Source organism: Somniosus microcephalus, chromosome 4 (genome assembly GCF_052327205.1).
Source record: "Somniosus microcephalus isolate GS21.2 chromosome 4, FLI_Smic_1.0, whole genome shotgun sequence".
Classification (NCBI taxonomy): Eukaryota; Metazoa; Chordata; class Chondrichthyes; order Squaliformes; family Somniosidae; genus Somniosus; species Somniosus microcephalus.
Genome location: NC_140990.1, coordinates 54,391,466 through 54,463,554, shown reverse-complemented (window position 1 = coordinate 54,463,554; position 72,089 = coordinate 54,391,466). Strand labels below are relative to the sequence as shown.

The 72,089-nt window shown below is 49.0% G+C and overlaps 2 protein-coding genes and 1 pseudogene across 2 annotated transcripts; all 3 read right to left on the bottom strand.

Annotated features, from left to right (window-relative positions):
- Window positions 1–2,718: 2,718 nt before the first annotated feature.
- On the bottom strand, window positions 2,719–3,623 carry LOC147118918 (uncharacterized; annotated as a pseudogene).
- A 41,774-nt stretch (window positions 3,624–45,397) lies between these two features.
- Window positions 45,398–49,564, bottom strand: LOC147118917 (uncharacterized). The gene is given in 2 exon segments (XM_085984666.1): window positions 45,398–49,542; window positions 49,544–49,564. Coding segments are annotated over 2 exon segments (663 nt in total). The 3' UTR covers window positions 45,398–48,900.
- A 4,355-nt stretch (window positions 49,565–53,919) lies between these two features.
- On the bottom strand, window positions 53,920–70,702 carry LOC147118916 (uncharacterized). Its single transcript, XM_085983996.1, has 4 exons — window positions 70,687–70,702; window positions 67,489–67,882; window positions 54,629–55,108; window positions 53,920–54,553 (listed from the first exon to the last, which is right to left on the bottom strand). Exons 1-4 carry the CDS (start codon window positions 70,700–70,702, stop codon window positions 54,163–54,165), a joined length of 1,281 nt encoding a protein of 426 aa, XP_085840122.1. The 3' UTR covers window positions 53,920–54,162.
- Window positions 70,703–72,089: the final 1,387 nt, after the last annotated feature.

Genomic DNA, 72,089 nt, shown 5'->3' with positions numbered 1-72,089 from the left:
GATCTCAAACAAGTGTGCTAAGCTTGAATAAAGGAGACTATGAAGGTATGAGAGCGGAATTGAGTAGAGTGGATTGGGAACATAGATTAAAGGGTAAGACGATACATGATCAGTGGTGTACATTCAAGGAGTTATTTTACAACTTCCAAAAAATATATATTCCACTGAAAAGAAAAGGGTGTAAAAGAAAAGACAGCCATCCGTGGCTAAGTAAAGAAATTAAGGATAGTATTCGACTAAAAACAAGGGCATATAAGGTAGCCAAATCTAGTGGGAGGATAGAGGATTGGGAAAACTATAAAAGACAGCAAAAAATAACAAAAGGATTGATTAAGAAAGGGAAGATAGATTATAAAAGTAAATTAGCAAAAAATATAAAAACAGATAGTAAGAGTTTTTATAGTTATACAAAAAGAAAAAGGGTGGCTAAAGTAAATGTTGGTCCCTTAGAGGATGAGACCGGGAAATTAATGGTGGGAAATATGGAGATGGCAAAAACACTGAACGAGTATTTTGTATCAGTCTTTACAGTAGAGGGCACTAAGAATACCCCAACACTGGACAAACAGGGGGCTATGGGGGGGAGGAGCTAAACACGATCAAAATCACTAAGGAAGTGGTACTCGGTAAAATAATGTGACTCAAGGCGGATAAATCACCTGGGCCTGATGGTTTACATCCTAGGGTCTTGAGTTAAGTGGTGGTAGGGATTGTGGATGCATTGGTAATAATTTTCCAAAACTCCCTGGACTCAGCAAAGGTCCCGGCAGACTGGAAAACTGCTACTGTAACACCCTTATTTAAAAAGGGCAGTAGACAGAAGGCTGGAAACTATAGACCGGTTAGCCTAACATCTGTGGTAAGTAAAATGTTGGAGTCCATTATTAAGGAGACAGTAACAGGACATTTGGATAATCATAATTTAATAGGACAAAGTCAGCATGGTTTTATGAAGGGGAAGTCATGTTTGACAAATTTGCTGGAGTTCTTTGAGGAAGTAACATATAGGGTGGATAAAGGGGAACCAGTAGACGTAGTGTATTTAGACTTCCAAAAGGCATTTGACAAGGTGCCACACAAAAGATTATTGCTTAAGATAAAAAGTCACGGGATTGGGGGTAATATTCTGGCATGGATAGAGGATTGGCTATCTAACAGAAGGCAGAGAGTTGGGATAAATGGTTCATTCTCAGGCTGGCAATCAGCAACTAGTGGTGTTCCGCAGGGGTCAGTGCTGGGTCCCCAACTCTTTACAATCTATATTAATGATTTGGAGGAGGGGACCGAGTGTAACATATCAAAGTTTGCAGATGATACTAAGATGGGAGGGAAAGTAGTGAGTGAGGAGGACATAAAAAACCTGCAAGGGGACATAGACAGGCTAAGTAAATGGGCAGAGATTTGGCAGATGGAATACAATACTGGAAAGTGTGAGGTTATGCACTTTGGCAGGAAAAATCGTAGAGCAAATTATTATCTTAATGGCAAGAAACTGGAAAGTACTGAAGTACAAAGGGATCTGGGGGTCCTGGTGCACGAAACTCAAAAGGTTAGTATGCAGGTGCAGCAAGTGATTAAGAAGGCCAATGGAATGTTGGCTTTCATTGCTAGGGGGATAGAATATAAAAGTAGGGAGTATTGCTTCAGTTGTACAAGGTATTGGTGAGACCGCACCTGGAATAATGCATACAGTTTTGGTGTCCATACTTGAGAAAAGACATACTTGCTCTCGAGTCAGTACAAAGAAGGTTCACTCGGTTAATCCCGGGGATGAGGGGATGGACATATGAGGAGAGGTTGAGTAGATTGGGACTCTACTCATTGGAGTTCAGAAGAATGAGAGGCGATCTTATTGAAACATATAAGATAGTGAAGGGGTTGGATTGGGTGGATGCGGGGAGGGTGTTCCCGATGATGGGTGAAACTAGAACTAGGGGGCATAGTCTTAGAATAAGGGGCTGCTCTTTCAAAACTGAGAGGAGGAGGAACTACTTCACTCAGAGGGTGGTAGGTCCATGGAATATGCTGCCCCAAAAAGCTGTAGAAGCTACATCATTACATAAATTTAAAACAGAAATAGACTGTTTCCTAGAAGTAAAGGGAATTAAGGGTTACGGGGAGCGGGCAGGAATTTGGACATGAGTCTAGGTTCGGAATGGTTATGGCCCTGTGGGTAGCGGAGCGGGCCCAGGGGCCGTGTAGCCTGATCCTGCTCCTATTTCATGTGTCTAATTCTGTTAGATTCAGGAGATAGTTCTGTGATAGTAGATTGGCGGTTAGGATCAGATCAGCCATGATCTTATTGAATGGCGGAGCAGGCTCGAGGGGCCGATTGGCCTACTCCTGCTCCTATTTCTTATGTTCTTATGTTCATTCACCGTTGTTCTTCCTGACTCTAAACACAGTTGTAACGGAGCCTTCTGTTCCATGCCTAGGAGCTCTGAGCCATGGAAGAGAGCGGCTGGGTCATATTTCTTACAGGCCTCAAGATTAACCCACACGGAGACTTTGCTGTCAGTGAAGAGAGACGAGAAAGACCAAAGTGCCATTTGCCCCTCTCAGTGTGGCCCTGAAGGACTGTGTCCAGGCTGAAGTTCTGTTCCCGCCGTACGATCCTCCCCCAGATTGTCCTTTCTGAGCTCCAGCCAGGTGATGCTAAACACTCAGGTGGGAAAGAAAAAAATCTACAACAATGTGTTTAACACAAAGCTGATTTATTTGACATATATACAGAATATTAAACTGCAGCCCAGTTATTGGGGTTATTAACATCAGCAGAAACAAATTCCAACTGTTGAAATGAACATGGTTCAGTCCTGGATGTGATTAACAGCAGCAATAACAGCAGAATCCAACCCCTAGAGTCACTTGTGAACTCGCTGGTGAGTCACCAGGTTAGATGAACATGTGAATCTTTTCTCACACACAGAGCAGGTGAACGGCCTCTCCCCAGTGTGAAGTCATTGGTGTGTCAACAGGTGGGATGAATGGGTGAATCCCTTCCCACACACTGAGCAGGTGAACGGCCTCTCCCCGGTGTGAACTCGCTGGTGTTCCACCAGGCTGGATGACTGAGTGAATCTTTTCTCACACACTGAGCAGGTGAATGTCCCCTCCCCAGTGTGAACACTCTGGTGTTTCTGCAGGGTGGATGTCTGAGTGAATCCCTTCCCACACTCAGAGCAGGTGAACGGCCTCTCCCCAGTGTGAGTGCATTGATGTGTCAGAACTTCACTTCTGCTTTTAAAACTCTTCTCACACTCAGAACATTTAAAAGGTCACTCCTCAGTGTGAACTCGCTGGTGTGTCAGCAGGGTGGATAACTGAGCGAATCCCTTCCCACAGACGGAGCAGGGGAATGGCCTCTCCCCGGTGTGAATTCACATGTGTATATGAAGCTTGGATAACTCTGTGAATCCCTTGCCACACATGGAGCAGGAGAACACCCTCTCTCCGGTGTGAATTCGCCGATGAATTTCCAGCTGGGATGGGTAATTGAATCCCTTCCCACAGTCCTCACATTTACATGGCTTCTCTCCAGTGTGACTGCGTTGATGAGTTTCCAGCTCAGACGGGTGATTAAATCCCTTCCCACAGTCCCCACATTTCTACGGTTTCTCCATGGTGCAGGTGTCCTTGTGTGTCTCCAGGTTGGATGATCAGTTGAAGCCTTGTCCACACACACAACACGTGTACGGTTTCTCCCCGCTGTGAATGGTGCAATGTTTTTTCAGGCTGTGTAACTGGTTAAAGCTCTTTCCACAGTCAGTGCACTGGAACACTCTCACTCGGGTGTGTGTGTCTCGGTGCTTTTCCAGTCACACTGATGTTTGTAATCTTTTTGAGAATGGTGAGACACCCGCTGTGTGCAGAGTGAGAATAAAATCAATGAGTCAATGATTGTCTCTCCTGGTCACTGGGACCCTGAAGCCCCGCCCACTCTTTGTTCCTGGGCAAGATGGCTGCGCATGCGCCGTGATCCCGCCCTGTCCAAGATGGTGGCCAGTGACCCCGCTGACCCGGGCAGCCGGGCCTGTCACCGTGGGGCAAACACGGGGCCTGTGGGCTCTTATTCGGGGCCTGAGGCCTAAACCAGGTGTTTATGAAGCTTCCCAGCCCACCCGCGGGTCCAATTCCTCCCCGAGACCACAATCTCCTACCGACTGCCGGGACCGTCTCTTCCGCCGCAGACTGCCTCCCACACTGCGCATGCTCAGAGCACAGCCCGGTCCTGCGCCTGCGCACTGGGCTCCTGCGGTCATTGATGGGGCACATTCTGCCGCGTGGAGGATTCTGGGTAAACGTTATCCCATCGAGATTGGGGCCAGAGGGGCAATAAACAAAATTAATCTTTAAATTATTCAGTAACCCAAATGCCCGGGCTCTCCGCCATCGTGCAAAGTAAACTGGCCGCCACTTTTACTTTACTAACTCGCACCTCAGGCCCTGCCCAGTCTGGTTTAATTGCTGAATGTTTCCTAACTGTTTTCTAATTCAAATTCAGTCCTGTTATTCTGAGGAAAACTGGTGAGGCTTCATGTTTTATGTGTCCTACATGTTAAAGGGTTAAATAAGCTGGTAACATTTTTTTTTAAAGGTGCAAAGATGAGAAAAACGCCACTAGCGATGCCTCGAACCACACGGGACAGCGAAGTCCACTTCATCAGCGCCCCTGCCACAAGACTCAATATCCTCCCTCTCCACCACTGGTGCAGTGTCTGCAGTATGTGCGGTCTACAAGATGCCCAAGGTGGAGTCAAGGGCGAGGGAGCAGAATGGATGGAAAGATGGCTACAAAACAGAAATCAGAGGCTCGAGGTTGAAGAACGTTTCTCGGACTGGCAGAGAGTGAGATGTGGTGTCCCACAGCGGTCTGTGCTGCTGGGACCAATTTTGTTTGCGATGATTTGGACTCAGAATTTGAAGATGGCACCAAATTGGGTGGTATAACTAATAATGTGGGGACTGCACCATAATACAGGAAGACAGAAACTGGGCAGATAAGTGGGCAACAAAATTCAATGTAGTGAAAGGTGAGCTGGTTCATTTTAGTAGGAGGAATAAGGAAGCCACTTACACCTTAGAAAGTAAGAAAATAAATGGGGCAGAGGAGCAAAGAGATCTGGGAATACAGACACATAAATCACTAAAAGTAGCAACACAAGTTGAACAGGCCACAAAGAGTGCAAAGAAAGGACTGGGGTTCATTTCTAGAGGAATATAATACAAGAGCAGGGAGGTAATGATCAATTTATATTGAACCTTGGTGAGACCACAGGTGGAGCACTGTGAGCGGTTCCGGTCTCAACACTACAAAAGGATATTGAAGCACTGGAGAAAATGGTGAAAAGATTGACAAGAACGTTACCTGAATTGAGAGGATGCAACTCTCGGGCACGATTGAGCAGGCTTGGGCTCTTTTCTCTGGGAAAGAGAAGACTGAGAGGAGTCCTGATTGATATGAGGGGGTTTATAGGGTAGATCTGGAGAAACTGTTTCCACTTCTGGGTGAGTCAGGACAAGAGGGCAGCAATATTAGATCGCCACTAACAGATGAAATGAAGAATTTAGGAGCGATTTCTTTACTCAGAGGGTTGAGAATGTGGAACTCACTGCCAGGCCGGGTGCTGGAAGCTGACAGCAACAATACTTTCTGTCTTACAGCCAAGGAGCTCTCCATTCTGCCCTCTGTCCCCTGACTCCACAGGCTCTGACCTTATTCATCAGTCTATTATGTGGGGCCTTACAGCCAAGGAGCTCTCCATTCTGCCCTCTGTCCCCTGACTCCACAGGCTCTGACCTTATTCATCAGTCTATTATGTGGGGCCTTACAGCCAAGGAGCTCTCCATTCTGCCCTCTGTCCCCTGACTGCACAGGCTCTGACCTTATTCATTAGTCTATTATGTGGGGCCTTACAGCCAAGGAGCTCTCCATTCTGCCCTCTGTCCCCTGACTCCACAGGCTCTGACCTTATTCATTAGTCTATTATGTGGGGCCTTACAGCCAAGGAGCTCTCCATTCTGCCCTCTGTCCCCTGACTCCACAGGCTCTGACCTTATTCATCAGTCTATTATGTGGGGCCTTACAGCCAAGGAGCTCTCCATTCTGCCCTCTGTCCCCTGACTGCACAGGCTCTGACCTTATTCATTAGTCTATTATGTGGGACCTTACAGCCAAGGAGCTCTCCATTCTGCCCTCTGTCCCCTGACTCCACAGGCTCTGACCTTATTCATTAGACTATTATGTGGGACCTTACAGCCAAGGAGCTCTCCATTCTGCCCTCTGTCCCCTGACTCCACAGGCTCTGACCTTATTCATCAGTCTATTATGTGGGGCCTTACAGCCAAGGAGCTCTCCATTCTGCCCTCTGTCCCCTGACTGCACAGGCTCTGACCTTATTCATTAGTCTATTATGTGGGACCTTACAGCCAAGGAGCTCTCCATTCTGCCCTCTGTCCCCTGACTCCACAGGCTCTGACCTTATTCATTAGACTATTATGTGGGACCTTACAGCCAAGGAGCTCTCCATTCTGCCCTCTGTCCCCTGACTCCACAGACTCTGACCTTATTCATTAGACTATTATGTGGGGCCTTACAGCCAAGGAGCTCTCCATTCTGCCATCTGTCCCCTGACTCCACAGACTCTGACCTTATTCATTAGCCTATTATGTGGGACCTTACAGCCAAGGAGCTCTCCATTCTGCCATCTGTCCCCTGACTCCACAGACTCTGACCTTATTCATTAGCCTATTATGTGGGACCTTACAGCCAAGGAGCTCTCCATTCGGCCATCTGTCCCCTGACTCCACAGGCTCTAACCTTATTCATTAGCCTATTATGTGGGGCCTTATCGAAGGCCTTTTGGAAATCGAGATAAATTATATCTACTGCATTACCCTTGTCTACTCTCTCTGTTACCTCTTCAAATAATTCAATGAGGTTGGTCAAGCAAGACTTTCCTTTCTGAAATCCATGCTGACTATTCATTATTCTAGATGTTTTTCTATTTTCTCCTATAGTAGGTATTCCATTATTTTTCCTACCACCGATGTTAAGCTGACTAGTCTATAGGAAGAGGAGGCTATTCAGCCCCTCGAGCCTGTTCCGCCATTCAGTGCAATCATGGCTGATCTGTGATCTAACTCCATACACCCGCCTTTGGGTAACAAAAACCTATCAATCTCAGATTTAAAATTAACAACTGATCTCGCATCAATTGCCGTTTGCGGAAGAGAGTTCCAAACTTCTACCACCCTTTGTGTGTAGAAGTGTTTCCTAATTTCACTCCTGAAAGGTCTGGCTCTAATTTTTAGACTATGTCCCCAGTCCTAGAATCCCCAACCAGCGGAAATAGTTTCTCTCTATCTACCCTATCTGTTCCCCTTAATATCCTGAAAACTTCGATCAGCTCACCCCTTAACCTTCTAAATTCCAGGGAATACAACCCTAATTTGTGTAATCTCTCCCCGTAACTTAACCCTTGGAGTCCGGGTATCATTCTGGTAAACCTACGCTGCACTCCCTCCAAGGCCAACATATCCTTCCCAAGGTGTGGTGCCCAGAACTGCTCACAGTACCCCAGGTGTGGTCTAACCAGGGCTTTGTATAGCTGTAGTGTAACTTCTACCCACTTGTATTCTAGTCCTCGAGATATAAAGGCCAGCATCCCATTAGCCTTTTTGATTATTTTCTGTACCTGTTCATGACATTTTAATGATCTATGTACCTGGATCCCCAAGTCTCGTTGGACCTCCACTGTTTCTAGCTTTTCACCATTTAGAAAGCACTCTGTTCTATCCTTTTTAGGTCCAAAGTGGATGACCTCACATTTGCCTACATTGAAATCCATTTGCCACAGTTTTGTCCATTCACTTAATGTATTAATATCTCTCTAATTTTATGCTTCCATCTACACTGCCTACAATGCCACCTATCTTTGTGTCATCGGCAACTTGGATATATGACTTTCTATCCCATCATCTAAGTCATTAATAAATACTGTGAATAGTTGAGGCCCCAGCACAGACAGCACCAGTCACCTCCTGCCCATTTCAGTACCTGCCCATTATCCCCACTCTCTGTCTCCTGCCGCTCAGCCAATTTCCTAACCAGGTCAATAATTTGCCTTCAATTCCTCTACTGTAAATACTGATGCAAAGTAATTATTCAACATGTCCGCCATTTCCTTATTATCATTGACAATATCACATTGACAAGGGCTGTGGAAGCTGAGTCGTTGAGTATATTCTAGGCTGAGACAGATAGATTTTTGGACTCTAGGGGAATCGAGGGATATGGAGATCGGGCAGGACAGTGGATTTGAGGTCGAAGATCAGCCATGCTGTTATTGAATTGCGAAGCAGGCTCCAAGGGCTGTATGGCCGACTCCTGCTCCTAATTCTTATGTTCTTATGTAATTCGAGTCCCTGCCCATTATCCCCACTCTCTGTCTCCTGCCGCTCAGCCAATTTCCTAACCCGGTCAATAATTTGCCTTCAATTCCATGGGCTTCTACCTTAGATAACAGTCTCTTACGTGGGACTTTATCAAATGCCTTCTGGATGTCCATATAAATAACATCCATCGACATTCCCCTGTCCACTACTTTAGTCACCTCCTCAAAAAAATCAATCAGGTTTGTCAGGCATGACCGACCTTTCAGAAATCCATGCTGGCTCTCTGATCAACTGAACATTTCCAAGGTGTTCAGTCACCCTCTCCTGAATTATAGACTCTAGGAATTTCCCAACAACAGATGTTAGGATAACTGGTCTATAATTCCCTGGTTTCTCTCTCTCGCCATTCGTAAACAGCGGAGTGACATGCGTAATTTTCCAATCTAAAGGAACAGTTCCTGAATCAGGAGAACTTTGGAAGATTATAGTTAAGGCATCTGCAATGTGCTCACCGACTTCCTTTAAAACCCAGGTGAGAGTGACTGCCCTTGATATCAAGGCAGTTTTTGACCAAGTGTAGCACCAAGGAATCCGAGTACAGTTGAAGTCAATGGGAATCGGGGGGGAAACTCTCCACTGGCTGGAGTCATACCGAGCACAAAGGAAGATGGTTGGAGGCCAATCATCTGAGCCCCAGGACATCGCTGCTGGAGTTCCTCAGGGCAGTGTCCTAGGCCCAACCATCTTCAGCTACTTCAGCAATGAGCTTCCCTCCATCATAAGGTCAGAAGTGGGGATGTTCACTGATGACTGCACAGTGTTCAGTGCCATTCACAACTCCTCAGATAATGAACCAGTCCATGCCTACATGCAGAGAGACCTGAACGACATTCAGGCTTAGTCTGATAAGTGGCAAGTAACATTTGTGTCACACAAGTCACATTGAGTTTAAGCAGACTTTGGTAAGTGGCAGAAAAAGTCTTTTAAGTGCATTTACTGAGAGTAAAAAAGTGAATTATTTGAAGTAAGTTTAATTTTTTAGAGTAAATTAAGCTGTTGGGGAGTTTAAACCGGAAGTAGAATCCGGGTATAAAAAGGGGCGGGCTTAGTGCGGTAGCGCTAAGTGCGGTCGCATTGAGTGTAAGTAGAGTTTGGTAAGTGAGAGAGTTCGGGCAAGTGGGAGGTGAGGGGGTGCTTTTTGCTCTGTTTTGCTTCCCTCTCTCAGGCTAATCCAACACTGAGGACGTGGAGCAGTGAGACAATTCAACCGGACAGGTCCCCCAGACAGCATTCACGAGGGAGGTTGGTAATCAGCTGGTTGGTAGGTTCTCTTCTATACCTTTAAGTTGGTAAGTCCTATTAAATAGTGGTGTAATATTATCATCTATATCGGGGCAGAGGGTCTTCATAACTAATAATAAGAAATTTAATTAATTACACAGATATGGGTGAACAGGTGATGTGTCACTGTTGCGAAATGTGGGAGCTGGTGGACCCCATTGAGGCTCACGGTGATTACATTTGCGATAAGTGTTTGCTGCTAGAGGAACTCAAGCTCCATGTTAGAGCTTGAGACCAAGCTTCAGACACTGTGACACATCAGGGAGGGGGAGAAGTTCCTGGACTCTGTTTCAGGAGGTGGTCACACCTATGAAATTAATTACTGCAGATGTAGTCCGTGGTCAGGGACAGGACAGTGTGATTACAAGTGAGGAAGGTACAGGGATCCAGGATGTAGTGTTGAAGGAGCCGCAGCCCTTGCTCTTGTCAAGCAGGATTGAGGTTCTTACTCCCTGTGAGGGCAGGAGCGGGGACTGCAGGGAGGATGAGCAACCTGGCCACAGCACTGTGGTACAGGGGGCCATTCAAGTGGAGGGAGTAAAAAGAAATGTTGTAGTGGTAGGGGATAGTATCATTAGGGGGATAGATAGGGTTCTCTGCAGTCAATAGCGGGAGTCCCGAAGGCTGTGTTGCCTGCCCGGTGCCAGGGTTAAGGACATCTCTTCTGGGCTGGAAAGAAACTTGGAGTGGGAGGGGGAGGATCCAGTTGTTGTGGTCCATGTTGGTACAAACGACGTAGATAGGACAAGGAAGAAGGTTCTGTTAAAGGAGTATGAGCAGCTAGGGGTCAAATTAAAAAACAGAACCTCAAGGGTAATAATCTGTGGATTATTACCTGAGCCACGAGCGAATTTGGCTAGGATAAATAAAATTAAAGAGTTAAATGCGTGGCTCAAAGACTGGTGTGGGAGAAATGGGTTTTGCTTCTTGGGACACTGGCACCAGTACTGGGACAGGAGGGAGCTGTTCCGTTGGGACGGACTTCACTTGGCCAGTGCTGGGACTACAGTCCTGGCGAATCATATAACTAGGGCTGTAGAGAAGGCTTTAAACTAATTAGTAGGGGGGGGGGGGTTTCTAGAGAGCAAATAACAGAAATGACAACGGAGAAGGTCATAGACTTAGGTAGCAGTGGGCAAATTAAAAAACAGAGCGTGTCAGGAAGGGACAGAAGGTATGGAGTAAAAGGTAAAGTAGTAAAAGGGGAAAAAACAGGAACTAAGTGTCACAAAACATATTTGAAAGTTCTTTATCTGAATGCACGTAGCATTCGTAACAAAATGAATGAGTTAACGGCACAAATAACGACATATGGGTATGATCTTGTGGCCATTACAGAAACATGGCTGCAGGGTGACCATGACTGGGAATTAAACATACCAGGTTATTTAACAATCAGGAAGGACAGGCAGGAAGGGAGGGGAGGTGGGGTGGCTATGTTAATAAAGGAAGGAATCACTATAATACAGAGAAATGATATTGGGTCAAAGGAGCAGGGTAGTGAAACAGTTTGGGTGGAGGTAAGTAATAATAAGAGGAAAAAAACACTAGTGGGCGTAGTCTATAGGCCTCCGAACAGTTGCAACTCTGTTGGACGGAGTATTAATCAGGAAATAGTTGAGGCTTGTAATAAGGGAACAGCTATAATTATGGGGGATTTTAACTATCATATTAACTGGACAAATCAAATTGGGCAGAGCAGCCTTGAGGATGAGTTAATTGAGTGTATTAGGGATGGGTTTCTTGAGCAGTATGTAACTGAACCGACCAGGGGGCAAGCAACCTTAGATTTGGTCCTGTGTAATGAGACAGGATTAATTAAAAATGTCCTAGTAAAGGATCCCCTTGGAATGAGTGACCATAACATGGTTGAATTCCATATTCAAGTAGAGGGTGAGAAGGTTGGATCTCAAACAAGTGTGCTAAGCTTGAATAAAGGAGACTATGAAGGTATGAGAGCGGAATTGATTAGAGTAGACTGGGAAAATAGATTAAAGGGTAAGACGGTACATGATCAATGGTGTACATTTAAGGAGATATTTTACAACTTCCAAAAAAAATATATTCCACTGAGGAAAAAAGGGTGCAAAAGAAAAGATAGCCATCTGTGGCTAAGTAAAGTAATTAAGGATAGTATCCGACTAAAAACAAGGGCATATAAGGTAGCCAAATCTAGTGGGAGGATAGAAGATTGGGAAGTCTTTAAAAGACAGCAAAAAATAACTCAAAGATTGATTAAGAAAAGGAAGATAGATTATGAAAGTAAATTAGCAAAAAATATAAAAACAGATAGCAAAAGTTTCTATAGTTATATAAAAAGAAAAAGGGTGGCTAAAGTAAATGTTGGTCCCTTAGAGGATGAGACCGGGAAATTAATGGTGGGAAACATGGAGATGGCAAAAACGCTGAACAAATATTTTGTATCAGTCTTTACGGTAGAAGACACTAAGAATATCCCAACACTGGACAAACAGGGGGCTCTAGGGGGAAAGGAGCTAAATACGATTAAAATCACTAAGGAAGTGGTACTTGGTAAAATAATGGGACTCAAGCCGGATAAATCCCCTGGACCTGATGGCTTACATCCTAGGGTCTTGAGGGAAGTGGCGGTAGGGATTGTGGATGCATTGGTAATAATTTTCCAAAACTCTCTGGACTCAGCAAAGGTCCCGGCAGATTGGAAAACTGCTAATGTAACACCCTTATTTAAAAAGGGTAGTAGGCAGAAGGCTGGAAACTATAGACCAGTTAGCCTAACATCTGTGGTTTATAAAATGTTAGAGTCCATTATTAAGGAGACAGTAACGGGACATTTGGATAAACATAATTTAATAGGACAAACTCAGCATGGTTTCATGAAGGGGAAGTCATGTTTGACAAATTTGCTTGAGTTCTTTGAGGAAGTAACATACAGGGTGGATAAAGGAGAACCAGTGGACGTAGTGTATTTAGACTTCCAAAAGGCATTTGACAAGGTGCCACACAAGATTATTGCTCAAGATAAAAAAATCACGGGATTGGGGGTAATATTCTGGCGTGGGTGGAGGATTGGCTCTCTAACAGAAAGCAGAGAGTTGGGATAAATAGTTCGTTCTCAGACTGGCAATCAGTAACTAGTGGTGTTCCGCAAGGGTCAGTGCTGGGTCCCCAACTCTTTACAATCTATATTAACGATTTGGAGGAGGGGACCGAGTGTAACATATCAAAGTTTGCAGATGATACTGATATACCTATCAATTCATTCAATGAAAAGCGACGAGTTAAGAAAGTAACTATAGGTTTTTATTGGCTAAATAACAGAGCCCGCCCTCGTGGGTGATCGGATCCAGCAAGGAGGAATACCAGCCAGTCGACCACCTTTATACCTGGGCAGGTAGGTGGAGCCATGGGCAGAGTCAGCAGTGGTCAGCCCAGGTATAACAGCGCGACAGGAGGCGACCTCGTGTAGTGATACAACAGTGTAAACAGTGATAACCATAGTGTAACGATATAACGATAAAAGTGGTTTACCACATTCACCCCTTGTTTAGATTTGAGTCCGGCGGGGTGAAGTGTACTACCAGTTCGGGTATGTCAGTCTGTCCGGAGGCCTCGTAAGTCTTTCTGATCGGCGCAGCAGCGGCGGCGGTGTTGCAGTATCCGGTGTTAATGCTGGTGTCTGCGTGGTCGACGAAGGCTCGTGGGGTTCCGGCATGCCGTCTACCTGGGCTGGATTTGAGGGGGTGGTGGGGGGTAACGGTGGTGTCTCAGGGGTGCCTGAGGGTGCAAGGTCTCGTAAGGAGGCTGTGGCCTCCCGCCCGTCTGGGTATGCCACATAGGCGTACTGGGGGTTGGCGTGCAGGAGGTCCACCCTCTCGACCAGGGGGTCCGTTTTATGGGCCCTCACATGCTTTCGCAGCAAGACGGGCCCCGGAGAAGTCAGCCAAGTTGGCAGCGTGGTTCCCGTAGTCGACTTCCTGGGGAAAACAAACATTCGTTCATGGCGGGTGGCGTTAATGGCCGTGCAAAGCAGTGACCAGATGGAATGCAGCGCTGCTGGGAGGACTTCCTGCCAGCGAGAGGTTGGGAGGCCCTTAGACTTTAAGGCTAAGAGAACGGCCTTCCAGACAGTCGCGTTTTCTCTTTCCACCTGGCCGTTCCCTCGGGGGTTGTAGCTGGTGATCCTGCTTGCAGTGATACCTCTCGCTAATAGGAACTGGCGAAGTTCCTCGCTCATGAAGGAGGAGCCCCGGTCGCTATGTATATAGTTCGGGAACCCGAACAAGGCGAAGAGGTCGTTCAGGCATTTGATGACCGTGGTGCTGGTCATGTCTGGGCAGGGGAAGGCAAAGGGGAAACGGGAGTACTCATCAATAATGTTGAGGAAGTACACATTGCGGTCAGAGGACGGGAGGGGCCCCTTAAAATCGATGCTCAAGCGCTCGAAGGGGCGGGTGGCCTTGATCAGGCTTGCTCTGTCCGGCCTAAAGAAATGCGGTTTGCATTCGGCACAGGTTTGGCAGTTCCTGGTCATGGTCCTGACCTCCTCGATGGAGTAGGGCAGGTTGCGGGCCTTAATGAAGTGGTAAAGTCTGGTGACCCCGGGGTGGCAGAGGTCGTTGTGGAGGGTCTGCAGTCTATCAGTTTGCACGTTGGCGCATGTACTTCGTGATAGAGCATCTGGGGGTTCGTTCAGTTTACCAGGCCGGTACAAGATATCATAATCATAGGTGGAGAGCTCGGTTCTCCACCTCAAGATCTTGTCGTTCTTGATTTTGCCCCTCAGTTTGTTATTAAACATAAAAGCGACCGAACGCTGGTCGGTGAGGAGGGTAAATCGTTTGCCTGCCAGGTAATGCCTCCAGCGTCGTACAGCCTCCACGATCGCCTGGGCCTCCTTCTCGACCGAAGAGTGTCGGATCTCAGGGCCCTGGAGGGTCCTTGAGAAGAAGGCCACCGGTCTCCCCTCCTGGTTGAGGGTTGCGGCTAAGGCGAAGTCGGATGCATCGCTCTCCACTTGGAAAGGGATAGACTCATCCACCGCGTGCATTGTGGCCTTAGCAATGTCTCCCTTAATGAGGGAGAAGGCTGTGCACGCTTCTGCCGTCAGGGGGAAGGAGGTGGACTTCATGAGGGGTCTGGCTTTGTCCGCATAATTTGGCACCCATTGGGCATAGTAGGCGAAGAGCCCCAGGGTTCTCTTCAGCGCCTTTGGACAGTGGGGGAGGGGAAGCTCCATGAGGGGGCGCATTCTTTCGGGGTCGGGGCCGATGACTCCGTTCTCTACTACGCAGCCGAGGATGGCAAGGCGCGAGGTGTTAAACACACATTTCTCCTTATTGTAGGTGAGGTTCAGCCATTGGGCCGTACGGAGGAATCTTTCCAGATTAACATCGTAGTCCTGCCGGTCGCGGCCGCAGATGGTGATGTTATCTAGATAGGGGAACGTGGTGTGCAGCCCGTTCTGGTCAACCATCCGGTCCATCTCCCTTTGGAAGACCGAAACCCCGTTGGTGACGCCGAAGGGAACCCGAAGGAAGTGGTAGAGGCGGCCGTTCACCTCGAAGGCTGTATACTGGCGGTCCTCAGGGCGGATTGGGAGTTGGTGATAGGCCGACTTAAGGTCGATGGTGGAGAATACCCGGTACTGCGCAATCTGATTGACCATATCAGATATGCGGGGAAGGGGGTATGCGTCCAGCTGGGTGTACCGGTTTATGGTTTGGCTGTAGTCGATGACTAGGCGGTTTTTTATCGCCGGTCTTAACGACTACGACCTGGGCACGCCAGGGGCTGTTGCTCCTCTCGATGATGCCCTCCTTCAGGAGACGCTGCACCTCCCAGCTGATAAAAGCTCTGTCCCCGGCGCTGTACCGCCTGCTCTTGGTGGCGACGGGTTTACAGTCGCGGGTGAGGTTAGCGAACAGGGAGGGGGGCGGGACCTTGAGGGTGGATAGGCCGCAGGTGGTATGCGGTGGGCGGTTTAAAGGCTGCTGGTTGTCGACTGTGAGTGGGGGGAGGGGTCCACTGTATGCCAAAGTGACACTTTGCAGGTGGGATTGGAAGTCCAGCCCTAGTAGGACGGCAGCGCAGAGCTGGGGCAGGACGAGGAGTTTAAAATTTTTATACTCCGTGCCCCTAACCGACAGGGTCACAATACAGTAGCTGCTGATGTCTGTAGAATGGGACCTCGATGCCATCGAGATCCGGTTGCGCGTTGGCCGGACAGTGAGGGAGTAGTGGCTCACCGTGTCTGGATGTATGAAACTCTCCGTGCTTCCGCTGTCGAACAGGCAGGTCGTGGCGTGGCCGTTTACTTTGATGTCCATCATGGACTTGGACAGGTGATGCGGGCGAGCTTGGTCCAGTGTGACGGAGGCTAGTGTATGGCTGAGCGAGCTGCTGTAGTCTGCGGGTGAGGCGGTGGTCGGGTCTGGCGACAAGGTGGCGGTCGACTGTGGTGGACAAAATGGCGGCGCCCACGAGGTTGAATAAGATGGCTGCCCCCACAACTCACATGAGGCATTGCTGGTGTCGGTTGCCTTGATCAAAGATGGCCGCCCCCACGACTCACACGAGGGGATACTGGCATCTGTGGTCTGGATGAAAGATGGCCGCCCCCACAATTCGCATGAGGCACTGCTGGCGTCTGTGGCTCTCCCCCTGCAGGCCTTAGCGAAGTGGCCTTTCTTCTGGCAATGGGAGCAAGTCGCGTTTCTCGCAGGGCAGCGCGTCCTCGGGTGTTTCGCCTGGCCACAGAAGAAGCAGCCGGCGGCCCGATCGCGGGGCTCCGATGTCGCAGCCGGTACCGGGGGTGGCGGTCCCGATCGGTTCTGGGACGCCGACACTGAGGTAGGTCCCAGAGGCGGCGGTGCGAGGGGTATTGCGGCCGGGGTTGGGCTGGAGTCCCAGGGTCGCGCAGTACAGTACCTGGAATACGCCTCGAGGTCCCGATGGGCCACTTCCAGAGAGCGAGCGAGGGCTGCAGCTGTGTTCAGGTCGAGGTCCTTTGATTCGAGCAGTCTTTGCCGTGAGTAGTCGGACCGAAGGCCTTTCACGAAGGCATCGCGGATATTCTCTTCAGTATTTTCTGCAGCCGTTACCGCTTTAAAGTCACAGTCCCTGCCGAGTGTTTGTAGCGCCCGTAAAAATTCATCTACAGACTCTCCTGGCTGTTGCGGGCGGGATCTTAGGAGGTGTCTGGCATACATAGAATTTACCGGGCTCCGGTACTGCTGTTTCAGCAGGTTGATGGCGGCCTCGTATGTAGTAAGGTCCTGTATGAGTGCGAATACTTTAGGGCTCACTTGGGCGGTCAGAACACTTAGTTTGGATCTCTGAGGCACGCCGGATTCTCCCAGGTAGGATTCGAAACAGCTCAGCCAGTGTTTGAAGTCGAGGGCTGAGTTTGCTGCCTGTGGGTTTAGATCCAGGTACGGCGGTCAGAGGGCTCGCAGCCAGGCCGGCTGCTGTGGCTGTTGTAGCTGGGCGTCTGACTGGTCTGACGGTTCGTTAGACATTTTTAAAATTTAGCCAATAAAATTGATATACCTATCAATTCATCCAATGAAAAGCGACGAGTTAAGAAAGTAACTATAGGTTTTTATTGGCTAAATAACAGAGCCCACCCTCGTGGGTGATCGGATCCAGCAAGGAGGAATACCAGCCAGTCGACCACCTTTATACCTGGGCAGGTAGGTGGAGCCATGGGCGGAGTCAGCAGTGGTCAGCCCAGGTATAACAGCGCGACAGGAGGCGACCTCGTGTAGTGATACAACAGTGTAAACAGTGATAACCATAGTGTAACGATATAACGATAAAAGTGGTTTACCACAGATACAAAGATGGGAGGGAAAGTAGTGAGTGAGGAGGACATAAAAAACCTACAAAGTGACATAGACAGGCTAAGTAAGTGGGCAGAGATTTGGCAGATGGAATACAATACTGGAAAGTGTGAGGTTATGCACTTTGGCAGGAAAAATCGTAGAGCAAGTTATTATCTTAATGGCAAGAAACTGGAAAGTACTGAAGTACAAAGGGATCTGGGGGTCCTAGTGCACGAAACTCAAAACGTTAGTATGCAGGTGCAGCAAGTGATTAAGAAGGCCAATGGAATGTTGGCTTTTATTGCTAGGGGGATAGAATATAAAAACAGGGAGGTATTGCTGCAGTTATACAAGGTATTGGTGAGACCGCACCTGGAATACTGCATACAGTTTTGGTGTCCATACTTAAGAAAAGACATACTTGCTCTCGAGGCAGTACAAAGAAGGTTCACTCGGTTAATCCCGTGGATGAGGGGGTGGTCATATGAGGAGAGGTTGAGTAGATTGGGACTCTACTCATTGGAGTTCAGAAGAATGAGAGGCGATCTTATTGAAACATATAAGATTGTGAAGGGGCTTGATCGGGTGGATGCGGTGAGGATGTTCCCAATGATGGGTGAAACTAGAACTAGGGGGCATAATCTTAGAATAAGGGGCTGCTCTTTCAAAACTGAGATGAGGAGAAACTTCTTCACTCAGAGGGTGGTAGGTTTGTGGAATTTGCTGCCCCAGAAAGCTGTGGAAGCTGCATCATTAAATAAATTTAAAACAGAAATAGATAGTTTCCTAGAAGTAAAGGGAATTAAGGGTTACGGGGAGCGGGCAGGAAATTGGACATGAGTCTAGGTTCGGAATGGTCATGGCCCTGTGGGTAGTGGAGCGGGCCCAGGGCCCAGGCAGCCTGGTTCTGCTCCTACTTCTTGTGTTCTAATTCTGTTAGATTTCAGGAGATGGTTTTATTCCTGTTCCTGGCTGGGGTGGAGATCGCCTTTACAGAAGGTAAGTACTGTAGAAAATATAGGGACAGAGTGATCTCCTGGACGAGTTTCGATCGCCTAGATGGGTCGGAGAGGAATTTCCCAGATTTTTTTCTCCCAAATTGGCCATTGGGTTTTTTATCTGGTTTTTTGCCTCTCCCGGGAGATCACATGGGTTCGGGTGGGATGGAGAGTGATAGAAGATTTGAGGTTAGGATCAAATCAGCCATGATCTTATTGAATGGTGGAGTAGGCTCGAGGGGCCGATTGGCCTACTCCTGCTCCTATTTCTTATGTTCTTATGTAATGACCATCTCCAACAAGAGAAAGTCTAACCACTGGCCCTTGACATTCAACGGCATTACCATTGTTGGATCCCTTATCATCATCAAGCTGGGGGGTCACCATTGACCAGAAACTTAACTGGACCAGCCACATAAATACTGTGGCTACAAGAGCAGGTCAGAGGCTAGGTATTCTGCAGCGAGCGTCTCACCTCCTGACTCCCCAAAGCATTTCCACCATCTACAAGGCACAAGTAAGGAGTGTGATGGAATACTCTCCACTTGCCTGGAGAGTGCAGCTCCAGTAACACTCAAGAAGCTCAACACCATCCAGGGCAAAGCAGCCCGCTTGATTGGCACCCCATCCACCACCTTCAACATTCACTCCCTCCAACACCAGTGTACCATGGCTGCAGTGTGTACCATCGACATGATGCACTGCAGCAACTCACCAAGGCTTCTTCGACAACACAGGGCTCAGTGCTAGGTCCCTTGCTTTTTGTGGTATATATCAATGATCTAGACTTGAACATAGGGGGTATGATTAAGAAGTTTGCAGATGATACTAAAATCGACTGTGTGGTTGATACTGAAGAAGGAAGCTGTAGACTGCAGGACGATATCAATAAATTGGTCGGGTGGGCAGAACAGTGGCAAATGGAATTCAATCTGGAGAAGTGTGAGGTAATGCATTTGGGGAGGGCTAACAAGGAAAAGGAATACACATTAAATGGTAGGACACTGAGTAGTGTACAGGAACAAAGGGACCTTGGAGTGCATGTCCACAGATCCCTGAAGGTATCAGGCCAGGTAGATAAGGTGGTTAAGAAGGCATAAGGAATGCTTGCCTTTATTAGCCGTGGCATAGAATACAAGAGCAGGGAGGTTATGCTTCAACTGTATAAAACACTAGTTAGGCCTCCGCTAGAATACTGCGTGCAGTTCTGGTCACCACATTACAGGAAAGATGTGATTGCACTAGAGAGGGTACAGAGGAGATTTACAAGGATGTTGCTGGGAGTAGAGAATCTTAGCTCTGAGGAAAGACTGGATAGGCTGGGTCTATTTTCCTTGGAACAGAGGAGGCTGAGGGGAGACCTTATTGAGGTGTATAAAATTATGAGGGGCCTAGATAAAGTGGATAGAAAGGACCTGTTTCCTTTAGCAGAGGGGTCAAAAACCAGGGGGCACAGATTTAAAGTAATTGGCGGAAGGTTTAGAGGGGGTTTGAGGGGAAATGTCTTCACCCAGAGGGTTGTGGGGGTCTGGAACTCACTGCCTGAAAGGGTGGTAGAGGGAGGAACCCTAACCACATTTAAAAAGTACTTGGATGTGCACTTGGGATGTTCTAACCTGCAGGGCTACGGACCAAGAGCTGGGAAGTGGGATTAGGCTGGATAGCTCTTTGTTGGCCGGCGCGGACACGATGGGCCAAAATGGCCTCCTTCCGTGCTGTAACCTTCTATGATTCTACACTGTCCCATCAAACACTCCCAGGGCAGGTACAGCACGGGTTAGATGCAGAGTAAAGCTCCCTCTACACTGTCCCATCAAACACTCCCAGGGCAGGTACAGCACGGGTTAGATACAGAGTAAAGCTCCCTCTACACTGTCCCATCAAACACTCCCAGGGCAGGTACGACACGGGTTAGATGCAGAGTAAAGCTCCCTCTACACTATCCCATCAAACACTCCCAGGGCAGGTACAGCACGGGTTAGATGCAGAGTAAAGCTCCCTCTACACTGTCCCATCAAACACTCCCAGGGCAGGTACAGCACGGGTTAGATACAGAGTAAAGCTCCCTCTACACTGTCCCATCACTGTCCCATCAAACACTCCCAGGGCAGGTACAGCACAGATTAGATACAGAGTAAAGCTCCCTCTACACTGCCCTATCAAACACTCCCAGGGCAGGTACAGCATGGGTTAGATACGGAGTAAAGCTTCCTCTACACTGTCCCATCAAACACTCCCAGGGCAGGTACAGCACAGATTAGATACAGAGTAAAGCTCCCTCTACACTGCCCCATCAAACACTCCCAGGGCAGGTACAGCATGGGTTAGATACAGAGTAAAGCTCCCTCTACACTGTCCAATCAAACACTCCCAGGGCAGGTACAGCATGGGTTAGATACAGAGTAAAGCTCCCTCTACACTGTCCCATCAAACACTGCCAGCCCATAATGAGCAGGGCTCAGGGAGGTTGGTTGCTATGACAGTGATGTCATAAAGCAGGGCCATTCAGCCCAGCTGGGCGACTCCTTGTCCCTTTAAAGGTGGAGAGCCGGGACACCCTGTCTCCAAACACATCCCACCTGTTCATACTGAGAATCCCCGGGGAAGGCCCAAGGCCCAGAGTGTGGAACACAACCAAGAGGAAAAGAGGAGGAGAGAAGGTGCAGTGTGGGAGGTGAGGGAGGAGTCTGCTCATTCCGGGGGCAGATCAGACAAAGTGCTTTGAGTGGTGGGTCCAGCAGTGAAACTGAAAGCAAACCAAAGTTAGGCCTCAGCTAGAGTACTGCATGCAGTTCTGGTCACCACATTACAGGAAAGATGTGATTGCACTAGAGAGGGTGCTGTAATGTATATACCTTTAAGAGGGGAACTATGTTTTACAGCTCATGTATACTGCAGTACCGGCAGTGACCACACCTGTATATAGCACTGAGTAGTAATCTGTACAGATCAGTTGCAGTGTGAGCCACGTTGAGTAAACACCTGTTGTACCGTTCTCCGCAGTCTGTGTCTTATTATACACGGACACAACAGGTGCAGAGGAGATTTACAAGGATGTTGCCGGGAGTAGAGAATGTTTGCTCTGAGGAAAGACTGGATAGGCTGGGTCTGTTTTCCTTGGAACAGAGGAGGCTGAGGGGAGATTTATTGAGGTGTATAAAATTATGAGGGGCCTAGATAAAGTGGATAGAAAGGACCTATTTCCTTTAGCAGAGGGGTCAAAAACCAGGGGAACAAATTTAAAGTAATTGGGGGAAGGTTTAGATGGGATTTGAGGGGAAATGTCTTCACCCAGAGGGTTGTGGGGGTCGGGAACTCACTGCCTGAAAGGGTGGTAGAGGCAGGAACTATAACCACATTTAAAAAGTACTTGGATGTGCACTTGGGATGTTCTAACCTGCAGGGTTACGGACCAAGAGCTGGGAAGTGGGGTTAGGCTGGATAGCTCTTTGTTGGGCGGCGTGGACATGATGGGCCGAAATGGTCTCCTCCCGTGCTGTAACTTTTTATGATTCTACGATTCTATGACCTCCAAAACCCGCGACCTCCACCACCTAGAGGGACGAGGGCAGCAGGCGCAGGGGAACACCACCACCTCCAAGCTCCCCTCCAAGTTACACACCATCCTGACTTGGAAATATATCGCCAATCCTTCATCGTCGCTGGGTCATAATCCTGGAACTCCCTCACTAACAGCACTGTGGGAGTACCTTCACCACACGGACTGCAGCGGTTTAAGGCGACGGTTCACCACCCCCTTCTCAAGGGCAACTAGGGATGGGGAATAAATGTTGCCAATGCCCATGTCCCATAAAGAATAAATCAATTGAAAAAAAAACATTAATCTGATGGGAGATCACTTACACACGAGCAGCCAGCGGTGTGGAGACTCCCGAGACTCCAGTCCCTTCCAGCCAGTATTTACAGGAGCTGGGACACAGAAAAAAGTCTCATTAAAATCAGTGATATATTTGATCACACAAACCAACTGCCAAAAATACTGAGACAGATCCTCAGGCCAATCTGAGGCATTTCAGGCTGGATTATGCTTGGAATACAGACTGTATCTGTACAGATGTTAATCCAGCTCCCTCACCCTGTCACTCAGTAACCCCTCCCCGAGCACCCTGTGTTACTGACTGTATCTCTACTGATGTTAATCCAGCTCCCTCACCCTGTCACTCAGTAACCCCTCCCCGAGCACCTTGTGTTACTGACTGTATCTCTACTGATGTTAATCCAGCTCCCTCACACTGTCACTCAGTAACCCCTCCCCAGCACCCTGTGTTACTGACTGTATCTCTACTGATGTTAATCCAGCTCCCTCACACTGTCACTCAGTAACCCCTCCCCGAGCACCCTGTGTTACTGACTGTATCTCTACTGGTGTTAATCCAGCTCCCTCACCCTGTCACTCAGTAACCCCTCCCCCAGCTCCCTGTGTTACTGACTGTATCTCTACTGATGTTAATCCAGCTCCCTCACACTGTCACTCAGTAACCCCTCCCCCAGCACCCTGTGTTACTGACAGTATCTCTACTGATGTTAATCCAGCTCCCTCAGACTGTCACTCAGTAACCCCTCCCCGAGCACCCTGTGTTACTGACTGTATCTCTACTGGTGTTAATCCAGCTCCCTCACACTGTCACTCAGTAACCCCTCCCCCAGCACCCTGTGTTACTGACTGTATCTCTACTGGTGTTAATCCAGCTCCCTCACACTGTCACTCAGTAACCCCTCCCCGAGCACCCTGTGTTACTGACTGTATCTCTACTGATGTTAATCCAGCTCCCTCAGACTGTCACTCAGTAACCCCTCCCCCAGCACCCTGTGTTACTGACTGTATCTCTACTGATGTTAATCCAGCTCCCTCACACTGTCACTCAGTAACCCCTCCGCCAGCACCGTGTGTTACTGACTGTATCTCTGCTGATGTTAATCCAGCTCCCTCACACTGTCCCTCAGTAACCCCTCCCCCAGCACCCTGTGTTACTGACTGTATCTCTACTGATGTTAATCCAGCTCCCTCAGTCACTCAGTAACCCCTCCCCCAGCACCCTGTGTTACTGACTGTATCTCTACTGATGTTAATCCAGCTCCCTCACACTGTCACTCAGTAACCCCTCCCCCAGCACCCTGTGTTACTGACTGTATCTCTACTGATGTTAATCCAGCTCCCTCACACTGTCACTCAGTAACCCTTCCCCCAGCACCGTGTTACTGACTGTATCTCTACTGATGTTAATCCAGCTCCCTCACACTGTCCCTCAGTAACCCCTCCCCCAGCACCCTGTGTTACTGACTGTATCTCTACTGATGTTAATCCAGCTCCCTCAGTCACTCAGTAACCCCTCCCCCAGCACCCTGTGTTACTGACTGTATCTCTACTGATGTTAATCCAGCTCCCTCACACTGTCACTCAGTAACCCCTCCCCCAGCACACTGTGTTACTGACTGTATCTCTACTGATGTTAATCCAGCTCCCTCACACTGTCACTCAGTAACCCTTCCCCCAGCACCGTGTTACAGACTGTATCTCTACTGATGTTAATCCAGCTCCCTCACACTGTCACTCAGTAACCCCTCCCCCAGCACCCTGTGTTACTGACTGTATCTCTACTGATGTTAATCCAGCTCCCTCAGTCACTCAGTAACCCCTCCCCCAGCACCCTGTGTTACTGACTGTATCTCTACTGATGTTAATCCAGCTCCCTCACACTGTCACTCAGTAACCCCTCCCCCAGCACCCTGTGTTACTGACTGTATCTCGACTGATGTTAATCCAGCTCCCTCACACTGTCACTCAGTAACCCCTCCCCCAGCACCCTGTGTTACTGACTGTATCTCTACTGATGTTAATCCAGCTCCCTCACACTGTCACTCAGTAACCCCTCCCCCAGCACCGTGTTACTGACTGTATCTCCACTGATGTTAATCCAGCTCCCTCACACTGTCACTCAGTAACCCCTCCCCGAGCACCCTGTGTTACTGACTGTATCTCTACTGATGTTAATCCAGCTCCCTCAGTCACTCAGTAACCCCTCCCCCAGCACCCTGTGTTACTGACTGTATCTCTACTGATGTTAATCCAGCTCCATCACACTGTCACTCAGTAACCCCTCCCCCAGCACCCTGTGTTACTGACTGTATCTCTACTGATGTTAATCCAGCTCCCTCACACTGTCACTCAGTAACCCCTCCCCCAGCACCCCGTGTTACTGACTGTATCTCTACTGATGTTAATCCAGCTCCCTCACACTGTCACTCAGTAACCCCTCCCCGAGCACCCTGTGTTACTGACTGTATCTCTACTGGTGTTAATCCAGCTCCCTCACACTGTCACTCAGTAACCCCTCCCCCAGCACCCTGTGTTACTGACTGTATCTGTACTGATGTTAATCCAGCTCCCTCAGTCACTCAGTAACCCCTCCCCCAGCACCCTGTGTTACTGACTGTATCTCTACTGATGTTAATCCAGCTCCCTCACACTGTCACTCAGTAACCCCTCCCCGAGCACCCTGTGTTACTGACTGTATCTCTACTGATGTTAATCCAGCTCCCTCAGTCACTCAGTAACCCCTCCCCCAGCACCCTGTGTTACTGACTGTATCTCTACTGATGTTAATCCAGCTCCCTCACACTGTCACTCATGTAACCCCTCCCCCAGCACCCTGTGTTACTGACTGTATCTCTACTGATGTTAATCCAGCTCCCTCAGACTGTCACTCAGTAACCCTTCCCCCAGCACCGTGTTACAGACTGTATCTCTACTGATGTTAATCCAGCTCCCTCACACTGTCACTCAGTAACCCCTCCCCCAGCACCCTGTGTTACTGACTGTATCTCTACTGATGTTAATCCAGCTCCCTCAGTCACTCAGTAACCCCTCCCCCAGCACCCTGTGTTACTGACTATCTCTACTGATGTTAATCCAGCTCCCTCACACTGTCACTCAGTAACCCCTCCCCCAGCACCCTGTGTTACTGACTGTATCTCTACTGATGTTAATCCAGCTCCCTCACACTGTCACTCAGTAACCCCTCCCCCAGCACCCTGTGTTACTGACTGTATCTCTACTGATGTTAATCCAGCTCCCTCACACTGTCACTCAGTAACCCCTCCCCCAGCACCGTGTTACTGACTGTATCTCCACTGATGTTAATCCAGCTCCCTCACACTGTCACTCAGTAACCCCTCCCCCAGCGCCGTGTTACTGACTGTATCTCTACTGATGTTAATCCAGCTCCCTCACACTGTCACTCAGTAACCCCTCCCCAGCACCCTGTGTTACTGACTGTATCTCTACTGATGTTAATCCAGCTCCCTCACACTGTCACTCAGTAACCCCTCCCCGAGCACCCTGTGTTACTGACTGTATCTCTACTGGTGTTAATCCAGCTCCCTCACCCTGTCACTCAGTAACCCCTCCGCCAGCACCATGTGTTACTGACTGTATCTCTGCTGATGTTAATCCAGCTCCCTCACACTGTCCCTCAGTAACCCCTCCCCCAGCACCCTGTGTTACTGACTGTATCTCTACTGATGTTAATCCAGCTCCCTCAGTCACTCAGTAACCCCTCCCCCAGCACCCTGTGTTACTGACTGTATCTCTACTGATGTTAATCCAGCTCCCTCACACTGTCACTCAGTAACCCCTCCCCCAGCACCCTGTGTTACTGACTGTATCTCTACTGATGTTAATCCAGCTCCCTCACACTGTCACTCAGTAACCCTTCCCCCAGCACCGTGTTACTGACTGTATCTCTACTGATGTTAATCCAGCTCCCTCACACTGTCCCTCAGTAACCCCTCCCCCAGCACCCTGTGTTACTGACTGTATCTCTACTGATGTTAATCCAGCTCCCTCAGTCACTCAGTAACCCCTCCCCCAGCACCCTGTGTTACTGACTGTATCTCTACTGATGTTAATCCAGCTCCCTCACACTGTCACTCAGTAACCCCTCCCCCAGCACACTGTGTTACTGACTGTATCTCTACTGATGTTAATCCAGCTCCCTCACACTGTCACTCAGTAACCCTTCCCCCAGCACCGTGTTACAGACTGTATCTCTACTGATGTTAATCCAGCTCCCTCACACTGTCACTCAGTAACCCCTCCCCCAGCACCCTGTGTTACTGACTGTATCTCTACTGATGTTAATCCAGCTCCCTCAGTCACTCAGTAACCCCTCCCCCAGCACCCTGTGTTACTGACTGTATCTCTACTGATGTTAATCCAGCTCCCTCACACTGTCACTCAGTAACCCCTCCCCCAGCACCCTGTGTTACTGACTGTATCTCGACTGATGTTAATCCAGCTCCCTCACACTGTCACTCAGTAACCCCTCCCCCAGCACCCTGTGTTACTGACTGTATCTCTACTGATGTTAATCCAGCTCCCTCACACTGTCACTCAGTAACCCCTCCCCCAGCACCGTGTTACTGACTGTATCTCCACTGATGTTAATCCAGCTCCCTCACACTGTCACTCAGTAACCCCTCCCCGAGCACCCTGTGTTACTGACTGTATCTCTACTGATGTTAATCCAGCTCCCTCAGTCACTCAGTAACCCCTCCCCCAGCACCCTGTGTTACTGACTGTATCTCTACTGATGTTAATCCAGCTCCATCACACTGTCACTCAGTAACCCCTCCCCCAGCACCCTGTGTTACTGACTGTATCTCTACTGATGTTAATCCAGCTCCCTCACACTGTCACTCAGTAACCCCTCCCCCAGCACCCCGTGTTACTGACTGTATCTCTACTGATGTTAATCCAGCTCCCTCACACTGTCACTCAGTAACCCCTCCCCGAGCACCCTGTGTTACTGACTGTATCTCTACTGGTGTTAATCCAGCTCCCTCACACTGTCACTCAGTAACCCCTCCCCCAGCACCCTGTGTTACTGACTGTATCTGTACTGATGTTAATCCAGCTCCCTCAGTCACTCAGTAACCCCTCCCCCAGCACCCTGTGTTACTGACTGTATCTCTACTGATGTTAATCCAGCTCCCTCACACTGTCACTCAGTAACCCCTCCCCGAGCACCCTGTGTTACTGACTGTATCTCTACTGATGTTAATCCAGCTCCCTCAGTCACTCAGTAACCCCTCCCCCAGCACCCTGTGTTACTGACTGTATCTCTACTGATGTTAATCCAGCTCCCTCACACTGTCACTCATGTAACCCCTCCCCCAGCACCCTGTGTTACTGACTGTATCTCTACTGATGTTAATCCAGCTCCCTCAGACTGTCACTCAGTAACCCTTCCCCCAGCACCGTGTTACAGACTGTATCCCTACTGATGTTAATCCAGCTCCCTCACACTGTCACTCAGTAACCCCTCCCCCAGCACCCTGTGTTACTGACTGTATCTCTACTGATGTTAATCCAGCTCCCTCAGTCACTCAGTAACCCCTCCCCCAGCACCCTGTGTTACTGACTATCTCTACTGATGTTAATCCAGCTCCCTCACACTGTCACTCAGTAACCCCTCCCCCAGCACCCTGTGTTACTGACTGTATCTCTACTGATGTTAATCCAGCTCCCTCACACTGTCACTCAGTAACCCCTCCCCCAGCACCCTGTGTTACTGACTGTATCTCTACTGATGTTAATCCAGCTCCCTCACACTGTCACTCAGTAACCCCTCCCCCAGCACCGTGTTACTGACTGTATCTCCACTGATGTTAATCCAGCTCCCTCACACTGTCACTCAGTAACCCCTCCCCCAGCGCCGTGTTACTGACTGTATCTCTACTGATGTTAATCCAGCTCCCTCACACTGTCACTCAGTAACCCCTCCCCCAGCACCCTGTGTTACTGACTGTATCTCTACTGATGTTAATCCAGCTCCCCCACACTGTCACTCAGTAACCCCTCCCCCCGTGCCCTGTGTTACTGACTGTATCCCTACTAATGTTAATCCAGCTCCCTCACACTGTCACTCAGTAACCCTCCCCCAGCACCCTGTGTTACTGACTGTATCTCTACTGATGTTAATCCAGCTCCCTCACACTGTCACTCAGTAACCACTCCCCCAGCACCCTGTGTTACTGACTGTATCTCTACTGATGTTAATCCAGCTCCCTCACACTGTCACTCAGTAACCCCTCCCCCAGCGCCCTGTGTTACTGACTGTATCTCTACTGATGTTAATCCAGCTCCCTCACACTGTCACTCAGTAACCCCTCCCCCAGCACCCTGTTACTGACTGTATCTCTACTGATGTTAATCCAGCTCCCTCACACTGTCACTCAGTAACCCCTCCCCCAGCACCCTGTTACTGACTGTATCTCCACTGATGTTAATCCAGCTCCCTCACACTGTCACTCAGTAACCCCTCCCCCAGCACCCTGTGTTACTGACTGTATCTCTACTGATGTTAATCCAGCTCCCTCACACTGTCACTCAGTAACCCCTCCCCCAGCGCCCTGTGTTACTGACTGTATCTCTACTGATGTTAATCCAGCTCCCGCACACTGTCACTCAGTAACCCCTCCCCCAGCACCCTGTGTTACTGACTGTATCTCTACTGATGTTAATCCAGCTCCCTCACACTGTCACTCAGTAACCCCTCCCCCAGCGCCCTGTGTTACTGACTGTATCTCTACTGATGTTAATCCAGCTCCCTCACACTGTCACTCAGTAACCCCTCTCCCCAGCACCCTGTGTTACTGACTGTATCTCTACTGATGTTAATCCAGCTCCCTCACACTGTCACTCAGTAACCCCTCCCCTAGCACCCTGTGTTACTGACTGTATCTGTACTGATGTTAATCCAGCTCCCTCACACTGTCACTCAGTAACCCCTCCCCCAGCGCCCTGTGTTACTGACTGTATCTCTACTGATGTTAATCCAGCACCCTCACACTGTCACTCAGTAACCCCTCCCCCAGCACCCTGTGTTACTGACTGTATCTCTACTGATGTTAATCCAGCTCCCTCACACTGTCACTCAGTAACCCCTCCCACAGCACCCTGTGTTACTGACTGTATCTCTACTGATGTTAATCCAGCTCCCTCACACTGTCACTCAGTAACCCCTCCCCCAGCACCCTGTGTCACTGACTGCATCTCTACTGATGTTAATCCAGCTCCCTCACACTGTCACTCAGTAACCCCTCTCCCCCAGCACCCTGTGTTACTGACTGTATCTCTACTGGTGTTAATCCAGCTCCCTCACACTGTCACTCAGTAACCCCTCCCCCAGCACCCTGTGTTACTGACTGTATCTCTACTGATGTTAATCCAGCTCCCTCAGTCACTCAGTAACCCCTCCCCCAGCACCCTGTGTTACTGACTATCTCTACTGATGTTAATCCAGCTCCCTCACCCTGTCACTCAGTAACCCCTCCCCCAGCACCCTGTGTTACTGACTGTATCTCTACTGATGTTAATCCAGCTCCCTCACACTGTCACTCAGTAACCCCTCCCCCAGCACCCTGTGTTACTGACTGTATCTCTACTGATGTTAATCCAGCTCCCTCACACTGTCACTCAGTAACCCCTCCCCCAGCACCGTGTTACTGACTGTATCTCCACTGATGTTAATCCAGCTCCCTCACACTGTCACTCAGTAACCCCTCCCCCAGCGCCGTGTTACTGACTGTATCTCTACTGATGTTAATCCAGCTCCCTCACACTGTCACTCAGTAACCCCTCCCCAGCACCCTGTGTTACTGACTGTATCTCTACTGATGTTAATCCAGCTCCCTCACACTGTCACTCAGTAACCCCTCCCCGAGCACCCTGTGTTACTGACTGTATCTCTACTGGTGTTAATCCAGCTCCCTCACCCTGTCACTCAGTAACCCCTCCGCCAGCACCATGTGTTACTGACTGTATCTCTGCTGATGTTAATCCAGCTCCCTCACACTGTCCCTCAGTAACCCCTCCCCCAGCACCCTGTGTTACTGACTGTATCTCTACTGATGTTAATCCAGCTCCCTCAGTCACTCAGTAACCCCTCCCCCAGCACCCTGTGTTACTGACTGTATCTCTACTGATGTTAATCCAGCTCCCTCACACTGTCACTCAGTAACCCCTCCCCCAGCACCCTGTGTTACTGACTGTATCTCTACTGATGTTAATCCAGCTCCCTCACACTGTCACTCAGTAACCCTTCCCCCAGCACCGTGTTACTGACTGTATCTCTACTGATGTTAATCCAGCTCCCTCACACTGTCCCTCAGTAACCCCTCCCCCAGCACCCTGTGTTACTGACTGTATCTCTACTGATGTTAATCCAGCTCCCTCAGTCACTCAGTAACCCCTCCCCCAGCACCCTGTGTTACTGACTGTATCTCTACTGATGTTAATCCAGCTCCCTCACACTGTCACTCAGTAACCCCTCCCCCAGCACACTGTGTTACTGACTGTATCTCTACTGATGTTAATCCAGCTCCCTCACACTGTCACTCAGTAACCCTTCCCCCAGCACCGTGTTACAGACTGTATCTCTACTGATGTTAATCCAGCTCCCTCACACTGTCACTCAGTAACCCCTCCCCCAGCACCCTGTGTTACTGACTGTATCTCTACTGATGTTAATCCAGCTCCCTCAGTCACTCAGTAACCCCTCCCCCAGCACCCTGTGTTACTGACTGTATCTCTACTGATGTTAATCCAGCTCCCTCACACTGTCACTCAGTAACCCCTCCCCCAGCACCCTGTGTTACTGACTGTATCTCGACTGATGTTAATCCAGCTCCCTCACACTGTCACTCAGTAACCCCTCCCCCAGCACCCTGTGTTACTGACTGTATCTCTACTGATGTTAATCCAGCTCCCTCACACTGTCACTCAGTAACCCCTCCCCCAGCACCGTGTTACTGACTGTATCTCCACTGATGTTAATCCAGCTCCCTCACACTGTCACTCAGTAACCCCTCCCCGAGCACCCTGTGTTACTGACTGTATCTCTACTGATGTTAATCCAGCTCCCTCAGTCACTCAGTAACCCCTCCCCCAGCACCCTGTGTTACTGACTGTATCTCTACTGATGTTAATCCAGCTCCATCACACTGTCACTCAGTAACCCCTCCCCCAGCACCCTGTGTTACTGACTGTATCTCTACTGATGTTAATCCAGCTCCCTCACACTGTCACTCAGTAACCCCTCCCCCAGCACCCCGTGTTACTGACTGTATCTCTACTGATGTTAATCCAGCTCCCTCACACTGTCACTCAGTAACCCCTCCCCGAGCACCCTGTGTTACTGACTGTATCTCTACTGGTGTTAATCCAGCTCCCTCACACTGTCACTCAGTAACCCCTCCCCCAGCACCCTGTGTTACTGACTGTATCTGTACTGATGTTAATCCAGCTCCCTCAGTCACTCAGTAACCCCTCCCCCAGCACCCTGTGTTACTGACTGTATCTCTACTGATGTTAATCCAGCTCCCTCACACTGTCACTCAGTAACCCCTCCCCGAGCACCCTGTGTTACTGACTGTATCTCTACTGATGTTAATCCAGCTCCCTCAGTCACTCAGTAACCCCTCCCCCAGCACCCTGTGTTACTGACTGTATCTCTACTGATGTTAATCCAGCTCCCTCACACTGTCACTCATGTAACCCCTCCCCCAGCACCCTGTGTTACTGACTGTATCTCTACTGATGTTAATCCAGCTCCCTCAGACTGTCACTCAGTAACCCTTCCCCCAGCACCGTGTTACAGACTGTATCCCTACTGATGTTAATCCAGCTCCCTCACACTGTCACTCAGTAACCCCTCCCCCAGCACCCTGTGTTACTGACTGTATCTCTACTGATGTTAATCCAGCTCCCTCAGTCACTCAGTAACCCCTCCCCCAGCACCCTGTGTTACTGACTATCTCTACTGATGTTAATCCAGCTCCCTCACACTGTCACTCAGTAACCCCTCCCCCAGCACCCTGTGTTACTGACTGTATCTCTACTGATGTTAATCCAGCTCCCTCACACTGTCACTCAGTAACCCCTCCCCCAGCACCCTGTGTTACTGACTGTATCTCTACTGATGTTAATCCAGCTCCCTCACACTGTCACTCAGTAACCCCTCCCCCAGCACCGTGTTACTGACTGTATCTCCACTGATGTTAATCCAGCTCCCTCACACTGTCACTCAGTAACCCCTCCCCCAGCGCCGTGTTACTGACTGTATCTCTACTGATGTTAATCCAGCTCCCTCACACTGTCACTCAGTAACCCCTCCCCCAGCACCCTGTGTTACTGACTGTATCTCTACTGATGTTAATCCAGCTCCCCCACACTGTCACTCAGTAACCCCTCCCCCCGTGCCCTGTGTTACTGACTGTATCCCTACTAATGTTAATCCAGCTCCCTCACACTGTCACTCAGTAACCCTCCCCCAGCACCCTGTGTTACTGACTGTATCTCTACTGATGTTAATCCAGCTCCCTCACACTGTCACTCAGTAACCACTCCCCCAGCACCCTGTGTTACTGACTGTATCTCTACTGATGTTAATCCAGCTCCCTCACACTGTCACTCAGTAACCCCTCCCCCAGCGCCCTGTGTTACTGACTGTATCTCTACTGATGTTAATCCAGCTCCCTCACACTGTCACTCAGTAACCCCTCCCCCAGCACCCTGTTACTGACTGTATCTCTACTGATGTTAATCCAGCTCCCTCACACTGTCACTCAGTAACCCCTCCCCCAGCACCCTGTTACTGACTGTATCTCCACTGATGTTAATCCAGCTCCCTCACACTGTCACTCAGTAACCCCTCCCCCAGCACCCTGTGTTACTGACTGTATCTCTACTGATGTTAATCCAGCTCCCTCACACTGTCACTCAGTAACCCCTCTCCCCAGCACCCTGTGTTACTGACTGTATCTCTACTGATGTTAATCCAGCTCCCTCACACTGTCACTCAGTAACCCCTCCGCCAGCACCATGTGTTACTGACTGTATCTCTGCTGATGTTAATCCAGCTCCCTCACACTGTCCCTCAGTAACCCCTCCCCCAGCACCCTGTGTTACTGACTGTATCTCTACTGATGTTAATCCAGCTCCCTCAGTCACTCAGTAACCCCTCCCCCAGCACCCTGTGTTACTGACTGTATCTCTACTGATGTTAATCCAGCTCCCTCACACTGTCACTCAGTAACCCCTCCCCCAGCACCCTGTGTTACTGACTGTATCTCTACTGATGTTAATCCAGCTCCCTCACACTGTCACTCAGTAACCCTTCCCCCAGCACCGTGTTACTGACTGTATCTCTACTGATGTTAATCCAGCTCCCTCACACTGTCCCTCAGTAACCCCTCCCCCAGCACCCTGTGTTACTGACTGTATCTCTACTGATGTTAATCCAGCTCCCTCAGTCACTCAGTAACCCCTCCCCCAGCACCCTGTGTTACTGACTGTATCTCTACTGATGTTAATCCAGCTCCCTCACACTGTCACTCAGTAACCCCTCCCCCAGCACACTGTGTTACTGACTGTATCTCTACTGATGTTAATCCAGCTCCCTCACACTGTCACTCAGTAACCCTTCCCCCAGCACCGTGTTACAGACTGTATCTCTACTGATGTTAATCCAGCTCCCTCACACTGTCACTCAGTAACCCCTCCCCCAGCACCCTGTGTTACTGACTGTATCTCTACTGATGTTAATCCAGCTCCCTCAGTCACTCAGTAACCCCTCCCCCAGCACCCTGTGTTACTGACTGTATCTCTACTGATGTTAATCCAGCTCCCTCACACTGTCACTCAGTAACCCCTCCCCCAGCACCCTGTGTTACTGACTGTATCTCGACTGATGTTAATCCAGCTCCCTCACACTGTCACTCAGTAACCCCTCCCCCAGCACCCTGTGTTACTGACTGTATCTCTACTGATGTTAATCCAGCTCCCTCACACTGTCACTCAGTAACCCCTCCCCCAGCACCGTGTTACTGACTGTATCTCCACTGATGTTAATCCAGCTCCCTCACACTGTCACTCAGTAACCCCTCCCCGAGCACCCTGTGTTACTGACTGTATCTCTACTGATGTTAATCCAGCTCCCTCAGTCACTCAGTAACCCCTCCCCCAGCACCCTGTGTTACTGACTGTATCTCTACTGATGTTAATCCAGCTCCATCACACTGTCACTCAGTAACCCCTCCCCCAGCACCCTGTGTTACTGACTGTATCTCTACTGATGTTAATCCAGCTCCCTCACACTGTCACTCAGTAACCCCTCCCCCAGCACCCCGTGTTACTGACTGTATCTCTACTGATGTTAATCCAGCTCCCTCACACTGTCACTCAGTAACCCCTCCCCGAGCACCCTGTGTTACTGACTGTATCTCTACTGGTGTTAATCCAGCTCCCTCACACTGTCACTCAGTAACCCCTCCCCCAGCACCCTGTGTTACTGACTGTATCTGTACTGATGTTAATCCAGCTCCCTCAGTCACTCAGTAACCCCTCCCCCAGCACCCTGTGTTACTGACTGTATCTCTACTGATGTTAATCCAGCTCCCTCACACTGTCACTCAGTAACCCCTCCCCGAGCACCCTGTGTTACTGACTGTATCTCTACTGATGTTAATCCAGCTCCCTCAGTCACTCAGTAACCCCTCCCCCAGCACCCTGTGTTACTGACTGTATCTCTACTGATGTTAATCCAGCTCCCTCACACTGTCACTCATGTAACCCCTCCCCCAGCACCCTGTGTTACTGACTGTATCTCTACTGATGTTAATCCAGCTCCCTCAGACTGTCACTCAGTAACCCTTCCCCCAGCACCGTGTTACAGACTGTATCCCTACTGATGTTAATCCAGCTCCCTCACACTGTCACTCAGTAACCCCTCCCCCAGCACCCTGTGTTACTGACTGTATCTCTACTGATGTTAATCCAGCTCCCTCAGTCACTCAGTAACCCCTCCCCCAGCACCCTGTGTTACTGACTATCTCTACTGATGTTAATCCAGCTCCCTCACACTGTCACTCAGTAACCCCTCCCCCAGCACCCTGTGTTACTGACTGTATCTCTACTGATGTTAATCCAGCTCCCTCACACTGTCACTCAGTAACCCCTCCCCCAGCACCCTGTGTTACTGACTGTATCTCTACTGATGTTAATCCAGCTCCCTCACACTGTCACTCAGTAACCCCTCCCCCAGCACCGTGTTACTGACTGTATCTCCACTGATGTTAATCCAGCTCCCTCACACTGTCACTCAGTAACCCCTCCCCCAGCGCCGTGTTACTGACTGTATCTCTACTGATGTTAATCCAGCTCCCTCACACTGTCACTCAGTAACCCCTCCCCCAGCACCCTGTGTTACTGACTGTATCTCTACTGATGTTAATCCAGCTCCCCCACACTGTCACTCAGTAACCCCTCCCCCCGTGCCCTGTGTTACTGACTGTATCCCTACTAATGTTAATCCAGCTCCCTCACACTGTCACTCAGTAACCCTCCCCCAGCACCCTGTGTTACTGACTGTATCTCTACTGATGTTAATCCAGCTCCCTCACACTGTCACTCAGTAACCACTCCCCCAGCACCCTGTGTTACTGACTGTATCTCTACTGATGTTAATCCAGCTCCCTCACACTGTCACTCAGTAACCCCTCCCCCAGCGCCCTGTGTTACTGACTGTATCTCTACTGATGTTAATCCAGCTCCCTCACACTGTCACTCAGTAACCCCTCCCCCAGCACCCTGTTACTGACTGTATCTCTACTGATGTTAATCCAGCTCCCTCACACTGTCACTCAGTAACCCCTCCCCCAGCACCCTGTTACTGACTGTATCTCCACTGATGTTAATCCAGCTCCCTCACACTGTCACTCAGTAACCCCTCCCCCAGCACCCTGTGTTACTGACTGTATCTCTACTGATGTTAATCCAGCTCCCTCACACTGTCACTCAGTAACCCCTCCCCCAGCGCCCTGTGTTACTGACTGTATCTCTACTGATGTTAATCCAGCTCCCGCACACTGTCACTCAGTAACCCCTCCCCCAGCACCCTGTGTTACTGACTGTATCTCTACTGATGTTAATCCAGCTCCCTCACACTGTCACTCAGTAACCCCTCCCCCAGCGCCCTGTGTTACTGACTGTATCTCTACTGATGTTAATCCAGCTCCCTCACACTGTCACTCAGTAACCCCTCTCCCCAGCACCCTGTGTTACTGACTGTATCTCTACTGATGTTAATCCAGCTCCCTCACACTGTCACTCAGTAACCCCTCCCCTAGCACCCTGTGTTACTGACTGTATCTGTACTGATGTTAATCCAGCTCCCTCACACTGTCACTCAGTAACCCCTCCCCCAGCGCCCTGTGTTACTGACTGTATCTCTACTGATGTTAATCCAGCACCCTCACACTGTCACTCAGTAACCCCTCCCCCAGCACCCTGTGTTACTGACTGTATCTCTACTGATGTTAATCCAGCTCCCTCACACTGTCACTCAGTAACCCCTCCCACAGCACCCTGTGTTACTGACTGTATCTCTACTGATGTTAATCCAGCTCCCTCACACTGTCACTCAGTAACCCCTCCCCCAGCACCCTGTGTCACTGACTGCATCTCTACTGATGTTAATCCAGCTCCCTCACACTGTCACTCAGTAACCCCTCTCCCCCAGCACCCTGTGTTACTGACTGTATCTCTACTGATGTTAATCCAGCTCCCTCACACTGTCACTCAGTAACCCCTCCCCCAGCTCCCTGTGTTACTGACTGTATCTCTACTGATGTTAATCCAGCTCCCTCGCACTGTCACTCAGTAACCCCTCCCCCAGCACCCTGTTACTGACTGTATCTCTACTGATGTTATTCCAGCTCCCTCACACTGTCACTCAGTAACCCCTCCCCGAGCACCCTGTGTTACTGACTGTATCTCTACTGATGTTAATCCAGCTCCCTCACACTGTCACTCAGTAACCCATCCCCAGTGCCCTGTGTTACTGACTGTATCTCCACTGATGTTAATCCAGCTCCCTCACACTGTCACTCAGTAACCCCTCCCCCAGCGCACTGTGTTACTGACTGTATCTCTATTGATGTTAATCCAGCTCCCTCACACTGTCACTCAGTTACCCTTCCCCCAGCACCCTGTTACTGGCTGTATCTCTACTGATGTTAATCCAGCTCCCTCACACTGTCACTCAGTAACCCCTCCCCCGGCACCCTGTGTTACTGACTGTATCTCTACTGATGTTAATCCTGCTCCCTCACAATGTCACTCAGTAACCCCTCCCCCAGCACCCTGTTACTGGCTGTATCTCTACTGATGTTAATCCAGCTCCCTCACACTGTCACTCAGTAATCCCTCCCCCAGCACCCTGTGTTACTGACTGTATCTCTACTGATGTTAATCCAGCTCCCTCACACTGTCACTCAGTAACCCCTCCCCCAGCACCCTGTGTTACTGACTGTATCTCTACTGATGTTAATCCAGCTCCCTCACACTGTCACTCAGTAACCCCTCCCCCAGCGCCCTGTGTTACTGACTGTATCTCTACTGATGTTAATCCAGCTCCCTCACACTGTCACTCAGTAACCCCTCCCCCAGCACCCTGTGTTACTGACTGTATCTCTACTGATGTTAATCCAGCTCCCTCACACTGTCACTCAGTAACCCCTCCCCCAGCACCCTGTGTTACTGACTGTATCTCTACTGATGTTAATCCAGCTCCCTCACACTGTCACTCAGTAACCCCTCCCCGAGCACCCTGTGTTACTGACTGTATCTCTACTGATGTTAATCCAGCTCCCTCACACTGTCACTCAGTAACCCCTCCGCCAGCACCGTGTGTTACTGACTGTATCTCTGCTGATGTTAATCCAGCTCCCTCACACTGTCACTCAGTAACCCCTCCCCGAGCACCCTGTGTTACTGACTGTATCTCTACTGATGTTAATCCAGCTCCCTCACACTGTCACTCAGTAACCCCTCCCCCAGCACCCTTTGTTACTGACTGTATCTCTACTGATGTTAATCCAGCTCCCTCACACTGTCACTCAGTAACCCCTCCCGAGCACCCTGTGTTACTGACTCTATCTCTACTGATGTTAATCCAGCTCCCTCACACTGTCACTCAGTAATCCCTCCCCCAGCACCCTGTGTTACTGACTGTATCTCTACTGATGTTAATCCAGCTCCCTCACACTGTCACTCAGTAACCCCTCCCCCAGCACCCTGTGTTACTGACTGTATCTCTACTGATGTTAATCCAGCTCCCTCACACTGTCACTCAGTAACCCCTCCCCCAGTGCCCTGTGTTACTGACTGTATCTCTACTGATGTTAATCCAGCTCCCTCACACTGTCACTCAGTAACCCCTCCCCCAGCACCCTGTGTTACTGACTGTATCTCTACTGATGTTAATCCAGCTCCCTCACACTGTCACTCAGTAACCCCTCCCCCAGCACCGTGTTACTGACTGTATCTCTACTGATGTTAATCCAGCTCCCTCACACTGTCACTCAGTAACCCCTCCCCCAGCACCCTGTGTTACTGACTGTATCTCTACTGATGTTAATCCAGCTCCCTCACACTGTCACTCAGTAACCCCTCCCCCAGCACCCTGTGTTACTGACTGTATCTCTACTGATGTTAATCCAGCTCCCTCACACTGTCACTCAGTAACCCCTCCCCGAGCACCCTGTGTTACTGACTGTATCTCTACTGATGTTAATCCAGCTCCCTCACACTGTCCCTCAGTAACCCCTCCCCCAGCACCCTGTGTTACTGACTGTATCTCTACTGATGTTAATCCAGCTCCCTCACACTGTCACTCAGTAACCCCTCCCCCAGCACCCTGTGTTACTGACTGTATCTCTACTGATGTTAATCCAGCTCCCTCACACTGTCACTCAGTAATCTCTCTCCGAGCACCCTGTGTTACTGACTGTATCTCTACTGATGTTAATCCAGCTCCCTCACACTGTCACTCAGTAACCCCTCCCCGAGCACCCTGTGTTACTGACTGTATCTCTACTGATGTTAATCCAGCTCCCTCACACTGTCACTCAGTAATCTCTCTCCGAGCACCCTGTGTTACTGACTGTATCTCTACTGATGTTAATCCAGCTCCCTCACACTGTCACTCAGTAACCCCTCCCCCAGCACCCTGTGTTACTGACTGTATCTCTACTGATGTTAATCCAGCTCCCTCACACTGTCACTCAGTAACCCCTCCCCCAGCACCCTGTGTTACTGACTGTATCTCTACTGATGTTAATCCAGCTCCCTCACACTGTCACTCAGTAACCGCTCCCCCAGCACCGTGTTACTGACTGTATCTCTACTGATGTTAATCCAGCTCCCTCACACTGTCACTCAGTAACCCCTCCCCCAGCACCCTGTGTTACTGACTGTATCTCTACTGATGTTAATCCAGCTCCCTCACACTGTCACTGAGTAACCCCTCCGCCAGCACCCTGTGTTACTGACTGTATCTCTACTGATGTTAATCCAGCTCCCTCACCCTGTCACTCAGTAACCCCTCCCCGAGCACCCTGTGTTACTGACTGTATCTCTACTGATGTTAATCCAGCTCCCTCACACTGTCACTGAGTAACCTCTCCCCCGTGCCCTGTGTTACTTGTTAGATCCGTGTATTTTTGATGTTGTGTGTCCTTCTAACTAGACACAAGACTGCAGGAACAATCAACAGGTATTTACTGGATGAGGGTTACTCTAAAACTAAATGTACACATCCCTACTCAGGGTTTATATACAGGTGTGGTCACTGCCGGTACTACAGTATACAGGAGCTGTAAAAAGTAGTTCTCCCCTTAAAGGTACATACACTACAATTCCTCCCCTTTTAGACTGACAGTACCATAACATTCATTTAACAATTAACACTGTTAACATGTACATTAACTGAAAATAGTCCATTTATAAATTCAGTCTTTGGGGCGGCTTCCTGATCCTTTCTGGATAGCGCCTTTCCTGAGTGTCTTGTTCTTGGTGCGGAGGCCCCCTGTCGTCGGTTGGTTCATCAGCTTCCGATGCTACTGTTTCTGGGGTAGATGCTACCTGTGTGTCGGGTTCATCACCAGGTGCGCGAGACATGGGGTTGACTCGTTCCTGTGACTCTAGGATCTGGTCGACATGGCGTCACAATGTTCTCCCCAACATCCACTGTGTACATTATTGGCCCCTGCCGTGTGTATATCGTTCCTGGTTGCCATTTCTCTGTTCGGTAGTCGCGGGCCAAGACTGGTTGCCCTACATTGAAGCTCCTTGTCGGCTTCTCATTGATGTGCTTGAATTGCTTATTCTCAACATCTCTTCCTACATTTGGTCTGAGCAAATCCAGACGAGATCTCAACCTTCGGTTAAAGAACATCATGGCTGGGGTCTGGTTGGTGACTGCATGTGTCGCATTTCTGTAGGCTAACAGGAAATTGTCCACTTTATGCTGCAATGGAATGTCATCATCGCACATGGCCCTTACTGCTTTCTTAAAGGTTTGTACGAACCTCTCAGTCAATCCATTTGTGGCTGGATGATACGGGGCAGATGTGTAATGCCTTACCCCATTCCTTTTCATGAATCTGCGAAACCCTTCGGATACAAACTGTGGTCCGTTATCAGAGCAAATCTGCTCTGGCAAGCCGTTCCTGGCAAATATGGTCCGTAGGACTGCAATAGTTTTCTCTGTGGTGGTGGACGACATTTTGATCACCTCAGGCCATTTCGAGTGCGCATCCATGGCTATTAGAAACATTGAGCCCATGAATGGACCAGCAAAATCAATATGCACCCGTTGCCATGGAGATGAGAGCCACTCCCATGGGTGTAGCGGGGCATGTGGTGGTGCATTTTGGACCTTCTGGCATCCTGAGCAGCTCTTTGTCAGGTCCTCGATTTGCTGATCGATCCCCGGCCACCACACATAAGCCCTAGCAAGGCTTTTCATTTTCACCCCTCCCAGATGGCCTTCGTGAAGCTCATTGAGCACTCTCTGCCTTAACTTGGGTGGAATTACCACTCGGGATCCACACATCAAGGTCCCCTGGCATACTGACAGCTGTTCTCTTCTGGATGAGAATGCTGGCAACAGTGAGTCGCTATGTGTTGGCCATCCCTTCACTGTCAAATCATATACCCGAGACAGTGTCGGATCATTTCGGGTCTCCTTCTCTATATTAGCGTTAGTTACTGGCAAGCGTTCAATTATAGTCGAATGAAATATTTCGACAGGGTCCACTGCTGGTGCTTCCTCCGCAGTAGGCAGTGGCAGGCGTGATAGCCCATCAGCGTTTCCATGCTGTTTCGTGCCCTTATACTCGATTTCATATTGGTTCGCCCCTAGAAAAAGTGACCATCTTTGTAGCTGTTGCGCAGTCATCACCGGCACGCCCTTCTTTGAATTAAAGATGGAGACAAGTGGTTGGTGGTCCGTCAGCAAGGTGAACTTCTGCCCGTGCAGATAGTGGTTGAACTTTTTCACTCCCCACACTAGGCTGAGGGCCTCCCTGTCAATCTGGGCGTAGTTATGCTCGGCTGAGGTTAGTGACCGAGACGCAAAGGCTACCGGCCTCTCCGAGCCGTCCAGGAACTTGTGCGCCAGCACCGCTCCAATGCCATAGGGTGATGCATCACACGCCAACCGAATTGGTAGTGCTGGGTTGAAATGAGCCAACACCTCTTTTGATGTGATCAATTCTTTGCACTTCTGGAAAGCTCGTTTACATTAGTCATTCCACTTCCATGGTACCCCCATTTGCAGTAGGGTGTTCAGTGGGTGTAGTACTGTAGACAAATTCGGCAAGAACTTGTGGTAGTAGTTCACCAGCCCGAGGAACGACCTCAGTTGTGACACATTTTCCGGTGCTGGAGCCTTGACTACTGCCTCAATCTTTTCAGGGGACTTATGTAACCCCTCTTCATCAATAACGTGGCCACAATACGAGATCTGCTTCTGGAAAAACTCGCATTTGTGGCGATTTGCTCGGAGCCCATATTCCTTCAATCTAGTGAGCACCTGCTCCAGGTTGGCGAGGTGGTCACTGTCATTTTCGCCCGTGACCAGGATGTCATCCAAATAACACTGGGTCCCTGGAATCCCTTGCAGGACTTGATCCATTGCCCTTTGCCAAATAGCCGGAGCTGATGCTACCCCGAACACCAGCTGGTTGTATTGGTAGAGGCCTTTATGAGTGTTGATCGTGAGGTACTGTTTCGAGGCTTCTTCTACCTCCATTTGCAGGTACGCCTGGGCCAGATCAATCTTAGTGAAGCGTTTCCCTCCAGATAGCGAGGCGAAAATATCTTCAATCCGCAGAAGCGGATATTGTACCGTGAGAAGGACTGGGTTCACTGTCACTTTAAAGGCCCCACAGATGCGAACTTTCTTTGGTTCCCCAGGCGTATTACTCAACGACCTCTTCATTACAGGAACGATGGGTGTGGCCCACTTACTCCAGTCCACTTTGGACAGTACTCCTGAACGTTCCAAACCTTCCAGCTCTGCTTCGACGGCTGGGCGGATCGCATAAGGCACCGGCCTGGCCTTAAAAAACTTTGGGTTTGCATTTTCCTCTATTTTGATCATCGCTGTTATGCCTTTTAGTGTTCCAAGTCCCTCCTGGAACACTTCTTGTGCGTCAGTTAGCATTTTTGACAGTCGTCCAGGTGTGGCGTCGTCATCCTTTTTGGCATCTACAGTCAGTGCTTGTATGGAATGCCAATCTAGCTGTATCTTTCGGATCCATTCACGTCCTAGTAGTGGTGGTCCTCCATCTGGCAATACATATAGGTCCATTTTTGGTGTTTCCTTACTGTTATATACAATGTTCACCCTTATTTTTCCTTTGGGGTAGACTTTTTGCCCCTTGTACGTCTTCAAGACAATCTTTGTATCTCTCAAGGGTATATGTGAGAATAGCTGCTTGTAGTCCCTTCGGTTTGTGACTGTTAGGGCTGATCCTGTGTCCAATTCCATTTTCACTTGGACTCCAGCTATCTTGAGCGTGACCCAAATAGTTTGATGATCCTCCGTTTGGATCACCTTATATAGTTTCAGACAACCCAGCTCCTTGCTTCCGGAGTCTGTATCACTTTTCTGTTCGTCTGAACTACTCTCCATCACCTTATGTACCTTCTTGTACTTCTCCTGTGGAGATTTCTTGCTGCTGGTTTTCTTTCCCAACCTGCAGACTCTTGCTATGTGTCCTACTTTTCCACACTGTCTGCACACTTTGTCCTTAAACCAGCAATCATTATGGTCGTGTGTTGTTCTGCCGCAGCGATAGCTCTTCTCTGTTCCGTATGACATTTCATTTGTGCCATATTCTTGCGGTCTCCGTTGTATCTCTGCAGCGCCCTGTGCGGCTGCTTCGTGTGATACTGCCATGCTGAAAGCCTTGTCCAGCATAAGATCCTTTTCTGATAGAAGCCGTTTCTGGGTTCCTTCACTTTGAAGCCCACACACAAACTTGTCCCTTAAAGTATCTGCTAGTCCCGTTCCAAACTGGCAGTGTTTCGATAGCTTGCGCAGTTCTGTTAAATACTCAGCATTACTTTCATCTTTATGCTGGTTCCTTTTGTGAAACTTAAATCTTTCTGCTATCAGCAGCGGTGTGGGGTTTAAGTGGTTCTGTAGGATTGACACTATGTTTCCAAAATCCTTGTCCACTGGCTTCTCTGGGGTTACTAGGTTTCACAGTAAACCATACGTTTTTGCTCTCATCTGGCAATTCATTCGCCTTGCAGTACACTTCTATGCGTTCGACATATGTCGTCCAATCTTCGACTTCATTGTCGAACGCTGTGATACTGCCACTCTTCGGCATCCCTGGGTGTGGTTAGACTGGCTCAAAATGGCGTTTTCCCACGCTTTCCCTTCTTCTTGCGGCTCAAAATGGCATTTTCCCATGCTCTCCCTTCTTCTCCGCTGCGGCTCAAAATGGCGTTTTCCCACGCTCTCCCTTGAACACCGGCTGCGCTCTGTGGGTTTTCCTTCGCGCCTCTCTCTCTTCTCCCGTTGACGGCGCTCGGTCCTGAACACCGGCTGCGCCCTGTGAGCTCTACCCTCTCTCTTCTCCCGTCGACGCTGCTCGGCCTTTTCTGTGCCGTCTGTCTGCTCTAGCCGCCGCTGTCCGGGAAGGGTCTGCGCCGTACCTGTTGCCAGCCCGTTTCGCTGGACCACCGTGACTGGAGAACCAAGCCCAGCTCTCAACAGCCTCACCTGCAATGCTCAAATCTCTGCTGGATGACTGGGCGGTTGCTCGTGGTCGACGCCCGTGCTTCTGGCCTCAACTTTCTTCCACTGTTCTCCAGGAGCGAATCCCTGAGAGGTAATGCAGAGCTGCAGGTAGGTTCGAATCTGCCTCGTCGCCACTGTTAGATCCGTGTATTTTTGATGTTGTGTGTCCTTCAATAACTAGACACGAGACTGCAGGAACAATCAACAGGTATTTACTGGATGAGGGTTACTCTAAAACTAAATATACAGATCCCTACTCAGGGTTTATATACAGGTGTGGTCACTGCCGGTACTACAGTGTACAGGAGCTGTAAAAAGTAGTTCTCCCCTTAAAAGTACATACACTACATTACTGACTGTATCTCAACTGATGTTAATCCAGCTCCCTCACACTGTCACTCAGTAACCCATCCCCCAGCGCCCTGTGTTACTGACTGTATCTCTACTGATGTTAATCCAGCTCCCTCACACTGTCACTCAGTAACCCCTCCCCCAGCGCCCTGTTACTGACTGTATCTCTATTGATGTTAATCCAGCTCCCTCACACTGTCACTCAGTAACCCCTCCCCCAGCACTCTATGTTACTGACTGTATCTGTACTCATGTTAATCCAGCTCCCTCAGACTGTCACTCAGCAACCCCTCCCCCAGCACCGTGTTATTGACTGTATCTCTACTGATGTTAATCCATCACCCTCAGTAACCCCTCCCCCAGTGCCCTGTGTTACTGACTGTATTTCTACTGATGTTAATCTAGCTCCCTCACACTATCACTCAGTAACCCCTCCCCCCAGCACCGTGTGTTACTGACTGTATCTCTACTGATCTTAATCCAGCTCCCTCACACTGTCACTCAGTAACCCCTCCCCCAGCACCCTGTGTTACTGACTGTATCTCTACTGATGTTAATCCAGCTCGCTCACAGTCACTCAGTAACCCCCTCCCCCAGCGCCGTGTTACTGACTGTATCTGTACTGATGTTAATCCAGCTCCCTCACACTGTCACTCAGTAACCCCTCCCCCAGCATCCTGTGTTACTGACTGTATCTCTACTGATGTTAATCCAGCTCCCTCACACTGTCACTCAGTAACCCCTCCCCCAGCACTCTATGTTACTGACTGTATCTGTACTCATGTTAATCCAGCTCCCTCAGACTGTCACTCAGCAACCCCTCCCCCAGCACCGTGTTATTGACTGTATCTCTACTGATGTTAATCCATCACCCTCAGTAACCCCTCCCCCAGTGCCCTGTGTTACTGACTGTATTTCTACTGATGTTAATCTAGCTCCCTCACACTATCACTCAGTAACCCCTCCCCCCAGCACCGTGTGTTACTGACTGTATCTCTACTGATCTTAATCCAGCTCCCTCACACTGTCACTCAGTAACCCCTCCCCCAGCACCCTGTGTTACTGACTGTATCTCTACTGATGTTAATCCAGCTCGCTCACAGTCACTCAGTAACCCCCTCCCCCAGCGCCGTGTTACTGACTGTATCTGTACTGATGTTAATCCAGCTCCCTCACACTGTCACTCAGTAACCCCTCCCCCAGCATCCTGTGTTACTGACTGTATCTCTACTGATGTTAATCCAGCTCCCTCACACAGTCACTCAGTAACCCCTCCCCCAGCACCCTGTGTTACTGACTGTATCTCTACTGATGTTAATCCAGCTCCCTCACACAGTCACTCAGTAACCCCTCCCCCAGCACCCTGTGTTACTGACTGTATCTCTACTGATGTTAATCCAGCTCCCTCACACTGACACTCAGTAACCCCTCCCCCAGCGCCCTGTGTTACTGACTGTATCTCTACTGATGTTAATCCAGCTCCCTCACAGTCACTCAGTAACCCCTCCCCCAGCACCCTGTGTTACTGACTGTATCTCTACTGATGTTAATCCAGCTCCCTCACACTGTCACTCAGTAACCCCTCCCCCAGGGCTTTGTGTTACTGACTGTATCTCTACTGATGTTAATCCAGCTCCCTCACACTGACACTCAGTAACCCCTCCCCCAGCACCCTGTGTTACTGACTGTATCTCTACTGATGTTAATCCAGCTCCCTCACACTGTCACTCAGTAACCCCTCCCCCAGCACCGTGTTACTGACTGTATCTCTACTGATGTTAATCCAGCTCCCTCACACTGACACTCAGTAACCCCTCCCCCAGCACCCTGTGTTAATGACTGTATCTCTACTGATGTTAATCCAGCTCCCTCACACTGACACTCAGTAACCCCTCCCCCAGCGCCCTGTGTTACTGACTGTATCTCTACTGATGTTAATCCAGCTCCCTCACACTGTCACTCAGTAACCCCTCCCCCAGCACCGTGTTACTGACTGTATTTCTACTGATAACGTTTCACAGCGAGGGATGGACAATAAATGACGACCTTGCCAGTGAGAATGAATAACAAAACAAAGTTTGGTTGTTTGACGAATGCGGCCTGGAATTCACCGCAGAATCGGAGGCTGAATTCCGGCTGTTAAACATAATCAGAAAATATTTTGCTCATAGAATCGTCGAGGACAGAAGGCGGCCATTCGGCCCATCGTGCCTATGCTGGCTCTTTGGTTGAGCTCTCTAATTAGTCCCACTCCCCCGCTCTCTCCCCACAGCCCGGTAAACCTCTCCAATTAGTCCCACTCCCCCGCTCTCTCCCCACAGCCCGGTAAACTTCTCCTTTTCAAGTATTTCTCCAATTCCCTTTTGAATGTTACTATTGAATCTGCTGCCACCACCGTCCAGATCAGAGTCATTCTGTGCATTAAAACATTCTCCTCATCTCCCCCCTAGTTCTTTTATCAAGTATCTTAAATCTGTGCACTTTTACCAGCCCTCCTGGCAGTGTCACCATTCCCCTAAATCTCCTCTGCACCCTCTCCAAGGCCTGGATATCCTTTCTAAAGCCTGGTGCCCAGAATTGGACACAATACTCCAGCTGAGGCCTAACCAGTGATTCATAAATGTTTAGCATAACTTCCTTGCTTTCTGTGCCTGTTTATAAAGCCTAGGATCCCGAATACTTTTTATAGCAGCCTCATAATCATGTCCTGCCGCCTTCAAATGCAAAGTGCTTTGAGTGGTGGGTCCAGCAGTGAAAGTGAACCCAAACCAAAGGGAACAAATAAAGATCCAAATCCAAGGGAACAAGTAACGGGACAATGGGAAGAAACCACAACTGGCCCAAAAGTGGGATAATCTCCCCAAAAGGTCGGTGCGGACAGTTAGAAACTCCTCCTGGTGACTGTGTGCCTGCAGGACTCGGCTTCACTCCAGTGTTTAAAGGCACAGAGCGCTGGCCTCACACCCAGGGGGCAATGTGTGGGAATTCCAGGGGCAGCGAGGACATGCCCAGAAATACCCCGGAGCAGCGAAAGCCCACTGGGCCCCAGGACAAGCTCATCGGGAAACCCAGGCAAGGGCAAACCCACTGTGCCCACTCTGAACCCAGTTTGCTGCTCCCTCTGTGCCCAGCACTCGGCAGTGGAATTTCAGCCTCAGTGTTACAAGTTTCATCGGTTACAGGCTGGAGAGAGGAATAAATCAAACTGACCCAGAGCTGTGTGATTGGTTCAGTCTGTATATCACTGACGGGCCCTTTTAAATTTGAGTGGTCAGGTATTCAAATTCCTGGTAACTCTAATCCTGGATATAAAGGAGGGGAGAGCTGTGTTTAAATCAGAGTCTCCTTGGAGATTCTCTGAGAGAAGGACCTGGTCAGCTTGAAACACTGAAAGAGAAAAATCAGTTAGAAATTTCCAATTTGTATTTTTTGACCAATATTGACTGCCACAGGGATGGGGAATTCTAAAATAAGGCCGGAACTGGTCAGGATTTGAAAGGTATTTAGAAAAGAGTAATGGGATTCTTATATTTGGGATCTTTCTTGATCTTGTCCACTCGAGGAGTGTGATAACAGTCTTTCTCCTGTGAATATAGAGCTGGATTATTGGGCCGTGATGTGTTTCCTTGTTGATCTTCTGTTAAATACACTTCCTGAGTGGACAAATAAAGCCGATTTATTTGACATTTATCCAGAATAATAAACTCCAGCCCAGTTATAGGGTTATTAACATCAGCAGAAACAAACCCCAACTGTCAGAATGAACATGGTTCAGTCCTGGATGTGATTAACAGCAGCAATAACAGCAGAATCCAAACCCTGCAATCACATATGAACTCGCTGGTGATTCAGCAGGTTGGATGACTGAGTGAATCCCTTCCCACACTCAGAGCAGGTGAACGGCCTCTCCCCAGTGTGAATTCGCTGGTGTGTCTTCAGGTTGGATGAACGGGCAAATGTCTTCGTACAGTGAGAGCACCTGAACGGTCTCTCGTCAGTGTGAACTCGCTGGTGTGTCAGTAGATGGAAGGACTGAGAGAATCCCATCCCACAGATAGAGCAGGTAAATGGCTTCTCCCCAGTGTGAACTCGCTGGTGTGTGAGCAGGTTAGAAGACTGAGTGAATCCTTTCCCACAAATATAGCAGGTGAATGGTCTCTTCCCGGTGTGAACTCGCTGGTGTGTGAGCAGGTTAGAAGACTGAGTGAATCCTTTCCCACAAATATAGCAGGTGAACGGTCTCTCCCCGGTGTGAACTCGCTGGTGTTTCAGCAGGTGGGAAGACTGAGAGAATCCCTTCTCACACACAGAGCAGGTGAACGGCCTCTCCCCAGTGTGAATTTGCTGGTGTTTCAACAGGTTGGATGATTCTTTGAAAGTCTTCAGGCAGTGAGAGCAACTGAACGGCCTCTCCCCGGTGTGTCTGCGTCGATGAACTTCAAGCTGGGAAGGGTAATTGAATCCCTTCCCACAGTCCCCACATTTACATGGTTTCTCCGTGGTGCGGTTGTCCTTGTGTCTCTCCAGGTTGGACGATCCACATACACACACACACACACTGGTTTCTCTCCGCTGTAAACTGTGCGATGTTTTTTCAGGCTGTGTAACTGGTTAAAGCTCTTTCCACAGTCTGTGCACTGGAACACTCTCACTCAAGTGTGTGTGTCTCACTGCTTTCCAAATCACACTGATGTTTGAAATCTTTTCCCACAGACAGAGCAGACACTCATTCCTCCTCCCACATTCAAAGGCCGATGATATTCAGGTCCTGATGAATGGAGTGACTCTGTCAGATCTTGATGTGATGTTTGGTTTGAGCTTCCTGTCTGTAAATCCTCCTCTTCTAATAACCTATAAAAGGAGTTTACAAAAGTCATCACTTTAAGTACAGGATAGAAATTCAGAATTCTAGTTTCTATGGAACATTCTTTCCTCTCTTGTTCCCCCAAAGCTGTAAATCCCCGTCCCACACACTCTCCCTCCTCCCTGTGCTGAAATCCAAACCTATCGCACCATCTCCAACATTTCTTTCCTCCAGTCCCAGTTTTCCCCCTCCCTCTACTCTGGTTGGGTTCAGTTCTACACCCGCTGTGTGCAGAGTGAGAATAAAATCAATGAGCTGCTGATTTTCTCTGCTGGTCACTGGGCCTTTTTGAATGGACCAATAGGGTGAGACTGGGTTGCCCCAGGGTCGCCAAACAAGAATCAGCCCAACAAGGCTCCCTTTCAGGGGCCACTAATATGGGAGAAACATGTGGACCAATCAAACTGACAGAGACCCTGAAGCCCCGCCCACTCTTTGTTCCTGCCCAAAGTACCGCGCATGCGCCGTGAGACCCGCCCTGTCCAAGATGGCGGCCAGTGACCCGGATCACCCGGGCGGTCACTGACCGGGCCTGTAACCGGAGAAACACGGGGCCTGTGGGCTATTATTGGGGCTTCAGGCCTACACCAGGTGTTTATAAAGTTTTTAAACCCACCCGCGGGTTCAATCTATCCCCTCCGGCTACAATCTTCTCCCGGCCGCTGACCCGCTTGTTCCGCTCAATACATCACCGACTCTCGGACTGCGCGTGCGCAATGTACATGTGGCCCCCCCCCGCGCCGGCGCACTGGGCTCCTGTCGTCATTGATAGGGCGCGGTGGATTCTGGGTGAATGCACTGCCATTGAAATCCCCAATTGGTGAACAAACATTCATTTTTTCTCATGCGATTGAGATTGGGCCTTTTTTGACTACCGGTAGGGGCGACACTAAGTAGTCCCACTGTCACCAGACGGGAACAAAAACCGTTTAGGCAAGAGCCCTAGTGCACCACAAATATGAAAAATGTAAGAAGTCACACAACACCAGGTTATAGTCCAACAGCTTTATTTGAAATCACAAGCTTTTGGAGCGCTGCTCCTTCGACACCTGATGAAGGAGCAGCGCTCCGAAAGCTTGTGATTTCAAATAAAGCTGTTGGACTATAACCTGGTGTTGTGTGACTTCTTACATTTGTCCACCCCAGTCCAACACCGGCATCTTCACACCATGACAAATATGAAACAAACAGTAATAACTAGTGTACAGTGACACACACAAATACGATGGAAAGATGGCTACAAACTTCCCTTAACTCCAATCCTCTGATTTCTATCTTGTAGCTGTCTTTCCATCCATTCTGCTGCCTGGCCCTTCACTTCGCACCTTACTCATCTTCTAGATCTTACATATTGTTATGGATGGATAGCAAGCTGGTTACAAAACAGGAAACAGAGAGTAGGGGTTAGGAGTAGCTGCTCAGACTGGCAAAAGGTGAAAAGTGGTGTTCCACAGGGATTGGTGCTGGGACCATTGTTGTTCACATTTACATAAATGATTTGGACTCGGGAATCGGAAGTACAATTTCAAAATTTGTCGATGACACCAAATTGGGATGTGTAGATAATACTGAGGAAGACTGTGAGAAAATGCAAGAACACGTGAATAAATTTGCAGAATGGACGTGTAATTAGCAAATGAATTTCAATGTAGATAAGTGTGAGGTGGTGTATTTTGGTAGGAAGAATAAGGAGGCCACAAACTACTTGGAAATTATTTGGAATCAATGGGGTAGAGCAGGAAAGGGCAGTAGGGGTACAGATACACAAATCACTAAAAGTAGGGATGCAGATTAAGGCCATAAAAGAAGCAATCCAAGCACTGGGGTTCATTTCTAGAGGGATAGAATTGAAAAGCAGAAAAGTTATGTTAAACTTGTATCGAACCTTGCTTGGACTACACTTGGAGTACAGTGAACAGTTCTGGTCTCCATATTATAAAAAGGATATAGAGGCACTGGAGAAAGTGCAAAAAGTATTTGCAAGGATGATCCAAGAACTGAGAGGATATATTTATCAGGAAAGGCTGAACAGGCTGGGGCTCTTTTCTCTAGAATAAAGAGGCCAATGGGTGACCTGATAGAGGTCTTTAAAGTTATGAAAAGGTTATATAGGGTGGACCTGGAGAAAATGTTTCCACTGCAGGAGTCCAAAACCAGAAGTCATAATTATAAGATAGTCACTAATAAATCCAATAAGGAATTCAGGGGAAACTTCTTTACCCAAAGAGAGGTAAGAATGTGGAACGTGCTACCACAAGGAGTAGTTGAGGCGAATAGCACAGATGCAAGGAATAGAAGGTTATGCTAATAGGTTTAGATGAAGAGGGTGGGAGGAGACTCCTGTGGAGCATACACCACCAGAGACCAGTTGGGCCGAATGGCCTGTTCCTGTGCTGTAGACTCTCTGTAGAGTCTGTAACTCTGTGTAACGATGTCTTCAGACTCCTAACGTAGCTGGAAAAGCTTTTGCTATTCTTACCACAATTCTGCACCATTTTCTTTTCCAAAGACCTCTGAGCTTCTCTAATGGCTGCTTTTGTCTCCCTCAGTTGTGGGTGATATTTGTTCCTATTCTTCTGTAAACTGAATTCGTCTTGTTACAAACTGGGTTCAAATTTCAGCAAATCAGGCATCATTCACCCCGAGACCTACGCAGGCAGGTAAGAGCCCAGATGGTTCCTTAGTAAGGATTCCTCTGATTCCTCGCCATATATTTGTCAGGATACCAAAACCCAGCTTTCTTAAAGTCCACTCCAGGAGGCCCCACTCCCGGAGCCTACAACCTTCAGCAGGGTCAGTGGTGGAGTTCCACAGCGGGAGTGATCCCAGAGTAACTGTTGGGATCGCTCCCCCGTGGATGTTATGGGTACGTCAATAAAACAGGGAATTCCTGGAAACACACTGCAGGTTCTTCTTTATCTGGAGATCAAATGTCTGTTGTATAATTGTACCAGCAGTTAACAGGCTCCTGTGAACTCTTCCATCTGCTATTTTAATGCAGACTTTAACCAATTTATTTTAAATGTGTTTATTTTAAATGAGTTAATGCCTGCCTTAAAATGGTAGACTCAGGACTGTCCCACAAACACGTTAAATCTTCGTGGAATAATTACCAGTCATTTTTAGACTGGAAACTTAAACCTGTTTCACTTTCAGTCAGGAACACATCGCAGTTTTACACCAATCTCTGATTTGACAGCACGTTCCCAGCATTCACCGTTGTTCTTCCTGACTCTAAACACAGTTGTAAAGGAGCCTTCTGTTCCGTGCCTAGGAGCTCTGAACCATGGAAGAGAGCGGCTGGGACATATTTCTTACAGGCCTCAAGATTAACCCACACGGCGACTTTGCTGTCGGTGAAGAGGGACGAGAAAGACCAAAGTGCCGTTTGCCCCTCTCAGTGTGGCCCTGGAGGACTGTGTCCAGGCTGAAGTTCTGTTCCCGCTGTATGATCCTCCCCCCAGATTGTCCTTTCTGAGCTCCAGACAGGTGATGCTAAACACTCAGGTGGGAAAGAAAAAAATCTACAATGTGTTTAAAACAAAGCTGATTTATTTGACATATATCCAGAATATTGAACACCAGCCCAGTTATAGGGGTTATTAACACCAGCAGAAACAAACCCCAACTGTCAGAATGAGCATGGTTCAGTCCTGGATCTGATTAACAGCAGCAATAACAGCAGAATCCAAACCCAGCAGTCACGTGTGAACTCGCTGGTGTGTCAGAAGGTGGGATGACTGAATGAATCCCTTCCCACACATGGAGCAGGTGAACTGCCTCTCCCCGGTGTGAACTCGCTGGTGCCTCAGCAGGTGAGATGAACAGGTGAATCCCTTCCCACACACGGAGCAGGTGAATGGCCACTCCCCAGTGTGAGTACGTTGGTGTTTCAGCAGGTTGGATGAATCAGTGAATCCCTTCCCACACACGGAGCAGGTGAACACAGCCTCTCCCAAGAATGAACTTGCTGGTGTCTCAGCAGATCCTTTTCGCTTTTAAATCTGTTCTCACAGTCAGAACATGTAAAAGGTCTCTTAACTGTGTGAACAAGTTGGTGTGCCAGTAGGTGGGATGACTGAGTGAATCTCTTCTCACACACAGGGCAGGTGAATGGCCTCTCCCCAGTGTGAATTCGCTGGTGTGTCAGCAGGTAGGATAACTGAGTGAATCCTTTCCCACACTCAGAGCAGGTCTCTCCCCAGTGTGACTATACTGGTGTGTCAGCAGATCATTTCTGCTTTTAAAGCTCTTCTCACAGTCAGAACATTGAAAAGGTCTGTTATTGGTGTGAACAAGCTGGTGAGTACTGAGGTGGGATGAACAAGTGAATCCCTTCCCACACACGGAGCAGGTGAAAGGTCTCTCCCCAGTGAGAGTTCAGATGATCGCCTGAACCCAGTCCCGCAGTGAGAACACCTGAACGGTCTCTCCCCAGTGTGAACACGTTGATGGCATGTCAGTTCCCCAGAACTTTTATAGCACTTCCCACAGTCCGGGCATTGCCTATGCTTCAGCAGATTGGATGAATTAATAAATCCTTTCCCACACTCGGAGCAGGTGAACGGCCTCTCCCCAGTGTGAACTTGCTGGTGTCTCAGCAGATCCTTTTTGCTTTTAAATCTCTTCTCACAGTCAGAACATGTAAAAAGCCTCATATCAGTGTGGTGTGTCAGTAGATGGGATGACTGCGTGAATCCCTTTTCACACACACAGCAGGTGAACGGTTTCTCCCCTGTGTGAACTCGCTGGTGTCTCAGCAGATGGGCTGACTGAATGAATCTCTTCTCACACACAGGACAGGTGAACGCCCTCTCCCCAGTGTGAACTCGCTGGTGTGTCAGCAGGTTGGATGAATCAGTGAATCCCTTCCCACACTCGGAGCAGGTAAACGGCCTCTCCCCGGTGTGAACTCGCTGGTGTGTCAGCAGGTGAGATGATCTCCTGAACCTCTTCCCACAGAGAGAGCAGCTGAACGGTGTGTAACCGGTGTGAATGTGCTGGTGATCCATCAGTGCCTCAGGGCATTTAAAACACTTTTCGCAGTCGGAGCATTTGAACTTGCTCTCATCAGTGTGAACTTGCTGGTGTCTCAGCAGGGCAGATGACTGAGTGAATCTCTTCTCACGCACAGGACAGGTGAACGGCCTCTCCCCGGTGTGACTGCGCCTATGAATTTCCAGAACAAACAGGTAATTGAATGGTGCTTTTTGCTTCCACATTCAGAGGCCGATGATATTCAGGTCCCAATTAATCGAGTCGCTCTGTCAGATCTTGAAGTGATGTTTGGTTTGTGCTTCCCCTCTGAAAATCCTCCCCTTCTAACATCCTGTAAAATGAATTTAAAACAGGAAAAGAGGAGTGTGAAATGAATCTGGTCATTTGCAGGGCCGGCACTAGAAAAATGTGACTATGAAAGCTGCCGAATTATCGTAAACATCCAACTGGCTCACTAATATCCTTCACAATACTCTGGCCTCTATAGCAGGAGAGGAGAGATAGAGGTGGGCGGGGGGGCGAAGGAGAGGGCCTCTGTACATCTGCAACTCGACAATAACTTTGACAAAACCTCCCAAACCTGCGACCTCCACCACCAAGAAGGACCAGGGCAGCAGGTGCATGGGAAAACCATCAACCCCAGGTTCCCCTCCTGACTTGTTTCTTTATCGTTGCTGGGGCAAAATCCTGGAACTCCTTACCTAACAGCACTGTGGAAGTACCTTCACCACACAGACTGCAGCGGTTCAAGGAGGTGGTGACTCACCACTACCTTCTCAGGGGCAATTAGGGATGGACAATATATGCTGGACTTCCCAGCGACAGCCACATCCCAAGAATGAAGTAAAAAAATCTGTATATGTAAAATAGATTAAACTCCTCTACAGAAATACTTGTTCCTGAAACAATACTCTTTTACATTGTAGGGACAGTGTCTGTTTAACAACCTAACCTCCCCCAGAATCCACCTCCCCTGACAGTCTTACATTGGAAATTGTTGGGTCCTCCTGGGCTCAGAAGTACTGGGGGTTAAACCCAGCAGCTTCTCCTCCATCTCCACTCCAGCTCAAACTGAAGCAACAAAAAGACCTCCACAGGCGGCCAGGGAGCGACTTCCGCATCCAGCGCCCGCCCTGATACAAGCCGGCTCTGGATTGGTCGGTCTGAGTTTCCAGGCTCGGTTCTGTGAGAAACACGAGCAATAAAACAAAAACAAAATACTGCGGATGCTGGAAATCTGAAATAAAGAGAGAAAATGCTGGAAATCCTCAGCAGGTCAGGCGGCATCTGTGGAGAGAGAAACAGGGTTAACGGTTCAGGGCACTGACCTTCCGTCAGCCTGCAATAAAACTCTTCCCCACAGCCGCTGACTAATACAAAAAGAAAATACTGCAGGTGCTGGAAATCTGAAATAAAAACAGAAAATGCTGGAGATACTCAGCAGGTCAGGCAGCATCTGTGAAGAGAGGAACAGAGTTAATGTTTCAGGTCGATGACCTTTCATCAGAACTGGAAAAAAGAGGAAATGGAACAGATTTTTAAGTAAGTGTAGGGGCTGGGAAAGGGGATGAAAGAACAAAAGGGAAGGTCTGTGATAGGATAGAAGGCAAGAGAAGTTAAGAGACAAAGGATTGCTGACTAACGGTGGCCGCAGCACCCACAATCCCCCGCACCCCAGAAACCGCTCTATCCAACGCACTGATTTCCCCGCTGAGAGTGCGCATGCTCCCCGGGGCCGCGGACCATTCTGGGAGCCTGGCTCCTGTCCTTTGCCCCGAGTCGGACTCGGTGGATCCGGCTGAAGAAACCAGGAAGCGGCAGCTCGGATGGGGAGGCGCTGCACCCTGGGTTTCCTGGTGCCGGGGCCCTGGCCGCAAGTCCTGTCCTTTGTCCCGAGTAGGACTCAGTGGAAAATGGTGAAGAGTCCCCTCTCTCTTCTCCCCTAAAGGTGCTAACGCTGGCTTTACCCCCCAATACTCTGTCCTTCCCTACAAGCTTTCCCTCTGTAATATCTCCCAATTCTGGCGAGGGGCTCTCCCTGACCAGTCACCATTTCTCTTCCATTTACAGACGCTCCCTGACCAGTCACCATTTCTCTTCCATTTACAGACGCTCCCTGACCAGTCTCCATTTCTCCTCCATTTACAGATGTTCCCTGACTAGTCTCCATTTCTCCTCCATTTACAGACGCTCCCTGATCAGTCACCATTCCTCCTTCATTTACAGACGCTCCCTGACTAGTCACCATTTCTCTTCCATTTACAGACACTCCCTGACTAGTCACCATTTCTCTTCCATTTACAGATGCCGCCTGATCAGTCACCATTTCTCCTCCATTTACAGATGTTCCCTGACTAGTCTCCATTTCTACTCCATTTAGACACTCCCTGACCAGTCTCCATTTCTACTCCATTTACAGACACTCCCTGACCAGTCTCCATTTCTACTCCATTTAGCCACTCCCTGACCAGTCACCATTTCTCCTCCATTTACAGACGCTCCCTGATCAGTCACCATTTCTCCTCCATTTACAGACGCTCCCTGACCAGTCACCATTTCTCCTCCATTTACAGACGCTCCCTGACCCACTTCCTGTCTGTCCCGGAGTTTGGCGCTTTGTTGAGATTCGGGCCGGAGTGAAACGGGAACCCGCGGGTGGGGGCGGATAATGTTCACTGCTCTTATAATCGGGCCTGGGGCCGCACTCGGGGTGTGTGAAGCCCGCGTCCCCCCGGAGTTCATTAACCCGCCTCCCTCTGACCTGCTGCAGCCTCGCCACCCGCGCATGCTCAGCTCACACTGCCCCCACAAACAGCCCCACCCGCGCATGCTCAGCTCACACTGCCCCCACAAACAGCCCCTCCCGCGCATGCTCAGCTCACACTGCCCCACAAACAGCCCCTCCCGCGCATGCTCAGCTCACACTGCCCAACAATCAGCCTCTCCCGCGCATGCTCAACTCACACTGCCCAACAATCAGCCTCTCCCGCGCATGCTCAGCTCACACTGCCCCACAAACAGCCCCTCCCGCGCATGCTCAGCTCACACTGCCCAACAATCAGCCTCTCCCGCGCATGCTCAGCTCACACTGCCCCACAAACAGCCCCTCCCGCGCATGCTCAGCTCACACTGCCAAACAATCAGCTTCTCCCGCGCATGCTCAGCTCAAACTGCTGAATCATCCCTTTGTCATTTAATCTGGTAACATTCTACTAAATCTTTTTTGCACTTTTGCCAGTGCCTCTATATCCATTAATAATATAGAGAGCAGAACAGTTCACAGTAGTCCAAGTGTGGTCTAACAGGGGTTCTGTACAAGTTTAACATAACTGCTGTGCTTTTGAACTCTAATTGTTGCTTGCAATTCCTGCGCCATGTGGGAACTTCCGGACACTTCCCGTGTCTTGGGGGACCATGTGTGTCGGAAGTGTTTCCAGCTGCTTGAGCTCAAGCTCAGGGTTTCCGAGCTTGAGGGGCAGCTGGAGTCACTGCAGAGCATCCGGGAGGCTGAGAGTTTCCTGGACTGTACGTTCCAGGAGGTAGCCACCCCACAGGCAGAGAGAGTTCAGGATAGTAAATGGGTGGCCATCCAAAAGAGTAGGAAGAGGCAGGAAGTGCAGGAGTCTTCAGGGGGTCACTCTCAAACCGGTACGCAGCACTGGGGACTGCTGGGAGTGACGACACCTTGAAGGAGTAGTCCAGACCATGGCACCAATGGGCAAGGGACAGCACAGGGGGGAACAGCAAAGAGTAGAAATACAGTCATTATAGGAGTCATAGAGCCATAACGGCACAAAAGGAGGCCATTCAGCCCATCAAATCCGTGCCGGCTCTCTGTAGAGCAATCCAGTCGGTCCCATTCCCCCGCTCTATTCCCGTAGCCCTGCAAGTTTATTTCTCTCAAGTGCCTATCCAGTCTCCCCTTGAAAACATCGAGTGTCTCCGCTTCCTCCACGTCCGTCGGCAGCGAGTTCCAGGTCCTCACCACTCTGTGTAAAAATGTTTTCCCTCACATCTCCCCTCTATCTCTTGCCCAAAAGCTTAAATCTGTGTCCCCTAGTCCTTGTGCCATCAACTAGTGGGAACAGCCTTTCCCCGGCTAGCCTATCCAAACCCGTCATAATCTTGTTTACCTCTATCAAATCACCCCTCAACCTCCTTTGCTCTAATGTAAACAAATCCAGCTTCTCCAACCTGTCCTTGTAGCTAAGATCCCCCATCCCCGGAACCATTCTGGTAAATCTCCTCTGCACCCTCTCAAGGGCCTTCACATCCTTCCTAAAGTGTGACCAGAACTGGAGGCAATACTCCAGTTGTGGCCTAACCAGCACTTTATAAAGGTTCATAACTTCTTCATAGCTAGCATAACTTCTCTACTTTTGTACTCAATACCTCTATTTATGAAGCCCAAGATCCCATATGCTTTGTTAACCACTCTCTCAATATGTCCTGCCACCTTCAGGGACCTATGCACATTAACTCCCAGGTCTCTCTGTCCCTACACACTCTTTAAAACGGTGCCATTAAGTGTATATTGCCTCTCCCTGTTCCTTCTGCCAAAATGCATCACCTCACACTTATTAAATTCCATCTGCCACTTGTCTGCTCATTCGGCTAGCCTTTCTATGTTCTGTTGCAGTCGATTGATATCATCATCACCGTTTTCCACACCCCAAAGTTTGGTGTCATTGAGTATTCTAGCCTTGCCCTGTGCCTCTAAGCATATATCACCTTCTTTGTCTCTAATAGGCCCCACCCTGCCTCTTACTACCCGCTACTGTTTACATGCCGGTAGAAGATTTTGGGGTTCCTTTTATGTTTACTGCCATTCTACTCTCATATTCTCTCTTTGCCAATCTTATTTTCATCTTCACATCCCCTCTCAACTTATTGTATCTGGTCTGGTTCTCCCTTGAAGAATTCACCTGACATGCATCATACACCCTCTTTGTATTTGGTCTGGTTCTCCCTTGAAAAATTCACCTGGCATGCATCATACACCCTCTTTTTTTGTTTCATCATCTTCTCTATCTCCCTCATCATCCAAGGAGGCCTTGCTTTTGTCCCCTTACGCTTCCCTCTTGTTGGAATGTACCTAGCCTGTACTTGGAACATCTCCTCCTTAAAGATCACCCATTGTTCCATTACAGTTTTTCCTGTCAGTCTTTGGTTCCATTTTACCCTGGCTAGATCCTTTCGCATCCCATTGAAGTTAGCCCTATTCCAGTATAGAAGTTCCACTCTAGATTGTTCCTTGCTCCTCTCCATTGCTAATCTAAATCTTATGATACGATGATCACTCGTACCCAAGTGTTCTCCCACAGACACTTGGTCGACCTGGCCCACCTCATTCCCCAGCACCAGATCCAGAAATGCCTCCTTCCTAGTTGGGTCAAGAACATATTGGTCAAGGAAATTCTCCTGAACACATTTCAGAAATTCCTCCCCCTCCTTTCCCTTTACCCTAGCATTATCCCAATCAATATTTGGGTCATTAAAGTCCCCCAATATCACCACTCTACAGCTCTTGCATATCTCTGCGATTTCCCTGCAGATTAGCTCTTCTACCTCCCTCTCACTATTTGGAGGCCTGTAGAATACCCCCAATAGTGTGATCATACCCTTTTTGCTCCTCAACTCTAACCAAATGGATTCTGTCTTTGTTCCCTTTCCAACACTACAACGTCTTCCTTAATACGCACTGCCACCCCACCTCCCTTTCTTCCTTCCCTATCTTTTCTGAACACCTTGTACCCTTGAATATTAAGTGCCCAGTCCTCACTGTTTTTAAGCCACGTTTCTGTTATTGCCACAACATCATATTGCCACACGGCTAATTGTGCTTGTAGCTCACCAACCTTATTCACCACACTTTGTGCATTTACGTACAGACATTCTAAACCCATTTTTTAATTTTTCATAGCCTTTCTTAGTCTGCTCCTATCTAATATAGTACTACTTCCGCCTCTGGTACTATCTGTCAGTTCACAGGAAATCACAGGAACCCCACAGTGCAGATAGAGGCCATTTCGGCCCATCGAGCCTGCACCGACACATATCCCACCCTATCCCCGTAACCCCACGTATTTAATCCCCCTAACACTAAGGGTCAATTTATCATAGCCAATCAACCTAACCCGCACATCTTTGGACTGTGGGAGGAAACCGGAGCACCCGGAAGAAACCCACGCAAACACGGGGAGAATGTGCAAACTCCACACAGACAGTCGCCCGAGGCCGGATTCGAACCTGGGTCCCTGGCGCTGTGAGGCAACAGTGCTAACCACTATGCCACCGTGCTGCCCTTGTGCCCAGTTGTGGGGAAGTTACTGGAATCTATCAGAGACAAAATGATTGAGCACTTGAACAAGTACGAGCTGATCAAAGGAAGTCAGTGTGGATTTGTGAAGAGTAGGTCATGTCTGACTAACCTGGATGAATTTTTGAGGTCTCCAATAAGGTAGACATGGGAGTGTCTATGGATGTTGTCTATGGATTTCCAGAAGGCATTTAATAAGGTTCAGCACAAGAGATGATTAGCAAAATTAAAAGCATAAAAAATTGAAAATCACCTTGTGACAAGGGTTGAGAATTGGTTGGGAGTAGGAGACAGAGACTGGGATAAAGGGAATGTACTCTGATTGGCAGGATATGTCATGGGTTGTTCCTGGGGATCTGTACTGGAGCCTCAGCTTTTCACCATATACACCATTGACTGGGATGACCATAGAAACATAGAAGATAGGAGCAGGAGTAGGCCATTCGGCCCCTCGAGCCTGCTCCGCCATTCAATGAGATCATGGCTGATCATCCAAATTCAGTACCCTGTCCCTGCCTTCTCCCCATATCCCTTGATCCCTTTAGCCTTGAGAAATATATCCAACTCCTTCTTGAATATATTTAATGAATTGGCCTCAACTGCCTTCTGTGGTAGAGAATTCCACAGATTCACCACTCTCTGGGTGAAGAAATTCCTCATCTCTGTCCTAAATGGCCTACCCCTTTATCTTTAGACTGTGACCCCTGGTTCTGGACTCCCCAACCATCGGGAACATTCTTCCTGCATCTAGTCTGTCCAGTCCTGTCAGAATTTTATAAGTTTCAATGCGATCCCCTCTCATTCTTCTAAACTCCAGCGAGTACAAGCCCAATCGACCCAATCTCTCCTCATACGTCATTCCTGCCATCCCAGGTATCAGCCTGGTGAACCTTCGCTGAACTCCTTCCATGGCAAGAACATCCTTCCTCAGATAAGGCGACTAAAACTGCACACAATACTCAAGATGTGGTCTCACCAACTGCAGCAAGACATCCTTGCTCCTGTACTCAAACCCTCTCACTACGAAGGCCAACATACCATTTGCCTTCTTAACCGCCTGCTGCACCTGCATGCTCACCTTCAGCGAGAGGAGAAGAGAGGTGAAGGAAGAGAGAGTTTTATATTCAAGTTTCCAGATGATGTTAAATTAGGAGGCACAGTAAGATGTGTAGATGGGAGCAGGAAGTTACAAAGGGACAGAGACAGATTAAGTGAGTGGGCAACACTGTGGCAGATGGAGCTCAATGTGGGGAAATGTGAAGTCGTCCACTTGGGATGCAAGAAAGATAAATCCGAGTGTGAGAGACTGGGAACTGTGGAGGAGCAGAGGGATCTGGGTGTCGATGTACACAAATCACTAAAAGCCAGGGCACAGATACAGAAAGTAATGACAATGGTAATGGAATGTTGGCCTTTATCTCGAGGGGCTGGAATACAAAGGGGGGGAAATGATGCTTCAGTTGTACAGAGCCTGGGTCAGAGCCCATCTGGAGAACTGTGTTCAGTACTGGGCACTGATCCTCAGGAAGGATAGCCTGGCCTTGGAGGGGGTGCAGTGAAGATTCACCAGAATGATACTGGGGCTTGAAGGCTTCAATTATGAGGTCAGGTTGCATAAACTTGGTTTCTAACATTGAGGGGTAATCTGATCAGGGTATTTACAATGAGAAAGGGATTCCCTAATGTCCAAATAGAAACTATTTTCTCTGGTAGGCGAGTCCAGAACAAGAGGGCATCACCTTCAAATTAAGGCTAGGCCTCCAAGGAGTGAAATCAGGAAGCACTTTTTCACAAAAGGATAGTGGAAATCTGCCCAGGGTGATTGAAGTGGACCCTGTGATATAATAGAATTTTCTGCCCTGTCAGACTTGGACATCTTGTAGATTCATCTTTTAAAAATTACATAGAATACACAGCACAGAAACAGGCCATTCGGCCCAACCAGTCCATGCCGGTGTTTATGCTCCAGTCGAGCCTCCTCCCATCTTTCCTCATCTAACTCTATCCGCATAACCCTCTATTCCCTTCTCCCTCATATGCTTATCTAGCCTCTCCTTAAATGCATCTACACTATTCGACTCAACGGGATTCTTTTATTTTTCCTACCACTGATGTTAAGCTGACTGGTCTATTGTTCCTTAGACATATTCTATCTCCTTTCTTAAGTAGAGGTATTACGTTAGCTATCCGCCAGTCCTCTGGCACTACACCTTTTCATAAAGAATTATTAAATATGTGTAACAGTGTCTACATAAGAACATAAGAACATAAGAAATAGGAGCAGGAGTAGGCCAATTGGCCCCTCGAGCCTGCTCCGCCATTCAATAAGATCATGGCTGATCTGATCCTAACCGCCAATCCACTATGACAGAACCATCTCCTGAATCTAACAGAATTAGACACACGAAACAGGAGCAGGATCAGGCTACACGGCCCCTGGGCCCGCTCCGCTACCCACAGGGCCATGACCGATCCGCACCTAAACTCATGTCCAAATTCCTGCCCGCTCCCCGTAACCCTTAATTCCCTTTTCTTCGAGGAAACTGTCTATTTCTGTTTTAAATTTATGTAATGATGTAGCTTCTACAGCTTTTTGGGGCAGCATATTCCATGGACCTACCACCCTCTGAGTGAAGTAGTTCCTCCTCATCTCAGTTTTGAAAGAGCAGCTCCTTATTCTAAGACTATGCCCCCTAGTTCTAGTTTCACCCATCATCTGGAACATCCTCCCCGCATCCACCCGATCCAACCCCTTCACAATCTTAAATGTTTCAATAAGATCGCCTCTCCTTCTTCTGAACTCCAATGAGTAGAGTCCCAATCTACTCAACCTCTCCACATATGTCCATCCCCTCATCCCCGGGATTAACCGAGTGAACCTTCTTTGTACTGACTCGAGAGCAAGTATGTCCTTTCTTAAGTATGGACACCAAAACTGTACGCAGTATTCCAGGTGCGGTCTCACCAATACCTTGTACAACTGAAGCAATACCTCCCTATTTTTATATTCGATCCCCCTAGCAATGAAAGCCAACATTCCATTGGCCTTCTTAATCACTTGCTGCACCTGCATACTAACCTTTTGAGTTTCGTGCACCAGGACCCCCAGATCCCTTTGTACTTCAGTACTTTCCAGTTTCTTGCCATTAAGATAATAACTTGCTCTACGATTTTTCCTGCCAAAGTGCATAACCTTACACTTTCCAGTATTGTATTCCATCTGCCAAGTCTCTGCCCACTTACTTAGCCTGTCTATGTCCCCTTGCAGGTTTTTTATGTCCTCCTCTCTCACTACTTTCCCTCCCATCTTAGTATCATCTGCAAACTTTGATATGTTACACTCGGTCCCCTCCTCCAAATCGTTAATATAGATTGTAAAGAGTTGGGGACCCAGCACTGACCCCTGCGGAATACCACTGGTTACTGATTGCCAGTCTGAGAATGAACCATTTATCCCAACTCTCTGCCTTCTGTTAGATAGCCAATCCTCTATCCATGCCAGAATATTACCCCCAATCCCATGATTTTTTATCTTAAGCAATAATCTTTTGTGTGGCACCTTGTCAAATGCCTTTTGGAAGTCTAAATACACTATGTCCACTGGTTCACCTTTATCCACCCTGTATGTTACTTCCTCAAAGAACTCCAGCAAATTTGTCAAACATGACTTCCCCTTCATAAAACCATGCTGACTTTGTCTTATTAAACTATGATTATCCAAATGTCCTGTTACTGTCTCCTTAATAATGGACTCCAAAATTTTACCTACCACAGATGTTAGGCTAACCGGTCTATAGTTTCCAGCATTCTGTCTACTGCCCTTTTTAAATAAGGGTGTTACATTAGCAGTTTTCCAGTCTGCTGGGACCTTTGCTGAGTCCAGGGAGTTTTGGAAGATTATTACCAATGCATCCACAATCCCTACCCCCACTTCCCTCAAGACCCTTTGGATCTGCTATCTCTTTGGATTCTTTTAAGATGCGCGGATGAAATCCATCCGGACCAGGGGATTTATCTTCTTTGAGTTTGATTAGTTTATTTCATAGTTGTCTTTTTATTTTAAATACGGTTCTATCATTTCTAATCACAGTTTCCGATGTCATGCCCACCTGCTCTGTCTCCATGGTAAATACTGAAGCAAAGTAATTAATATTTCTGCCATTTTGCCTGTGAGATTATCCTGTCCATCCCTTAGTGGCCCTATTTCCATCCCAACTTTCCTTTTTTTTATTTATGTGTCTGTAGAATATTTTACTATTTTGTTTTAGATTCCTTGATAACTTAATTTCATTGTTCCTCTTTGCCTTCCTAATTGTTTTTTTGACTTCTCTCCTAATCTCTTTGTATTCTCTCTCGTCATGCTCATCCCTGCTGTCCATGTACTTAGTGTATGCCTCTTTCCTTAACCTCAATTTGTCCCTCATGTCTTTATTCATTCATGGTGACCCATTACTGTTTAGTCTGTTTTTTTTTTAGCGGAATATATTATTCCTGGACTCTGTTGAACACCGTTTTAAATGTTTCCCATTGCTGTTCTACATCAGTGTTTGCCATTATTGTTGTCCATTTGATTTTCCCAAGTTCTATTCTCAGCTCCTCAAAATCGGCTTTTCTCTAATCTATATTACCCTGGTCTTTGTCATGGTTGTGTCATTATCATTTATTATCTTAAAGCATATTATATTATGGTCACTATTGCCTCGATGTTCCCCTACTTTTACTTCTCTTATCTGCTCTGGTTCATTCCCCATTACTAGATCAAGTAGCAAATCCTCCCTTGTTGGGCTTCTTACACACTGGGTTCGAAAGGAGTCCTGTACACATTGTACCAACTCCATTCACTTATCCCCTTTACCTATCTCTTCTGGCCAATTAAGTTTGGGACAGTTGAAATCCCCCATGATTATTATTCTATGTGTTTTACGTTGTTTGCTTGTTTCGTCCTCCACCTCCCTTCCACTATTAGGTGGTCTGTACACTACCTCTATTAGTATGACTGATCCTTTATTATCTTTTATCTTGATTCACATGGATTCTATTTCTGTCTTTCTACTGCCATTTTGTTATCTCTAATAAGTATAGATACTCCACCTCCCCCTTTTCCCTCTGTATCTTTTCTAAATATGTTATACCCTGCAATGTTTAAATCCCAGTCTTGATTTTTCTGTAGCCATGACTCAGTAATCCGTACTATTTCTGGTTCCTTGCAACATATTATTGCCTCCAGTTCCCCTATTTTATTACGGGCAATCTGTTCTCGGAACACAGTTCCAAAATTGCACTCATTTCATAACAAGTCCTCAATCAGCTCGTCTTATCATGAAGATATCAAGGACTAGACACACTGGCCTAGAAATTCATTAAGGCGCTGCCAGCTTTGCGGCCAGTTACCGCCTAAAGAGGGCTTCTGCGCCAAAAATGAGTTTGCGCTGATATTCAGCACAGCGGTATTGGCGGTGGTAGCCGTTAGCGCTGCGCCGGCACCGATGACGTCATCAGTGTGCGCAGTGCCCCGGTTCCGCCCCGAAACCGGCCCGATCCCCATATTTAGTTGCGGCCGCCTCTTCCGCAGCGGCCGCAAACAGCGACCAGAAAACGGGGCCGTACTGTAGCCTTAGTGGGGCGCTTTAAGGTGGAGGTGCGGCCGGCCGCTTTTTCGGCGGCCGCCTGCCCGCACCTCCTTCCCCAGCCTCCTCCAACCGCCCCCCCCCGCGGCATTGCCGACTGCTTTCCGCGAACCCGGCACTTCTCCGAGGTGCCGGGCTCATTTGCCGGCACTCTCCAGCGGTGATCTCCCCGTTGCAGGCAGCTCCCCCTTAAGAGAAGGAGGAGGCCTGCAGTACCGCAGCCTGCCGCTCCGCAGCGGGTGGCACAGCAGCGCCAAGAGCGCTGAAATTCAGTTTCAGCGCCCCAAGCGGAGGCGGGCACACCCTGGAATAGCGCCCGGTTCCAGATTGGGGCACAGAAGCTGAATATCTGACGGTCGCAAATGGCTCCGCGCCCAGCGCTAACTTTTGGGCGCCCCTAACTGAATTTCTAGGCTATTGTGTTTAAAAGAAAGCTGATATAATTGACATTTATCCAGAATATCAAACTATAGCCCAGTTATGGATGTTATTAACATCAGCAGAAACAAACCCCAACTATCAGAATGAATATGGTTCAGTCCTGGTTGTGATTAACAGCAGCAAAAACTACAGAATCCAACCCTTGCAGTCATTTGTGAACTCGCCGGTGTCTCAGCAGGTGGGATGAATAAGTGAATCTCATCCCACACACAGAGCATGTGAATGGTCTCTCCCCAGTGTGAACTCGCTGGTGAATCTGCAGGTTGGATGACCGAGTGAATCCCTTCCCACACACGGAGCAGGTGAACGGCCTCTCCCCAGTGTGAATACGCTGGTGTGTCAGAAGGTTGGATGAAATAGTGAATCCCTTCCCACACACAGAACAGGTGAATGGCCTCTCCCCAGTGTGACTGCGTTGATGAGTTTCCAGCTCACATGGGTAATTGAATCCCTTCCCACAGTCCCCACATTTCCACGGTTTCTCCGTGGTGCGGGTGTCCTTGAGTCCCTCGGTTGAAGCCTCGGTCACACACAGAACACGTGTACGGTTTCTCCCCGCTGTGAACGGTGCGATGTTTTTTCAGGCTGTGTAACTGGTTAAAGCTCTTTCCACAGTCAGTGCACTGGAACACTCTCACTCGGGTGTGTGTGTCTCGGTGCTTTTCCAGTCACACTGATGTTTGAAATCTTTCCCCACAGAAAGAACAGGCAAACATTTCTCCTTCCACATTCAAAGGCCGATGATATTCAGGTCCTGATGAATGGAGTGACTCTGTCAGATCTTGATGTGATGTTTGGTCTGAGTTTGCGGTGTGTAAATGCTGCCCTTCTCACAGCCTGTAAAAGGAGTTTACAAAAGCCATCACTGAGAGTCCAGGATAGAAATGGACAAGATTCTCTCCTCCTGGTTCCTGGCCAAGGGGGCCGCGCATGCCCCCTGCTGCCCCCTGAGCCTCTCAAGATGGCGGCCGTTACCCCGGGCCTGTCACCGGGAGAAAGCCCCGCAGCTGCCGCCCCGCTCAGGGCAAACGCCCGGCCCGGAGGCTCTTGTTCGGAGCCTGAGGCCCACCCCGGATGTTTGTGAAGCAGATAATGCTGAGTGTTTTAATAACGGAGCCTGGGGCCGCACTCGGGGTGTAAGCAGCCCGTGTCCCCCCGGGGTTCATGAACCCGCTCCCTGAGCTCTCTCACCTGATGTGTCAGCGGCTGCTGCCAAGGTTCACGCATGCTCAGCTCACACTGCCTGGGTGATTGACGGGCGGCGGGTCCTCCAACCAATGGGGGCACAGCAAGGGGGCGAGACCCAGTGAGCAGCTCAGGTGTGCTGGGGCCGATTGTGACGCGTTGTCCCCAGGTGAGAGCAGCTCAGTCAGCACAGAGCTGGGGCTGGAATCTGGGAGAGGGGCCACAGTCAGCACAGAGCTGGGGCTGGAATCTGGGAGAGGGGCCACAGTCAGCACAGAGCTGGGGCTGGAATCTGGGAGAGGGGCCACCGTCAGCACAGAGCTGGGGCTGGAATCTGGGAGAGGGGCCACAGTCAGCACAGAGCTGGGGCTGGAATCTGGGAGAGGGGCCACAGTCAGCACAGAACTGTGGCTGGAATCTGGGAGAGGGGCCACAGTCAGCACAGAACTGTGGCTGGAATCTGGGAGAGGGGCCCCATTCAGCACAGAGCTGGGGCGGAATCTGGGAGAGGGGCCACAGTCAGCACAGAGCTGGGGCTGGAACCTGGGAGAGAGGCCATGGTCAGCACAGAGCTGGGGCTGGAATCTGGGAGAGGGGCCACAGTCAGCACAGAGCTGGGGCTGGAATCTGGGAGAGGGGCCACAGTCAGCACAGAGCTGGGGCTGGAACCTGGGAGAGAGGCCATGGTCAGCACAGAGCTGGGGCTGGTATCTGGGAGAGGGGCCACAGTCAGCACAGAGCTGGGGCTGGAATCTGGGAGAGGGGCCTCAGTCAGCACAGAGCTAGGGCTGGAATCTGGGAGAGGGGCCGCAGTCAGCACAGAGCTGGGGCTGGAATCTGGGAGAGGGGCCACAGTCAGTGGACCTGGCAAAGGGCCAGAGCCACAGCAGCTTCACTAAAGAAAATTATTTAAAGACAAATTTCTTGCAGTTTCACAGACAGCCTTGGTCACTCTGCAAAAACTGAAATGTTTAATAATTAAATAAGGGAGTGAAAACCATCAGGTGAGTCAGTTTGAAAAGACAGTCCCTGACCAGAGATTGCTGGATGCTGACACTCGGTGCTCACAAGGATAGAATGTCCCATTCCCCGGGCACCGACATCCAGCACCTCGATGACAGCAAAAAATTCACAGAACAATGGCAATATAACTTGGAGCAGAGATGGTTAAGTGAAGATGTGATAAAGATGTTAAAATTACGAGGGTTTTTTAAGAGCAAAGAAGGAGAAACTGTTGTCGCTGGCAGGAGGGTCGGAAACGAGAGGACAGATTTCAGATAATTGGCAAAAGAATCCAGAGGGGGAATGAGGAGACATTCCTTTACACAACGAGTTGTTATGATCTGGATTGCACTGCCTGAATGGGTAGTAGAAGCAGATTCAATAGTGACTTTCAAAAGGGAATTGGATAGATACTTGAAAGCAGAAATTTGCAGGGCTGTGGGGAAAGAGCAGGGCAGAGGGACTAATTGCATCGCTCTTTCAAAGAGCCGGCACCAGCACGATGGGCCGAAAGCCATCCTACTGTGCTCTGCGATTCCGTAACATCAGCTTCTCTCTGCTCACTAGCACTGAGAGAACAGCGAACAATATTACAATCCAGCCCAGTTATTGGGGGCTCTTAACATTAACAAGCCCCAGTTGCCTGAATTAACATGGTTCAGTCCTGGATGTGATTAAAGGCATCGGAATCAGTCAAATCGAACCACCGCAGTCACAATGTGGACACTCTGGTGTGTCAGCGGGTGGGATACACCAGGGAATCCCTTTCCACACACTGAGGTGACTCTAAAGATCGGGAGTCCTAGGGTTTCGGATACCAGATAATCAAGCTCACGGGAACACAAATTGTCTCTCCAGGCTTTATTAAGAGCGCTGCATAACACAGATCCGGTGATAATTCCCTCAATCTGGAGAACAGAAGTACAGTGGATTCACGCCTGATCTTCTCCAGTCTGTTCCAACTGACAACGTGGCCTGTTCTTATACACAAGCTTGGTTACCGCTCCGGAAATGGGATTGTTTGGAGCTGTCTGTTGACCACCTCCTGAACACCTGATAATTGGGGGAATTTAGTTCATCTGTGACCAGACTATAACCACAAACATGTCTGGTTATCACACCTATACGGTCCGTGAGCTTATTATTAGATTAACACCCAGACATTGTGCCTTTACTTGTCTGGCACTTCATCCCATAACAGGGGTACAGGGGCTCAGCAATGTTTCATTCATCAGAAAAAGAAAAAGTACAACAGCGTACTGGTCAGCTTAACAGAATCTCATCATATTTATGGGGCCATAAATATAAGATGGTCACTAATAAATCCAGTAGGGAATTCAGGATAAATTTCTTTACCCACACCTCCATCCCCCAGCAGGATGGCCTGAGGGCGCTCCGCTTCTTCCTTGAACAGAGGCCCAACCAGTTCCCATCCACCACCACCCTCCTCCACCTGGCTGAACTTGTTCTCATATTGAACAACTTCTCCTTTGACTCCACTCACTTCCTCCAAATTAAAGGTGTTGCTATGGGAACCCGCATGGGCCCTAGCTATGCCTGCCTGTTCATGGGATATGTGGAACATTCTTTGTTCCAGTCCTACTCAGGTCCCCTCCCTCACCTCTTTTTCCGGTACATCGATGACTGTATCGGCACCGTTTCCTGCTCTCGCCCTGAACTAGATAAGTTCATTCACTTTACTTCCAATTTCCACCCTTCCCTCACCTTCACATGGTCCATCTCCGACCCTTGCCTTCCCTTCCTTGACTTCTCCGTCTCCATTTCTGGCGATCGGCTTTTGACAAACGTCCACGACAAGCCCACCGACTTCCACAGCTACCTGGACTACACTTCCTCCCACCCCACTTCCCGTAAGGACTCTATTCCATTCTCCCAGTTTCTCCGTCTCCACCGCGTCTGTTCTGACGATGCCACCTTCCACACCAGTGCTTCCGACATGTCTTCCTTTTTCCTCAACCGAGGATTCCCCTCTACCGTGGTTGACACGGCCCTTGACCGTGTCCGTTCTATTTCCCGCACTTCTGCTCTCACCTCTTCCCCTCCCTCCCAGAGCCACGATAGGGTTCCCCTTGTCCTCACCTTTCACCCCACAACCACCTCCACATTCAACGGATCATCCTACGCCATTTCCGCCACCTCCAACGTGATCCTGTAGTGTATGTACCTTTAAGGGGAGAACTACTTTTTACCGCTCCTGTATACTGTAGTACCGGCAGTGAACACACCTGTATATAAACCCTGAGTAGGGATCTGTACGTTTAGTTTTTAGAGTAACCCTCATCCAGTAAATACCTGTTGATTGTTCCTGCAATCTCGTGTCTAGTTATTGAAGGACACACAACATCAAAAATACACAGATCAAACAGTGGCGACGAGGCAGATTCGAACCTACCTGCAACTCTGCATTTCCTCCCAGGGATTTGCTCCTGGAGAACAGTGGAAGAAAGTTGAGGCCAGAAGCACGGGCGTCGACCACGAGCAACCGCCCAGTCATCCAGCAGAGATTGAGCATCGCAGGGGAGGCTGTTGAGAGCTGGGCTTGGTTCTCCAGTCACGG

Coding starts and splice junctions, on each gene's coding strand:
- LOC147118916 (XM_085983996.1), bottom strand. Junction 55,109..67,488: donor TCCCACCTGCTGAGACACCG/GCGAGTTCACAA, acceptor GGAAATTCATAG/GCGCAGTCACACCGGGGAGA. Junction 54,554..54,628: donor TGTGAAAAGGGATTCACGCA/GTCATCCCATCT, acceptor GAGATTTAAAAG/CAAAAAGGATCTGCTGAGAC.